Source organism: Sorex fumeus, unplaced genomic scaffold (genome assembly GCF_029834395.1).
Source record: "Sorex fumeus unplaced genomic scaffold, SorFum_2.1 ptg000122l, whole genome shotgun sequence".
NCBI classification, from domain to species: Eukaryota; Metazoa; Chordata; class Mammalia; order Eulipotyphla; family Soricidae; genus Sorex; species Sorex fumeus.
This window is the reverse complement of record NW_026606179.1, coordinates 48,906,205-48,967,470: the sequence shown is the minus strand read 5'-3', so window position 1 is coordinate 48,967,470 and position 61,266 is coordinate 48,906,205. Positions and strand designations below refer to the sequence as shown.

At 50.1% G+C, this 61,266-nt stretch overlaps 2 protein-coding genes across 2 annotated transcripts in view; one reads left to right on the top strand and one right to left on the bottom strand.

Moving 5' to 3' along the window:
- Positions 1 to 10,333: 10,333 nt before the first annotated feature.
- Positions 10,334 to 54,380, top strand: CMTM4 (CKLF like MARVEL transmembrane domain containing 4). The gene is made up of 4 exons (XM_056136654.1): positions 10,334 to 10,632; positions 44,028 to 44,204; positions 53,071 to 53,169; positions 54,027 to 54,380. Exons 1-4 carry the CDS (start codon positions 10,447 to 10,449, stop codon positions 54,189 to 54,191), a joined length of 627 nt encoding a protein of 208 aa, XP_055992629.1. The 5' UTR covers positions 10,334 to 10,446; the 3' UTR covers positions 54,192 to 54,380.
- Positions 54,381 to 60,989: 6,609 nt separating this feature from the next.
- CMTM3 (CKLF like MARVEL transmembrane domain containing 3) overlaps positions 60,990 to 61,266 on the bottom strand; it is a 6,350-nt gene continuing 6,073 nt past the window's right edge. Inside the window, exon 5 of the mRNA XM_056136625.1 lies at positions 60,990 to 61,266. This exon is cut by the window's right edge and continues 946 nt beyond it. The gene's annotated coding sequence lies outside the window, so the exon portion shown is untranslated.

Sequence of the window (61,266 nt, the reverse complement as noted above, 5' to 3'; positions counted from 1 at the left end):
GGACCACATCATTGTAGGGGCTAATAGTGCCGGGCAGGAACAAGCAAATTCACTGTGGTCCCAGCACGCCCCCGCCCCCCAAGTTCTGCGAGACTCGGGGCCTATGGCCCAGAATGGATTTGCTTCCCAGCCACCTTGCGGTTCCTTCTGCACCAAGCCACGCACCAAGAAGGCAGTTCCCGGATCCTCCTTGCAGCCGCATTTCTGCTGGTCGGGGCCTGGGAGGGAGGCTAGGGAGAAGCTACTGCCGTGTGTGCGGATGAATCCTCCCTGACCCCTCCAGGAGTGGGGGGTGGGGGTGGGGAAGGCGGGCAGAGGGGAACCGCAGATCTGGGTTCCAGGGAAAATAGGATTCCACTACAGGCTCCAGGAAGGGGCGCTGAGGGATGGGCTTGGATTGTCCTTGGCCAGAGGAACCCAAGGAATGTTACATTCAGTGAGCACTATTTTTAGAGCGGGCTTGAAGAACATTTTCTCAGCGGAGGCACGATCTTTCAGGAACAGCCTTAACTGTAAGTCCCGGCACCATGCCCACCTGGAAGCCATCCAGACACCCCACCCCTCTGCAGCCATGTGGGAGCCACGAGGTCCCTATAGGCTTCCCACGGAGGGCAGGGGCGGGACCTCTTTGTAAACCCAGAAATGGAATGTGGATTTTTTTACATCTTTGACTCTGACCCCAGAAACATAGGAATTTACTTTGGTACTTTGCTTGGGAATTTATCTTGGCTCTTGTATTTCAGGGCCAGGGTGGAGGTCGTGGAAGAGCTTTTGCCTCCAGTGCTGGAGGACCTGGATTTGGTCCTTGGGGCGGGGAGAATGATCTCAAACCAAGTTGTTAAATTTTATTTAATTTTTAAAAGTATTTTTGGTTTGGGGGCTGTACCCAGTGATGCTCAGGATTTACTCCTGACTCTGGGATCACTCGTGGCAGTGCTCGGGGACCATATGCAATGCTGGGAATCAAGCTTGGGTCAGCCACTTGCAAGTCACACACCCTATCTGCTGTAACTATCTCTTCAGGTCCCCAAGTTATTAGTCTTCATGCATGAAATACAATTTTTGGCATGTTTGGTTCATGTTTAACATTGACCATTATTAGGGATCAACCCATCTTCCCATTATGCACTTTTATTATTATTATTGTTATTATTATTACTATTAAATATTAAGAGCAGATAGGGCACTTACCTTGCATGCTTCACACCCACGTTTGATCACTGGCACCTTCTATGGTCTCCTGAGTACTTCTAGGAATGATCCCTGAATATAAAGCCAAGAATAAGCCCTGAGCACAGGCAGGTGTGGCCCCAAAACCAAAATAAATAAATATAAAGGCACCATGATTTCCATAGTTATTCATAGTTGAGTTTCAGAAGTACAATGTTGAGTTTCAGGAGTACAATGTTCCAACTCTGATCCTACCACCAGTCTCAACTTCTTTCATCATTGTTGCCAGGTTCCCTCCCACATCCCAACTTGCCTTCTTCACAGGCACATTTTGTGTGTGTGTGTGTGTGGGGGGGTGTTATTGTTGTTGTTTTGGTTCTTGGGTCACACCCAGCGATGCTCAGGGCTTGCTTCAGGCTCTGCACTCAGGGATCTGCACTCTGCATCCCTGATGGTGCTCAGGGAAATATACGGGGTGTCGGGAATCAAACCCGGGTTGACCGGATGCAAGACAAATGCCCTGCCTGCTGTATTACTGCTCCAGTCCCACAGGCATTATTATTATTATTATTATTATTATTATTATTATTATTATTATTATTATTTTGCTTTTTGGGGTCACACTTAGCGATGCTCAGGGTTTCTCCTGGCTTTGTACTCAGGAATTACTCCTGGAGGACCATATGGGATGCCGGGGATTAAACCTGGATCGGCTGCATGCAAGGCGAATGCCCTGCCTGCCACAGGCATATTTTTAAGGTTGGTCGTTGCAGTTTGTATCTCATGCTCAAAATATTGTTAGCGTTGTAGTTTATGTATGAATTCCGTACATACACCACATATATTCATGTACATGCTTATTCCACACACCACCAATGTGCTTGAGGCCCCTGACTTATACTCCCCACCAAACATTTTTAAATTTTTCTTTTTGTGGGGGCAGGGAAACATACCCAGCAGTACTCAGGGATACTCCTGGCTCAGTGCTCAGGGGTCACTCCTGATCGGCCTAGGGGGCCCAAATACAGTGCTGGGGATTGAACTGGAGTTGGCTGTGTGCAAAGCAAGCACTTTAACCCCTGCACTGTCTCTCTAGCCCTCTCCTAACAGTTTAAGGACATGCCTTTCCACATCATCTCCTTCCCAGACCACAGGAATTTTGTTTGTTTGGACGGGTCATATCCGGCTGTGCGCAGGAACTTACTCCTGGCTCTGTGCTCAGGAATCATTCCTGGCAGTGCTTGGGGAACCCTCCGCAGTGTTGGGGATCGGACCCAAGTCAGCAGCATGCAAGACCCCTTTACTATCTCCAGGCCTTGGGCTAAAAATTTTCAACTTCAGTGGGATCCCTGAGTGTGGACCCAGGGGTAAACTGTGAGCACTTCCAGGTGTGACCCCAAAACAAACAAAAAAACAAAAACTAACAAACAAAAGTCTCAATGTTATCACCACAGTTTATATTTTCCTGTTTAAGGAAGGTCTCTCTTGGGGCTCCTGCTAATTGCTACAGTTGCTATGCTTATTAGAAGTAGCACTGTCAGTGTAGCACTATCCTCCTGATTTGCTCTGCTAGATTGGGCACCAGTAACGTCTCACAACAAATTGTGAGACTTGTTGTTACTGTTTTTGCTATATCGAATAGAATATGTCTCGGGTAGCTTGCCAGGTTTTGCCGTGCGGGCGAGATACTCTTGGTAGCTTGCCGGGCTCTCCGAGAGGGGCGGAGGAATAGAACCCGGGTCGGCCATATCCGCCGCGTGCGAGGCAAATGCCTTACAATTTATTGCTGAACTGAATTTACAGGAAAAGCTACCCTTGTCCTTTACAGGGATGAAGGTGGGGGGAGGGGGAGTGGCGTCTCTAAGAAACAAAGTGGAAGTCACTCTCACTCAGTTACTGCCTTTAGGGACCGCATTCAGGGTGGGGGTGGGGCAGCATCTAGGAGAAGGCAATGGTTTCCAGCCCTTTGAGGAATTTAGAACCTGAACTCGTGGCAGACCGATGCTTTGGAAGTTAGGACATTCCATGGAATGAATATACTTGTATAGGGGGCTCTAGTGAGGAACCTCACATACTTGGAGGTGGGTGCTCTTGGAAGGAACCATGGCCAGGACTAAGTGAGGGGCCAGGGAGGCCTGGTGCGGACAGACCAGCGTGTCCTGGGAGTAGTCCGGATCCAAGGAGTCAGATGTTCCACAGGTCTTTGAGGATGAGGCCAGGGACTGCAAGAGGGACCAGCTGGCAGTGTCTGCAGGCAGCAATTAATAAAGAAACATCTGCTTTAGGCATCACACTCTTAGGAGTCCAGCTGTCTAGTCAGCCCTGGATATATGGATGGTTTTTTTTTGTTTGTTTGGGGATTTTTTTTGCTGATGCAGGGGGGATCAAACCCAGGTAGGCAGGCACCTTCCTCACCATGGAGCCACATCCCTGCCCCCGCCCCCCATCCCATATGAGGCCGAACACTCAGTCTCCTCTAAGAGCTTCCCACGGAGGAAGGTACCCAAGTTTTATCTAATACCGAGTGGGATTCCCAGAAACCTGCTTTGGATGTCTTCTGTTAAATACCACGAGGAAAAATGGTGAGTCTGTCCCTGGAACTAAAAATAAACGTCGGCTAGTGTCCAGGAACAGGGAAGCGTTAGTAAGCCCTGGAGAGGAGCCTCCCATCTTGCTTCCGCTCAGCCCATCTGCCTCGTGAGCGCTCCAGGGAGCCCGGTGGGGAGGCAGCCCCAGGGCTGCTCTGCCTCCCTTTCTTCTGCTGGAGTCCACCCGCTCTCACAGTCCACAGGGCCCTGCAGGGGCATCCACGGCTTCTCTCTGCCTCAGATCTTATCTGATTTCCTGCTCCTGGATTCCGCTCTTTCCTTTGTTCGGTCTTGTCTCGGAGCTTTTGCTCAGTTTCCAGTTTCTGCCCCAACACTTTTCCTCTTCCTCTTCCCATCTCTTTATCTGGCTAAGATTCCCTGTCTTCACCACAGTCTGTTTAAATTCTGAGCCACAGACTCAATCAGATTCTTGCTTGGTGTAGGATAACATTGCTTTGTCCTTTCTTCCTTGCCACAAGGAGCTTAGGTTTATCAGGTTACACCCATCACAGTGCTCCCGAGTCACTCCCATTCCTTCGTTTATCTGTAAGCACTTCTTTATGCTCTCCTCCCCAACCAGTTAATCAGCTTTTCCCCCTAATCAGACTCTGTTAATTTGTAAGGTCAGATCCTTCTAGGACACTGAACTTGTAAGTTAATATTGCCTTTCTCCTCTCCTTATGTCTTATGAATAGTTTACTTTAAAGGAATGTCCGTTTCGTATAGATACAGGGAGACAGTTAATATTATGCTTTTGTAACTTAGGATTTAATTGGCTTTGAATATTATTCACAGGCTGGAATGATAGCACAGCGGGTAGGGCGTTTGCCTTGCATGTGGTCGACCCGGGTTCGATTCCCAGCATTCCATCCCATATGGTCCCCTGAGCACTGCCAGGGGTGATTCCTGAGTGTAGAGCCAGGAGTAACCCCTGAGTATCGCTGGGTGTGACCCAAAAATTAAAAAAAAGAAAATGAAAATATTTACTCCCAGGCATCTGCTTTCTCGACTTAAGCCTCAGTTGCCCTTAGTTCCTAGCACCCCAAAAGCAGGGTTCCGATGAGAAACTGAATGGACCCAGGGCAAGCTGTGAGCTACCCTTGCATCGAAATGGGCCAGGCCAAAGTGCCATGATTCTTTTTTTTTTTTTCCTTTTTGGGTCACACCCGGCAATGCACAGGGGTTATTCCTGGCTCTGCACTCAGGAATTACTCCTGGCAGTGCTCAGGGGACCAAATGGGATGCTAGGAATCAAACTCAGGTCAGCCGCGTACAAGGCAAACGCCCTACCCGCTGTGCTATCGCTCCAGCCCCAGTGCCACAATTCTTAACTATAAATTAAAAGCTTGATCATGGACAGATGCTGTCATGATCCGAAAGTAATGATGAGACTAGGACCCTGCTAAGAATAGGAAAGACTATCTGGCCTGAGCACTGTAGTCTGAGATCAAGATGGCCCTAGGAGAGCAATTCGATAAGTTTAAGGTATTTCTTACTGTATCCATACAAAATGATTTATATTACGTATGCTTATATGTTTGCTGGAGAAGGAGAGGAGAAACACACCCAGGGGATTCCGTTCTAGGGTGGGTCGTCCTGCTGAGAGAGTATCTGTCCTAGATGCGGCTTTCCCTGAGGGAAAGAACTTTACCCCTATTGATTGTGACTACATCTGTGTGTTATGGTTATCCGAACCCCTCATGGTTTTGGGATTTAACTAGACTGGAAGAGTGGCTGGGGGATCAGAATCCAGACTCCAGAAAGAGGAGAAAGGGAATTCAGATTCCAGAGCCAGAAGGAGAATGAAGGGGAATCGAGAAGGAGAATGAAGTAGCATGGGGGAGGAACAAGCAGGAGGAGAATCAGAGGAGAATGGAGATGGGAATGGAATAAACTGAAACTAACACCAACCAGCCTGGGCCTCGTTTCCTTCCTTCACCTGCCCATGGCCATCGACCTCCCCGGGGTGGGGGAAGCAGAGTGAGACTACAGAACAAGGGTGGCAGGAGAGATAGACTGCTGAGGTCTTTTTGTGTTTACATACTTGGAAGACCAGGGAGATGGCTCAGAGGGACCCAATTCCCAGAACCATATAATCCCCAAGTAGGTGAGCATGTAGAAACACATGTGTATGTGATCTTTCTCTCTCTCTCTCTCTCTCTCTCTCTCTCTCTCTCTCTCTCTCTCTCTCTCTCTCTTCTCAAAGAAAGAAGTCAGGGGCCAAAAATACACAAAAATACAGCAAGCAGCTGACCTGGGTTCAATCCCCTGCACTCCATATGATCCCCAAGCCACACCAGGAATGATCCCTGAGCACAGAGCCAGGAGTAAGCCCTGAGTACCACTGGGCGTGGGCCCCCTCCCCCCAAAAAAGAATGTTCATTGACCTTTTGAGCCATTTTTTTCCTTTCCAGTACCAGCCTTCGCCTCAACCCCCAAAAATCCTTGCTGGAGATTTCTATGCCCTTGGGAATAACTTTCAGATCCTGTACGTGCTCTGTGGTATTTACTGGTTTCAATATTTACTCTCTGTGTTCATGCTGGCAGGAGACTGTGTCTGCCCTGTGTACCACTGACTTTTTAAGAAATTATTTAAGTGCTGGAGACAGCTGGGGGAGGGGGGGCATTACTTCCTTTGCATCCTGACTGTCCTGGTCCAAATCCCTGGCAACATGTATGGTTCTTTGAGCACCACTACGGAGCACTCCTGAGCACAGAGCCAAGATAGCATCTGAGCACTGCTGGGTGTGACTTCTTAAAAACAAACAAAAAAATCATTTAAAATGTAGCTTTTTGGGCCTGAGAGATAGTATAGCGGGCATGATGCTTGCTTTGCAAGTGGCCAACCTGGGTTTAATCCCTAGCACTCCAAAACTCCCCAAAACTGCCAGGAGTGATCTCTGAGCGCAGGAGTGAGCCCTGAGAACCACTAGGGATGGCCTAAAAAGTAATTTTTAATTGAAAAAAATTAATAATTTTTTGGATGGGGCAAAGAGAGAGAGAGAGAGAGAGAGAGAGAGAGAGAGAGAGAGAGAGTGAGTTCTATTGGCTGAGTGAACACGCTGGAGGCCTGGGTTCAATTCCTAGGATGCATAGCTCTCTAAGTACCACTGGGTACGCTCTCCCCTAAAGAAGAACAACAAAATACTATTTTTGTTTTTGGACCACATCCAGCGATGTTTAGGGTACCATGTTTAGGACTCCAGCATGCAAAATGAGCCCTCTAACCCCCTGAATCACCTTCATCTTTGGTAAAGTTTTATGTGCACATAATTAAGAAAAATCAGTGAGTTAAAAAACCAAACAAAAAATCCCAAAACCCATTACATTTTCTTTCTAGAGGCTATATATTTTTAACTCTTTAAACTGATAATTTGACTTACCGTTCTATTTTTAAACAACATACATATCTGTGCTCAAGAATCACTCCTAGTGGTGCTCTGGGGACCATATGTGATGCCAGGGATCAAACAGGGGTTGGCCGTATGCAGGACAAGTGCCTTAACCCCTGTATGATTTCTCCGGCTCCACACATTCTTTTTTTTTTTAACTGAAATATATATTTGACATTATAACATCTTTCAAATTCCAGGTGTACAGGAGTCAGCAAGATAGTATAGTGGGTAGAATGCTTGCCTTGCATGCTGCCGACCCAAGTTTGATCTCTAGCACTTCATATGGTCTTCAGAGCCCAGCAGGAATGATCCCTGAGCACAGAACTAGGAGTAAACACTGAGAGAAGCTGGCTGTGGCCCCAAACCCAAAACAAAGCAAACTTTAGGTATCTAGCATTTTAATATATAAATGACGGTTGTCACTGTAGCAGAAATTAGCAACACTATCAGGTTATGCTATTTTTTTCAGCTGTGGGAATAATTAAGTTCTAGTCTCCACAAATATGATGATTACAAGGTAACATTGTTGCTTATATTCATTATACTGTGCATTACATCTTTGAACTTTAAACCTCTGTACTGGGGCCAGGGAGATGGTGCAATGGGTTGATTGCATGCTTTACACACGGGAATCTGGGTTCCATCCAGATGAGTATTATGTGGTCCCTAGCACTGCTGGGAACGATCCCCAAGCACAGTGTGGGGAGGAGCCTCTAAGCACCACCACCCCTAAAAATATCTGCCCTATTCCCCCACTATTCTTTCTTTTTTTTTCTTCTTCTTTTTTTTAATGTAGGAGTACTGCTATTTATTCAGCCACTGATTAGGCTGATTGAATTGGGCATGAACTCCACGTGAATCTTATTTCTGTCTTTTCTTACCTTAGATACTTATTAAATGTTTATTGCTATTCCATGGGCTGGAGCAATAGCACAGCGGTAGGGTGTTTGCTTTGCGTGCAGCCGGCCGAGCCGGGTTCGATTCCTCTGCCCCTTTCGGAGAGCCTGGCAAACTACCTGCTACATATTCAATATGCCAAATACAGTAACAAGTCTCAAAAAAAAAATGGAGACATTACTGGACCCACTCAAGCAAATTGATGAACAACGGGAGGACAGTGACAGTGATTCCCCCACACCCATCCTTGAGTACCATAATCTTACTCTATTTTCCCTTGTAGTATTCCATGTGTGTGCTCCTGCTCAGAATCTTTCTGAGCTCCTCTGAAATCGTATAGGCATCATGCCCTCAAGGTCCATCAATGTCCTTGCATATAGCAAGAGGATTTCCTTTATCATGGTGAAGTGAAAACATTCAAATCAGACAACTTCGGCCAGCCCAAGGCCAGTATGTTCTCTCCTGTACTTTCTTTAAAGCCTTGCCAGAAGTGATCCTTGAGCACAGCCAGCAGAAGCCCGGAGTACTGCCCCCAAACTAAATAACACTATTAGCTGATTTTGCTTATTGCTCCTGCCCTCACACCCTCTCTTGATTTTCTTGTGTTGGGTGTAGACTTTTGCTCTGGGATAGGACTTCGCTTGCTTTTCAGCCCTTCTCACTGCCAATTTTATGTTCAGCTTTATGGAATCTGCCAAGTCTGTGTTCACTTGCCCACTTGCTTTCTGCTTGCAACATTTTGTTGCCTTGTTCTCCTTTTCCATTCTTTGTGCCTGTGGTTTTATGCCCTTCAAAAATAAATTCCTGAAGCTGTCATTTCTTTGGGATTTCAGGGAGAGAGTGGAGGCCAGAGTCCACACCCAACCATTCAACTTGTCTTTAACTGGAGGTCTGTGCCCAGTTCCCAGCACATTGCTGCTCAGCAAATATTTATGGGTTGAATATGATATCAGAGTCATTGTCTTTCCCATCTTTGGAATTCTAGAGGGGGGGAAAATCCTTTGAAATGAGAACTCCTTGGTTCGGATATTTATTGCTTCTCACCTGGAGTTCATCGGGCATTTGAATGATCAGGCAACATTGTGCAGTGAGAACTGGGAACCTGGGCTTTGCCACCAACTAATTGTGGGGCTTTGGAGGCCCAGCTCCCCTGAGCCTGTAGTCCCGTCCTAGGTTAAAGTGGAGACAACAAAACCTTCTCCAGGTGCCTTCAGCACATGAAAATGTTCTGTACCAAAGTGAAGGATTCAGTACCAAAGTTTCAGCAAGTGGTGTTTTCTTTATGCTTAAAATTAGCCTTCATACTTGAATTGCAAATTGGTCCCTAATTAATGCCCTTCAGTGCGCAATCTGGGGTTAACCAAACTGATGTTTAGACAGCAAAACTTTTTCAGCTGAGAGGAAAGAAACGTTCTTAGTATTCGGGTCAATCTGTGCTGCAGCCTCTCAGTCTAGCTGTGGATTCGGAATTCTCCCTGGGAGTTACTAAAACCGTGGGTCTGGGGTTGGAATCACAGTAAAACGGGTACTTGCAAGCGGCCGACATGGGGTGGATTGCAGACACCCTCCCTCTATGGTCTCCAGAACACGGACAGGAGTGATTCAGGGGTGCAGAGCCAGGAGCATTGCCCGGTGCAGCCCCCCAAATCAAACCAAAACAAATCAAACAACAATTCCCCAAATACTGTGGATCTGTTCTGCAGACCCCAAAGGAATAGACTCCCCTTCCTCTGGCCTCAGGACTAGTTTGCTAGGTGGGGGTCTCCTTAGCCTCCTCTTGCAAGTTAGTCAAGCAGTCTGAGTCAGACACACCTGGGGCCCCCTTGCACTGATCCGGACACTGAGGTCCGACAGCACGTCGTGGTCTTTTCTTGAAGGTCCCACTTCCCCTAGAGGAGAAACTGAGGCAGCGCTCTGGGAAAGCTGGGAAGAGAACTCCTTGCCGCCCAGGTTTCGCCTCGACCCTCTTCTCAGCCCCCATTCCTCCCGATCCACTCGCGGGGGGGACCCCCAAGCCCAGCCTCGGGGGCGATCTCCAGGCGCCCAGGCCGGGTCTGGGTGGTGAGCGCCGCCAGGTGAGGGCGGGGCCCGCAGGATGCCGCCCCGCCCCTAACCCCGCCCCACCCCGCCCCCGAGGCGCCGGAGCCGTGGAGCGCTCGCCCCGCCCCCTCCCGGCCCGCCGCGCCGGCTCCCGCCTCCCTCCCTTTCCGCTGCCGAGGCGGCGGGAGCCGAGCCGGAGCGGACCGAGCCGCGGCTGCTGCCGGCGGCGGGCGCACGGGCGGCGGCGGCGCGGGCTGCGGGCGGCGGCGGCCATGGCGCGGCGGCGGCCCTGCTGAGGCCGCCAGCTCCGCGCGCCAGGAGGCGGCCGCGCGAGGCGGCCCGGGCCGGGCGGCAGCATGCGGAGCGGCGAGGAGCTGGACGGCTTCGAGGGCGAGGCCTCGAGCACCTCCATGATCTCGGGCGCCAGCAGCCCGTACCAGCCCACCACCGAGCCGGTGAGCCAGCGCCGCGGGCTGGCGGGCCTGCGCTGCGACCCCGACTACCTGCGCGGCACGCTCGGCTGCCTCAAGGTCGCCCAAGTGGTAGGTGCCGGGAGGGGCCCCAGGTGCTGGCGGGCGGCCTAGCCGCGCGCCTTCCCTCCGCGCGCCCGTCTCGGGGGGCGCAGGCCCGGCCGGCCGGCCGCCCACCCGCTTCCCGCCCCGCGCGGGGTCCCCGGGGCCGCCCTCCCGGCGCCCCCGGGGACCCCCGCCTCGGGCCTCTCCACTCCACCCAGGTGAGCGCCTCCTCCCCGAACACCTGCCCCCGGGCCTACCTGTCCGCGCCCGCCGCGCCCTCGCGAGCCCGTTGCTCGCCGGAGCTTTGGCGAGGCCGCGCCGCTCGGCCCTGGCGGGGTCGTGCTGTCCCCCCGGCACAGCTGGTCACAGCAACTGGTGGCAGGATTTCGGGCCCCGCACCACCTCCAGCCTCCCGAGCGACCGCGCTTCCCGCCCTGGCGCCGGTGGCTGCGTTCCCCCGCGGCGCCTCGCAGGCTCGCAGTGGACGTCGGTCACGGTCAATATTTGTTGAATGGAGACTCGGAGACCGGGAGGCGCCGAGAGCTTACGCGGCCGAGCCGGGTGGCGTCCTGGCCGCTCACCTAGGAGCGGGCACTGTCATCCCCGGGTCCTCAGTCCCCAGCATGGTGGCTGGCGTTGCCCCACTTGGTACCCAGAGTCGAATCTTACCGTCTCGGCCACCGGTTCTGGAGGGAAAAGAAACTACTGTCTCCATTCTCAAAATTCTTTTTTTTTTTTTGACTTTTTGGGTCACACTCGGTGATGCACAGGGGCTCATGCACTCAGGAATTACTCCTGGCGGTGTTCAGGGGACCATATGGGACGCTGAGGATTGAACCTGGGTCAGCGGCATGCAAGGCAAACGCCCTACCCGCTGTGCTATCGCTCCAGCCCCTCCATTCTCAAAATTCATATTTTTAACCTTCCGGGTGGTTCAGGTCAGGGGTGGCCCGGGCACTCTCTTGTGGCTTTCAAACAGGCCTCTCTAGGCAGTGGCTTAGCTCTGTGGTGGACAGAACCTGCTCTGACCAGAAAAAACTGCACAGTCCCGAATCCCCGGCCCCAGGTCGACCTCCTGCCCAGGTCCCTTGCACCACCCAAGCGAGCAAGCCCATTGAGCAAGCCCAGCGACCCACTGGCTTGTCAGCCAGAGAAGCCATTTGCACCCTTTGTTTCTTCCAAGTGTTGATCTTCTCCCATTTTCTTGAGAACATAGATAAACATTCCTGCGGAATCATTTAGTATGGGGGTCACCCTTTAAATAAAGGTCCCAGTGTTTGAAAATTCGCAGAATCTTAGCCGGTTTCATCTCTCTTGGATCTGAGGCCCTTCTGCTGAGTGCCGGTGGTTGATTTTGAAGGAAGGACCAATGGAGCAGGTTCGCCCTCTCTGGAATTTTAAATTAATCTTATCTAGTAAGCTGGAATGTTCTCAGGTATACTGGTTCTGTCATCAGGCCTCCCTGGTAGCAGAGAGCACAGAGGAGCTCTGGTGGAGGTGTATAGCTTGTCATTAAAAGTCGGAGGTGGCCAGATAAGTAGAAACGAATCAAGAGCAGCGTGGGACCAGGTCCAGGCATCTGCTAAGGTCTGGCTTTACTTGCTTTGGACTTTTGGAAGTAAACAAAATTCACCACCCAGAGGATCTAATATAAGAGTGTAGCTCAGTAGTATAAGTAGTTGAGGTTTTGATTGTCACTTCACTGCTGAACTTAGTCACCTAATGCCAGACAATGAAAATCAGTCGGATTTACCATGGCTTGGTGGGATGGAGCTGTTTTTTGTTTTTTGTTTTTGTGGTAGAGCTTTACTTTCCATCTGGAAGAACTTGGGTTCCCAGCCCTGGGACTCTTCCCTAACGCTAACCATTTGTCTAATCTTGAGCATTGAATTGAAGAGGTGCTGCCGGGTTGAGAATGGCGTCCCATGGGCAGAGTATGGCAGCTTGAAACTGCTTGTCCTTCTTAGCCTTACTTTGAAACTAGGGTACTTAAGGGAGAAGAACCCTACAACTCCCCAGTAAATTGGATTCTAAATGTAATTTAACCTTTTTTGGGGTGTGGGGGTGCGGGTGGGTGCTGGCATTTGAATCCAAAGACCTCCTGGCCCATAAATTTAAAGTGAAAAAGTACGCAAAAAGTCATTATGAAACTGTTTACAAAATAGTTACAAAAGTCAGAATCCCATTAAGGCACTTAATAGAGCGACCTAGATTATGACTGAGAGGCCTAAATAGCTTGCTGCCCAGACTTGCCTGCACCACTGGGGTCCTGGCAGCCACACTGTCTGGGGATCCCTGGTGAGGAGAAAGGAAAAAGTAATAACATAGTCCTTGTAACATAGTGTCATGTTAACTTGGAAGGCTCAGGGAAATGGCTAGGCACGCTGTAAGGTTGAGTTCCCTGGTTCCATCACTACTGGTAAGACATCTGGGCACTGATGTTGGGTGATCCCTAAGAAACAAACAAACAAACAAACAAACACCTCATCAATGGGTAGGAGGGATAGTATAGTCAGTAAAAAAAAGTTACCATTCTTGAGTTTTGAGTAAAATTAGACTTAATTTTTTTTTGTTTCTGCTTCCTTTCCCTTCTCCCTGTCCCCCTTGAGTCTGTGCTGTGCTGAAGCCTTACCCTGGTGCCCTGGGTTTGGGCTCCAGGGACCACAGGCAGAGCCACAGGTGGGGCTGTGGTAGGTATCGAGCTCTCCAAGTCGTGTGTACACAGTAAGGGGTCTGCTCTGAGTCCTGAGCCCCTGCCTTTTTTTTTTTTTTTTGATGGGCATTTTTTAATGTGGTCTGTGCTCTTTGAAACCTGTAATTCCTTTCACTCAGGGTGGAGTCAGTATTGCTATCTCTGAGGCTTCCTCTGAATCCTCATTTGATTTTTGAGTTATGACCCGCGTTTTATCAAGCGTTCCCTGGTGATTCACATACACATTCAAGATCAAGGCTTACTTGTCAGTAACCCCTAAAGGGTTAAAACCTCTCCTAGACAACTGGAGAGATAGTTCAGTGGGCATTGTACTTGTCTTGCACGTAGCTGACCAGGGTTCCATATAGTCCCCCAAGCACCCCCAGGAGTAATTCCTGGGTATAGAGACTGGAGTAACCCCTGAGCACTATGAGGTGTGGTCAAAAACAACATCATCCCTCCCCTGCCGTGCCTGCTTAAGCAGAGCCCCTGGCAGCCGCTTGCTTCCACAATCCAAAAATCACTGCCATACCCTGGCCTGACTCCACTGTCTCAGGATGGACAGACCTCACTTAAGATATTATCTGCTGAAAATTTGGGAAAGTGGGTTTTGTGACTGAAATCTCCAGGCTTTCTTGGAGTTGGGATGGGTTACCTCTCTCCACTTCCCAATACTCTGGAAGCATTGGCAGTCACCCCCATGAACCACCACGTAAGCTCTACTGCCGGCCTTGCTTCAGAGACCCATAAATAAATCTCAAAAGAGATCAAAAGCCACAGTTAATCTCAGACCCGCACAAGGCTGAACAGACGAGGGTAAATCGGAGGGGGGCAGGTCAGCCTGTGCCCACCCAAGCAGAGCCCCTGGCAGCTTCTTGTTCCCACAATCCAAAATCGCCACCATACCCCCGGCCTGACTCCACTATCTCAGGATGGATCTCACCAAGACATATAATCTGCTGAAAATTCTGGTATGTGGGTTTTGTGACTGAAATCTCCAGGCTTTCTCGGGGTCAGGTTGGGCTACCTCTCCCTGCCTCCCTGTATTTCCGGAAGCCTTGGCAGTCACATCCACACCCCAAAGTGGCCACCCAATTGAAAAGCTACGCCAGCCTTACCGCCCCGATAAAAATACTGAATGCCCCGAACAAACACCATGACTTCTTAACACCTGTATTGCAAACCATAATGGACAAAAGGAAAAGGAGAGAGAGCAAGAAGGAAAGTGCCTCTCTTAGAGGGAGGCTGGGAGTGGGGGTAGGGTGTTGGGGGATGGTGGTAGGGAAACCGGGGACCTTGCTGGTGGAAAATGTACACTGGTGGAGGGGTGGGTGCTGGATCATTGTGTGACTGAAACCCAGTTATGAACAGCTTTGTAATGGCCTATCTCACGGATGTTCAGTTAAAAAAAATTTTAAAAAGTAAAGTGGAGTTCAATCAGTTTAATCAATGGCTGAATAAATAGCCATACTCCTGTATTAAAAAAAAAAAGACCCAAAACAAAACACAACAAAAAACTAAAACCAAAAACCCTCACCCAGAGAGACTGGGGAGATAGTACAGTGTCTAAAAGCACTTGTCTTACACATGACTGAACCTGGTTTGTTCCCTGGCAACCCTATATAGTCAGTCCCTCAAGCACTGACAGGAGTGAGGCCTTCTTCAGAGCCAGGAGTAAGCCCCAAGCATCGCCAAGTATGATCCCCAAATAAAAATATAGCACTGTAGCACTAAAGCACTGTCCTGTTCATCGATTTTCTCGAGCGGGCACCAGTAATTTCTCCATTGTGAGACTTGTTGTTACTTTTGGCATATCGAATATGTCACGGGTAGCTTGCCAGGCTTTGCCGTGCAGGCGGAATACTCGGTAGCTTTCCGGGCTCTCCGAGAGGGGCCCAAATAAAAATAAATGGGGGAAAAAGAACTTACATAGAGAGGCCCAGGAGATAGTAGAGAGGCTACGATGTTTAATTTGCCTTTGACAAACTTCACTTTGAATCCTGACACTGTATATGAGCACCACTAGGGCCACAGAGCCAGGAATAGCCCCTGAGCACTGCCGGTGTGGCCTTAAAGCAAAACAAAACAAAACACCGTACCCAGGTCCTAGCAATCAGTTCTTTATCAGACCCATTAATGTCAACTTCAAGGCTGAGGTTTTTCTGTAAAGTGAGAATCCTTTACAAGAATCCTCCAAGGATTAAGCGAATGAGGTAATGCTTAGAAATTAGCACCTGGCTTATTAAGCTCTGAGTGTGTAATAAACGTTAGCTAGCACTCTAATTAATTGTTTCCTGTCTCTAAGGAAACTTGGAGCATATAGCATCCCAAATCATAATAATGTATTTGAATTAAAGATAGTTTTGTTATTTGCTTTTTAGGCCACACTCAGTGGTGCTTATTCCTGGTTTTAACTGTGACTGGGGAACCATATGCGTTCCCAGAGATTGAACCCAGGTTGGCCCTGGTCAGACATGTGCCCAACCCACTATCCTATTGCTCCAGCCCCTAATCGATACTTTATTTATTTATTTCCTAATCGATACTTTAAATGGAAAGTTCTGTGATAGCAAAACCTGAAATATTTTGAAGATTATTCCATGTGCATAGGTTATGAATGAAACGCAGGGCCTGGAGGAGAACAAAAAGGGGTGAAGCACATCATTTCCCATCATTTCCCTGCGGGGTGCTCAGGTGCATGAAGTCCTCACCTGGTCCCCTGAGGCAGGAGGTTGCCCCTTGCCAGGTGTGGCCCAAAACCAGAGGAAGAGTGAAACTCGGCCTGCCTCTTAAATTGGGGAGAGTGTCTCCTGAGGTCATACGGAGCAGTATAACCGCATGCTTTTGTGAAAAAGCAGCTGTTGATTTAAGTACCTCCCTCCTCCTTATGGACCCAGGTTCCGTTTGTTGGGGCTTATTGGGGGCTCAGCTCCCAGGCATCCTGTGAGGAGCAGTCGTGCTGCGGTTGTTGCCGGCCGCCCCGAGCTGCTGTGCTCTGGTGGCGAGACTGTGTCAGGGGCAAGCCACCAGCTTCTGGGGCCTGGCACTTTGCCTTTCTCGTGTGGGGGATGGGGAGGTGGGGCCACACCCTGCCTTGCTCGGGGTCTGCTGGCAGCCCAGTGTTTGGGGGTCACTCCCAGTGCTGTTGGGGGAGTGGAGGGCACTGCTGGGTGCTAGGCCTTAGCCTTGTGTGACCTTCCTTCCCAGAGGTTTTGACTTTTCACATCCCGTGGCTGGTGCCTGTGGGAGCTGGACATTGAACCCAGGCTGTCTGGTTTGGGGGTATACCCCTATTTTTCCACTTAAACGTTGTTGTGGAGGGCGAGTCCTGGGGTTCCAGCTCAGGAGCTAGTGCCTGCAGCGCATGCGCTGTGCCCCTTGAGCCGCCTCCTGCCTCCTGGCCGGTGTGTTTTACTGGTCCACTTGTCGTTTTGAGTTGATCCAGAGAGTGGGGCCCGAGACCTTGAGACGAAGGACATTTCTGTGGAGATTTCTTGGGTAGCCTTGTGACCTTTTGGGTGATCCCTATGCTGAAGCAATAGACTTGCAAAAACTGGTCTCTCAGGAGCTCGGGACTGTTCTGCAGTGCCCTGCTCCTGCGCAGTGGATGCCTGCTCCAGACACACAGACGCTTCCAGAAGAGGAGAGGCTATGCCCTCCCAGAGGTGCCAGGAGCCAAATCAGCCTTTCAGCTCCAGAAGACCTCTTCGTGAGCTCCTTTTCTTCCCTCCGGTGCCTCACTGACAGGCGCCTCGGGGCTTTTGGGCGGCATTTCCGGAGTCGGGGAGGGGGGATGAGCTGTTGGGGCTCATCTGGGGGGCTCCATGAGGTTGCTGTGTCTTAGTGCATCTCATTTTCTCCGTTGAGCCCCCCCAGTGGGCATGACCGAGCATTTTCAGAATTGTGAGAGGAAGGGGAAGGGGTTGATGTTTGGTGAGGTTGCTCAAAAGACAAATGGGAGTGTGTGCTTGTCAAGGATGGTGACACGTGTCGTGTTTGACACATGTCAGTGCCGTCCTGTTCTGTGATTTGGGGGCCTGCAGGCGATGGCAGCAAGCTAGTGACTGTGTTTCATTGCCTTGGCTTCTCACCACTGCTTTGGTGCTCAGAGTCAAGAAAGCCATGTCCTCTTCCCCCAGGGAGACTTGTCTTTAGAAATCATCTTCCCATCAAGGACTCTTAGTAAAATACATTCTAGCCGAGGAGGGGTTGGAACTATGCTTGGGGTTTTATGGCAATTGAAAATAGTAAATATGGGCCTGAGAGATAGTATCGTGGACACGGTGCTTGCCTACAGGTAGCTTACCGGGTTCGAACCTTGATACCACGTATAGTCCCCAGGCCCTACTAAGAGTGATCCCTGAGTACCAGAGCCAGAAGTTAAGCAAGCCTTGAGTGCAGCTATGTATGTGTCCCCGACTACCTCCCTCCCCAAAAAAGAAAAGAAAATGGTAAATGTGTCATCCAAGCCCTCAAGTATATGGTATTCATTTTTTCCCTGTCAAACCAGACAATGACAGTTTAAGAAAAGAATATTATAGACCAGTCATCTTTATGAAAGAAACAGAAACCCTCCACAAAATACTAGGAAAGCAAATCCTGCAATATTATATAGAGAGAATAGTACTTCACAACCAATTATGACATCCCAGAAGACCAAGTTTTCGTCAGTTTTGTTTGTTATTTTTTGTGGGTGCGGGGTCATACCTAGTGGTGCTCAAGGGCTACTCCTGGCTTGGTGCTCTGGCGTTGTTCCTGTAGACGCATGGGGGACCATGTGGTGCTAGGGATAGAATATGGGAGTTCTGCATGCAAAACAGGTCCTTTGAACCATTAAGCTCTCTCCCTGGCCTCTGTTCAGCTTTTGAAAAATCAGTAGTTGTAATTCACTCTATTAATAGCTTATAGAATTAAAAACACGTAAATCTAGAAAAAATATTTGACAGGATTCAACATTCATTCATTATAAATACTGCCAACAAAATAGGGAGAGAAGGGAATTTCCTCAAGCTGACTAAAAATTATACCACAGACTGATGGTTAAGTAGTCGCAGAAGAATTAATGGATATGGGGGTGCTGGTGATTGAGCTTGCAAGGTCAGCCTCATGCAAGGTAAGTGCCTTAACTGCTGTCCTATAGCTCTGACCCTCCCACCGCAATGCATTTTTTTAATTGAAATCATGAAGCAATCTTATTTTGTTCTGTTTTGGACCCACCCCCAGTGATGCTCAGGGGTTACTCTGGGATTGCTTCTGGTGGTGCTTAGGGTACCATACAGGATGCAAGGGGTTGAACCTGGGTGGACCGCGTGCAAGGCCAGCGCCCGACCCACTCTACTATTGCTCCAGCCCCGTATAACCAAGCAGTCTGGACTATAGTGAATGCTTAATAAATATAATGATGCTAATAGCAAAATTTCTTTTATTTGGAAGGGATTACCTTCATCTATTTGTTAAAAACATTGTAAACATTGAGAATTAGAACAAGGAGAAGGGAAAAACAAACTCTCCTTTTGTGACCGTTGATCGTCTGGAATATTTTCCTTCTCCAGCCTGTGTGACCCCTGTGCTGTGAGAAATGAAGCTGTCATTTCTCTTTGGAGATATATATATATATATATATATATGTATGTATATATACATACATATATATATGTATATATATGCAGTCCCATTAACTTTCTGGACTTAATCAGATTATGCACTCTGCATCCATGGGCTACTGACCAGTACCCACCCAGTACTGACCAGTGCAGCCAGCAGGTGCTCTGCCTCCTCTGGCTAAAGAGTTCTTTCTCCACAGTCCTGAGGGCCTTGCTTCCTACTCGTAGTTGGTCAAGCGTTTCCTGGCATCAGAGAGGAAGCCCACAGGGCTCTGTGCCTTTTCCTCGGTCTGCCCCTCTGCTGCAGCCTTCCCTGAGCACTTGGGTTTCCACCACTGTAAGGTTTGAGTTTGTCGCCAGCCACAAGCTTTTCTTTTTAAGTGCCCCAGGTGCTGGAATAACTGGATTACCAGGATTACCAGGATTCTGACCTGCAACTCTTTGCTGTGGGTGCTGCTGCCTTTTTTTTTTTAAAAAAAACTTGTTTTCTATTTTTGGGTGGTGCGCTTTTTTTTTTTTTTTTAATTCAAATTTTGGGCCCTACTGGGAGGTACTCAAAGGTTACTCCTGACTCTGCACTCAGGGATCACTCTTGGCTATATGGGGTGCCAGGGATTGAAACTGGGTCATCTGCATGGGAGCCAGGGATCAAACCCAGGTGATCCACATGCAAGGCAAACCCCCTACCCGCTGTTCAATCTCTCTGCCCCCTAGATTGTAACAATTTCTATTTTACTGTATTATTGTTATGATTATCATGATGCCTAGGGGGAGTGGTGTGGGCCACAGCCAGTGGTGCTCCTGGCTCAGTGCTTAGGGGTTTCTCCCGCCAGTGCCCCAGGCAAGATAAGGCCTTAATCTCTGTACCCAAATCTATTTTGAATGTTAGCTTGGGGGGTGCGGTCAAGGAGAGTGGGGGGAAGTGAAGGCTTCTGGGACCCGACTGGAAGGTGTTGTCCATACAGCAGGGGATCATCCCAGGTGACTTATGTGAAGTGGGAAGGTAGGTAGAGGCAGTTGCCTCAAGAAGAAAATCTGCTTTCTTTCACCCCGGACGTGCCTGGGAGTTTTAGGACTGGTTAAAAAGTCTGTGATATGCCCCAGCACAGTACAAACCTCGTATTTCACTAGCCTAGTGAGGCAGCCGTCAGGCTGCACCTGGCATCCACTTGCTCTGCCTGGCACAGTGTGGGAGATGACCCCTTCCACCAGATTTCTTGGAGAGCCCTGGGCTTAGGGTGCAGCATGAATTGCTCTTTGCGTTAAAGGAAGGTCGGCCCAAGACTGTACCCAGGCCTTTCCATCTTCTAACCCTTTGAAAAGAATTTTGGAGTAGACATATGGTGACGTATATGTGTCAGGTTTATTAGGGAGGTAAAGGGAGAGAAGGGGAGACAGAAGTTAAGATCCGTGCTCAAGAGGGAACATGGGTTCTCCAGAACATTGAGAGTTTAGGGTGCACCTCTCAGGTGGAGATGTGAACCACCCCCCCAGAATGGGGAGGCGCACACTGAGTGAGCTGAGAGTCACATCTGAAGAGGGTCATTTCAGGCTCCGTATGCTGGCAGCAAGGACTAGCAGCACACGTGCACTCTGCTTTCCCCTGGCCTTATAGGCTTTCTCCCAAGCCGCCCCACGTGAGACTTTCTCCCTCGGGTAGTTGCCAAGGAGAAGAGTTTGCAGCTTTGGATTGGTTCCTCTCCGTGTCCTTAATAACAGCCCTTTATTCTGGATGCAGCTTCTCTCAGGGGTCCAGCTGTCTCTGGGCCTGTGCTGGCACCAGTTAAAGTCCTATCCTGTGTCCACAAAGTGGGTCCTGACAGTAATGCTTTTAGGGGTAGTGACAGAGTAACTTCTTCAGATCCCATCTCTTGGTTCTATTACATCCCCAAAATTCACTGCCACTCTCCAACCCTCAACTACCTGTGTGCTTCAAAGGGAACCTGCAAACAAAACTGTGAACAGTGGGAACGAGTGATACGCTTGCCTGGCATGTGGCCAATCCGGTTTGATCCCTTATAGTCCCCCAGCCTTGCCAGGAGTGATTCCCTGAGGGTGAGCCAGGAGTAAGCCCTGAGCATAGCTGGGTGTGGTCCCCAAACTAAACCAAACCAAAAAACCCTAGCATATAGTGAACTGTTCCGAGCATTGAAATGTCAGGATTCCAATAACGCATAGCCACATATTGAAGATGTGTCCTGATAGTTTCATATGGTAGATAAGATTATCTCTGTGTGTAAGAGCAATAAAACGCAGGTAATAAGAGTTGAGATTTGGAGTCATTAGCAAGGTGAGACTCAGAAGGACAGAGGAGAGGGGAGTAAGCGTGAACCCCTGTGGTCTCTGGGCCCAGGACATGGATTTAAGCTTCTTTGTAGTTGCAGAGCCTGGCAAGCTCCCCATGATGTATTCGATATGCCAAACATAGTAACAACAAGTCTCACAATGGAGACGTTACTGGGACCGCTTGAGCAAATCGATGAGCAATGGGAGGACAGTGACAGTAGTGGCAGAAAAGCTTTCCAAGACTCAGTTCATTGTGGCTCCTGGGGCCAGAGAGGTAGCTCAGCAGGCTGAGCACATGCAAAGCAACCTTGATACCAGATAATCCCCTGCCCCGAACCCCCAGTACCACTGGGAGTGATCCCTAAGCATGGAGCCAGGAATAGCCCTCCCCTTCTCACACGACCAGGTGTGGCCTCCAGAACCAGAACCAAAGCAGAAGCAGTGATTTGTAGCTAGGGGCAGGTATTTCAGAATTCACAAGGTGACCTCTTGGCAGATTTTGTATTTTGTTTTGTTTTGGAGCCACACCTGGCCGTGCTTCTGGCTTTGTCCTCCGCTCTGTCCTCTGTGCTCAGTCACTCCTGGTGGTCAAGGGACCATATGCAGTCCTGGGGGTTGAACTAGACTTGGCCCTATGCATGCCAAGCACTTTAATCCCTGCACTGTCTATCCAGCCCCTGATTTTGCTTTTTAGTGTCCAGAGACTTTTGTAAGCAGCCTATCTTCTTCATTTTTTTTGTGGTGCCAGAGGTCCCGTGATTATTCGTGACCTTGTCTGCTTGCTGAGGGGCACATCGAGAAAGGCTCTGCTTGGGATCTGCCAGGCCAGTGTCTTTTGAGAACCTGGAGACACTTAACATGAAGAAAGACGAAATCGCAACTGGGATTGTGGCTGAGGATAGTGGTGGTTTTTCCACAAACTCTGAGGTTGATGGGAAGCCAAACAGCCCACAGAGAGCCCACTGTCTGGGGGCCCTCGGAAATGCTGAAATCCAGAACCCGGTCTCCCTCGGAACACTTCCAGTGAGGGGTTAAACCCCGGGATTAGATCGTTAATATGCACTTAGAAATGTTCCGAGTTTAATCAGATGTGGATAGTTTTGGATGGTTTCTTTCTGGCCACTCTGATTCAGGGATGGCACAGTGGAAGCCTTCATTTTTGTGGTTTCCCATTTTAGTTCAGCACAGCTATGAAAAACAGTTTAAGGCTGTAAGAGTTTTGTGCTCCCCCCCAAAAAAAAAAATAGAAAAAAAGGAAAAGAAAAATTGTTCAGGATGCTTACTCCCTTAGCTTGCCTGCTACTTTCTCTCAACTGTGCTCATCCTGGGTCCTGTACTTGGGTTTGTAATGTGACAGTAAGACCTGACAAAATCTTAGTTTTAGAGCAAGATGCAGGATAATCCGTCATCTAATTGTTGGTAAAAATTCTGTTGTTTTTGTTTTTGGGTCATACCAAAACACATAAAGAACTTGCACAACTCAGAACTCTGTGCTCAGGGGATCACTTCTGTCTGGGCTCAGGGGACTGCATGTGGTGCCTGAGATTGAACCCTGGTCGTCACATGCAAGGTGAATACACTATGCATTGTACTGTCTTTCCAGCCCTTTTTTGTTTTTATTATGTTGATAAAAATTCCAACCTTTTCTCCTTAAAAAAAGAAAGTCTATACTTCATATATGTTTGAGGGCCGCAAGGGATCAAGAATACGCAGAAATTAGACACAAGACTCACCTTTTCTGGGTGGGATTCTCAGGGCCCCTAGGTTTGAGGACTCAGTATGAGGCAAAGTACCCAAGCCCATGATCAGGTCACAGCAGCCAAGTGCTTTTACCAGTTACGGGGATAGTGGGCTTGGAAGCCTAGTGGGAAGTGGATGCTTTCACACCTAGTGTTGATTGGTGGGGGTCAGAGCTGGATGTTGGGTAGAGGATATAGCAGGTGCCTGCAGGCCAGGGTCAGCCTGGGCAAAGGGTGGTGAACCCAGCCAGGATGACTCCTCTTTCTCTGCCTTCCTGCCCACCACTCCTAGATTTTGCCAAGTGGCCCCTTTCACAGGTGGCACAAGGGTAGGGTCTCACTGTGACCTTGGGTTCCCATTTCCCTAAAAACCAGAGCTGTTGCATGTCTTGGCTCATCATCTTGCCACGTGTCTGCTTCTCATCTCTTGTCTTTGAAGCCCTGCCCAGTTACTCGGATCTTCTGGCTTCACCTCCCTCCTTCCGCCTTGTTTTTTCTGGTGTTGGACATTGAGCCCAGAACCTCAAGCACGCAGAGACCAGTTTGCAGTTGCAGCTGCGCTTCTTCCTCAGCCTTTCCCAGTGTTTGTTTTCTCTTCTCTTAGTCCGATTAGTTTTTCCTCTTGCTGAATTGCACAAGTTCTTTATGTATTTTGGTTTATCCGCGCCTTGTCAGGTGTATGATTTGCAGATAGAGTCTCCCATTCAGTAGGTTGCCCTTTTGGTTTCATGCCTGAGCCAAAACGTTTCTGTTTGATGGATTCCTGCCTGTTTATGTTTCCCTCTTGTTTCCCTTGACTCTGGGGAGTTGAGTCCACAAAGACATCATAGGGCTATGTTTCCTCCCTGCCTTCTGTGGTTTCAAGTCTTTAGAATTCACATTTTTTGGTTAGGTGTTTGTTTTGGGGGCCACGTTCCGTGATGCTTAGGGGTTACTCTTAGGTCTTCACTCAGGAATCACTCTGGGTGATGCTCAGGGGACCATGTGGGATGCTGACAATCTAACCTGGGTCAACTGCATTCAAGGCAAGCACCCTACCTGCTGTACCACCCCTCTGGCCTCTCACATTTTTAATGTTTTGAATTCATTCTTGTGTCTGGTGTGAGACAAGAGTGATCTCTTAATGTTTTATCTTTTGGGCCCTACCTAGCAGTGTTTGTGGCTATTCCTGGCCCAGTGCTTGGAGGTCACTCCCAGCAGTGCTGGGAAACCCAGTGCAGGGGCTCAAACCAGGGCTCCTGCATGCAGACTTGCGCTCCGGACCTTTGAGCCATTTCCCAGGCTCTCTAGTTAATTCTTCTGTTGTGACCAGTTTTCCTTGAAACCTCTTTCATTGAAGAAGTGTCCTTACACTACTGTATGCTATGATTTTTTGATTATTATTATATAACAGAATTGTTGTTACATGAAGGGTTTATTTCAGGGACTCTCAAGTCTGTGACAGTAGTCTGTTTTTCATTACAGCACCATACCATTTTGATTATGCTATCATTGTAGTGTAGTTTGAAGCTAGAGAGTGTGATAGTTCTATTTTCTGTTCTTCCCCCAGCCCACCCAGGATTGCTTTGACTCTTAGGGTCTTTTGTGGTTCTTTGTACTTTTTTTTTTTGCTTTTTGGGTCACACCTGGCGATACTCAGGGGTCACTCCTGGCTCATGCACTCAGGAATTACTCCTGGCGGTGCTTGGGGGACCATATGGGATGCTGGGAATTGAACCTGGGTCGGCCATGTTGGTTGCGTGCAAGGCAAACGCCCTACCCTCTGCTATTGCTCCAGCCCCTGTACATTTTTTTTTTTCTGTGAAGAATACTGTTGGGATTTTGATCAGGATTGTGTTAAAGCGGTGTATTGCTTCTTGCAGAATATTCTTTTTTGTTTGTTTGTTTTGCTTTTTGGGTCACACCCGGCACAGGGGTTACTCCTGGCTCATGCACTCAGGAATTAGTCCTGGCAGTGCTCAGGGGACCATATAGGATGCTGGGAATCGAACCTGGGTTGGCCGCGTGCAAGGCAAATACCCTACCCGCTGTGCTATCGCTCTAGCCCCAGAATGACCGTTTTTTAAAAAGTTTTTTTTTTAAAAGTTTTATTTTCATAAGGTTCTTCACAATAATTGGTTACATTCAATATTTCTCATGAGGTTTGTGAATGTGATTATTTGATTTATATTTTTGGTTTTTTGGCCACATTTGGTGGTACTCAGGGGTTACTCCTGGCTCTTTGTTCAGGAATCGCACCTCACAGGCTCAGGAGACCTTGTGAGGTGCTGGGGATTAAACTCAGGTCACTTACATGCCAGGCAAATTTCATATCACTTTACTATCGTTCTAGACCTCATGGTTGTTTTTATTGATACCTCTTTTGGCTAGTTTGTTATTTGCATGGACTGGAGCAATAGCACAGTGGGTAGGGCGTTTTTCTTGCAAGCATCCAACATGGCCGACCCGAGTTTGATTCCTCCACCCCTCTCGGAGAGCCTGGCAAGCTACCCAGAGTATCTCGCCCGCATGGCAAAGCCTGGCAAGCTACCCGTGACGTATTCGATATACCAAACACAGTAACAATTGTCACAATGGAGACGTTACTGGGCCCGCTTGAGCAAATCTATGAACAGTGGGAGGACAGTGACAGTGACAGTTATTTGCATCTAGAAATGCAATTGAGGTCTGCAGTGCGCGTGCACCCTGACAGCCATCATTTGCCCCCAGCCTTTCTTAGACCTCCAAGACCAAGGCACTAGTCATTGTCTTCTTATCCTTTATGGAATTAAGGGAGAAACGGGTGAATGGTGACTATCCTCAGGCCTTTTTTTTTCCCCTTGGAAGACTGTAAATGATAGTAAGTCTTGCCTGTGTTCTCAGTGAAGTGGAGGCATTTAACCAGTCTAGGCAAATTGCCCAAGTGAATGTGCTGGGCTGAGCAGCTGACTGGGGAGCTCTAAGCAGCGGGTCAGGAGGAGAGCATGAGTTTGGGGTGTGTGGAATAGCTTTCCAGCCCTTCGCTTCTGTAGTGAACTCTGATCACACCCATCTGCCTGCATAGTGGCCTGTGTCACTTTAGAGTACAGTTTTGCAGCCAGAACATGGGAAAAAAGTCCTGTGTGTCCAAGGGTGTGCATGCACCACCCCACATGTATGGCGTGTGTGTGTGTGTGTGTGTGTGTGTGTGTGTGTGTGTGTATCCCAGATAGCTTGGAAAACAGAACCTGGGAAGGGAAGGAGAGTTTGTTTCTGGGACTGGTGAGGTAGTACAGTGGGTAGAGTGTTTGCCTTGCATGTGGCTGACTTGAGTTCGATATCCAGTGCCCCACACAACCAGGAGTTTTTCCTGAGCACAGAACCATTAGTAAACCCCTGGGCATTTCCAGATTTAGCCATCACCCCTGCTAAAAAAAGAAAAGAAACACATGTCTAAAGTCAACAAAAGCATCGCCCTTCTGTTTACCTGAAAGTGGACAAGCCCTGCTGGGTAGCCCTGAGACCAGAGCCCTGGCTGAGGAAAGACCATTCCAGTGTGGTGGCTGTGGAGAGAGGAGTAGACTCGGCCACCTGACCCGTTTGCAGTGGGAAACCCAATCTCCAGGTGTAAGGAATGCCGGTCCAGAGGCCCCTGGAGCAAACCTGTCTCACTTCCGAGTGTGCAGATGACCGTGTACCCCAGAGAACTGGCCACCCCTGAAGGGTGATTTGTCAAAGCTGTGTTTTGTTTTTATTATTTTCTTGGTTTTGGGGCCACATCTGGTGGTGCGCAGGGCTTACTTTTGGCTCTTTGTCCAGGGATCAGTCCTGGCGGAGTTAGAGGACCAGGTGAGGTGGTGGAGATTGAACCTGGGTTGGCTGTATGCAAGGCCTCACGGGCCATACTATATTTCTGGCCCCAAAGCTGCTTTTTCAGACAGGGAGGTGTTTGTTTATTCTAGAAATGTAACTCAGTAGATGGTCTGTGTACATGTTCCTCTGTCCGTTTTCCCCGCATAAATTTGTCAACAGTGTGGAATTGCCTGGTGTGTTGAACGGGCCGCTTGCTTGATCCGGATCCTTTCCTGCCAGGCTGCATCAGGGGCCGCCAGCCAGCCAGCCTGGGGATTGGTCATCTGCACTCAGACTTTTTGTGGGGGGAGGAATGTGCACCAGGAGCTATTGGACTGTTTGGGGCCAATCCTAATTTTGAACATGGGCATGGCTCCTGGAGGTGCTTGGGGACTAGGTGATGCTGAGTAAACAGGGTCGGCCACATGCAAGGAGGACTGCTGCCCCACTGGGGAGGTTGGAGAACGACCCCTGGGGGCCTCAGGCCATTCTGCCGAGGGACTTGACTATCTCCATCACAGGCCTTGGCTGCAGCTGGACCACCCTGCATGCCTCTCCTGGTTCCCGCCTCTGCTGCTCCCTGGCCTAGGCCCCTTCTTGGGGACCCTTCGCCATCTTCCAACGGATACCCCACCCCTTTCCCAACTCACAACTTTCATGGTTCTTCCTTCCTCTTTATGCAGAGACAGTAGCAGAACTGCCACTTCCGTCATCTGCTCTCCCTTCTCTGGCCCCGCGGCCTGGGCCCCCAGTCTCCTCTGAGGCTTACAAATGTCACCATAGGAAGATCCAGCGGATGACCCAGCTTTATCTTGAATGCTTTTTTCTAAAGGGGAAATACATTATTTTTCAATGATAAAAATACTTGTCATTAAAGAAGAGAATCAGGGGCCGGAAAGGGGACTCAAGGACTGGAGCACCTGCCTGCCAGGCTGGGTGTCCCCCATTGTCCCCCACTCCTAACACAAGCCCAGGTTAGACTTTTCCAGAGTAGCTGTGATCGTTTTTCATTCATTTGCAGTAAATGAAAGTTCCAGAGTTCCAGTTGCTCTGCATTCCTCTCAGCACTTGGTGTTGTCTTTTTATTTATTGTTTTTAAGCTGATAGTGGTACAGCATTGTGAGGTTTTTATTTTATTTATTTTGTAGCTCTGAAATGTTCATGAAATGTCGTAGAGTTGTCGCTAGCTTCTCTTTTGTCTTGCTTCCTTTCTGTTTAAGAGTGTTCCTTCTCCCCCACCCCCTGGTTCTTATTGCTCTAGCTGCTTTTACAATCTGCTAATTCCAGCAATGGATGTGTCATCTCAGCCTTGTCATCTGCTGTTTTTTTTTTTCTTTAACCCTATGTGAATTGAGATTTTTTTGTTTGTTTGCTGTGTGCCAAGTAATATTGGATTATATCACAGCATTTGATTATTGTGTCCCTTTTTTTTTTGTCTTTTTGGGTAACACCTGGAGATGCACAGGGGTTACTCCTGGATCTGCACTCACGAATCATTCCTGGCGGAGCATGGGGGACCATATAGGATGCTGGGAATCGAACCCAGGCCGGCTGCGTGCAAAGCAAACGCCCTACCCGCTGTACTATTGTGCCAGCCCCTGATTATTTTGTCTTGAGATGGCTCTTAGTTATTTTTGGTTTATGGTTTGTGGGTCACTCCTGGTTCTGGTCTCAGGGATCATTTCTGGTGCTGCTCAGGGAACTGTTTGGTGTGCTGGAGATGGAACTTCATCCAGCATATAAAGCCTTTCTCTCCTCGACCCCAGATTTCTTTATTCTTCAGCAGCATATAAGGCATGACTGTCTCTGACCCCAGGTTTCTATATTCTTTTTTGGGGGTGGGGTGGGGGAGGGAGCTGGAAGGGAGGTTGGCAGAGTTGGACCACACTCCGTGGGTGCTCAGGGATCACTCCTGGTGCTGCTCAGGCAACCATAAGGGGTACCAGGGATTGAAGTGGGTTCAGCCTTTTGCCCAAACCCCTGTGCTACCTTTCTGGGCCTGAGTCTCGTTCTTTTTTTTTTTTTTTTTTTTTTTTTGCTTTTTAGGCAGGGCAAATGCTCTACCCCCTGTACTATGGCTCTGGCCCCAAGGGGGAAATCTTTTTTGGTGCATGCCACCCCTACCGCCTCCTACTGGCCGGTCTGGGACCTGTACAATGATCTGTCTTGTTGGGGCTTTTGGGGTCCGATAGATTTGGAGAGCTTGGGGCGCGCCTCTGAGTTTGCACCGATGTTTCAGATTTGCTTTCCCTTTCTGTTTTCTCCTCGGAATTTTTCTGTCTCCTGGAACATCCTGCCAGGCCTGTGTCAGGAAAGCTGGTGCTCCAGTGACTCCCATCTGTGCCCACCTGCGCACATCGGGAGGACCGGGAGGAAGGGGCTGGGGGGTCCCCCCGATCCTGGGGTTTGAGGTGTCCTGCTGTAGCTGTCCCAGACATTTAAGGCTTGCCTGAGATCTGGAGAATGAGACAGAAAAGGAAAGAAACAGGAAACTGAAAGCCCCTGGCTATCCCCGGCACACAGTGGAGCCAGTGCCCAGGTCGCCTTCCCCCAGGTAGACCAGGACTGGACCGAGCAGTTGTCCTTGTCCAGCTCCCCTTTCTGGGTTGGAGGCTGCCAGGCTGGGAACTCCTGGAGGTAACTCACTGCCACTGCGGTCCTCTCCCATCTTCATCCCTGCATTGTTTCCAGCTTTATTTTTATTTCTCTGTGCCAGGCCTAGAAGGCAGGGCCTCACAGTGGCGGGGCAGACTCTCAGCTGGTGGGCCACCTCCCTGGCCTGTTTCTTGGTTAGTAACAGTTTCAGTGGAGGAGACAGGAAGGCTTGAGTGTCCTTACACCATTAGCTGGAGCCAGAGGCACCAGCAGGTGGTACTTGGATGTTTTCTGCTTTGTTTTTCTTGTCTGCAGCACCGAGATAGACAGGTTGGAGCCCTAGTGTAGAAATAGAAAGGCTGGGGGTTAAATCACTAAGGGCTGTGTGGTTTGGGTTTGCTTTTTAGTTTGTTCTGTTGCATTTTCTGTCACGCCGGCAGTGCTCAGGTCTTGCTTCTGACTCTGTGCGCAGGGGACCATATGTGGTAATTGGGATCAAACCGAGGTCAGTCACATGCAAGGCGAGGGTTTTAACTTCTGTACTCCCTCTCTCTGATCCAGTTTATTTTTAAAGTACGGATTTTTGTTTGCATTTATTTGGGGGCCACACTTGGCTATGCTTAGAGGCTATTCCTGACTCAGTGCTGGGGGACTGTGTGAGCTGAGGATTTACCCCAGGGCTTCCATATGCAAAGGCATCTCCCTGACCTTCCAGTTTCTTGATTTGGGCGATTTGGACCATCTTTGCAGTGCTCAGGGGACCCTCTGCAATGCAGGGGATGGAACAAAGTTAGCAGCGTGCAAAGCAAGCTCCTGATTTCCTGTACTATCTCTCCAACCATCCTTCCCCACCCCCCACCCCCACACACACCCATTATGCTCAGGGCTTACTCCTGGCTCTGCATTGAGGGGTTACACTCGCCCATCTCAGGGGACCACATGTGGTGTTAGGGAGAGAACCTGGGTCTGCTGTATGTAAGGCAAATGCCCTGCCCATTGTACTGTTATTCTGGCCCCTGCTTTCGCTTTTTGAAGTTGGGGATCAAACCAAAGGACTGAACACCTGTGAGGCAAATGTACTGCTACACTATATCCTCAGCAGTCCTAAGTGCCCCACCCACAGAGTGTGGCTCACAATAACACAGCCTTGTACACTTTGGTTGGGGGCCACCCTCAGGTTCATTCCCTCAAGCCATATTCCAGGCTGACATGAAACATTAATGGTCACCCTTTGGATGGTGTCCAATGGCTCTGGATTGGTTTACTGGTCACCTACTATCTGTCCATCTTAGGTTCCAGTCGGTCTGTCAGTCACTGGCCCCTCCTTTAGGGAGTGCCTGTTTGTGCTAGACCCAGGAACGAGGAAACAGGACTCCGGAGAGAAACCTGGGGCACAGTAACCCAGAGGAGATGCCTAGCCAGGCCCAAGGCGCCACCTCCCAGCAGCCAAGGAGAAGAAAGACAGAGCTGCAGGCCGTGGGAAGGGGGTTGTCAGGATTGGAAGTCTTCCCAGAGAGCTTTTATTTATCATTTGTTTTTGAAGTGACTTTTTTTGGGGTGGGGTGGTGGGGAGGGATGCACACCTGGCTAGGGCTTACTCCCTGGCTCTGTACTCTGGAATTACTCCAGGCTGTGTTCAGGGACCATATGGGATATTGGGATTGAACCTAGGTTTTGCAGGGCAAGTGCGCTCTCCTGTGTACTGTGTCTTCAAAAGTCACTTTTGAAGTGACTTTTTAATATACTACACAATACTAATTTACTTTAGAAGAAAAATCAGATAAGACCTGTAAGTTAGGATGAAAGGAACCCTATGCTGTACGATCGCTCCAAACACTTAACTTTTTATTTATTTACTTTTGGTTTTGGGGGCACACCTGGCAGTGCTTATGGCTTCTACTGGCTTTGCGCTCAGGAGTGACCCCAGGTAGTGCTTAGAAACCACAGATGGTACCAGGAGTACTTACCTGCTGTACTGTCTCTCTGGCCTCAACATTATTTTTGTTTTGTTGTTTTTTTTAGCTACAACTGGTGATTCTCAGGGCTGACTCCAGGCCCTTCACTCAGGGATCACTCTGGGTGGGCTTGGGCACTTTATGGGGTGCTGGGGATTGAACCTACATTGGCTGTGTGTGAGGCAAGTCCCCGGCCTGTTGAACTATCTCACTGGCCCGGAACATTTGTTTTTAAACAACTTGTTTGCTAATTATGGGCCTCACATTAGTTACATATTACACATTAGTTCATTAGTCACACTTATACTTTAGTTACAGGTGGGGGATTGTGCCCTTGGGAATGTGCCTGGAGGTGGACTCAGCCTTAGTAGTGGGGTGGGCACTCTACCTACCCCTGAGCCACCTCCCAGAGCCCAGCAGAGAACATTCTAGTCCACCCACCATGTCCTTGATGTTGTGCTTGTTCTGGAGGACACTGCGCCTTAGTGTCCTGAAAAGACCCATCTGGGAAGAAAATATGGGCCCACTGGGCAGACCAGGAGCTGTGGGGGGTTTAGAAGGAGAGAGAGAAGACTGGTGTGGGCTGGAGAAACAGCCAGAGTCGCTTTTGTGGAGACTGACGCAAATGGGAGTAGAATGACAGAAAAATAATTATTTTGGGTTGGATTCAGCAAAACTAGTATTCTCTAGTTTTCATATGGATTGGAAAGTGCTGGGCTAGGTCCATTCAGATTGGTAGCCCTGGCCTATTGGACAGTGGCTGGGGCCGGAGCCATAGCACAGTGGCTACGGAGCTTGCCTAACATGTGGCTGACCTAGATTTGATCCCAGTAGCCTACATGGTCCCCTAAGCACCACCAGGAGTGATCCCTGAGAGCTGAGCTAGGAGTAGGTCTGAGCATCACTGGGTGTGGCCCCAAAACAACAGGAAACCAAGTGGGCAGTGATTCAGTGATGTCCTGGTGGTGCTGGGGAGTCTCCAGAGTCATATTCAGTGATGCTGGGGGTTCTCTTGGGCTCTTTTCAGTGATGCATAGGTCAGGTGTGACAGGAACTGAACTCAGGGTGGGCACATGCCAGGCATGTGACTCTGTTACTCTCCTTCCTTCCTTCCTTCCTTCCTTCCTTCCTTCCTTCCTTCCTTCCTTCCTTCCTTCCTTCCTTCCTTCCTTCCTTGCCACACCTGGCAATCCTCAGGGATTGCTCCTGGCTCTGCATTTGGGCATCACTCCCGGTGGACTTGGGGACCACAGGAAGTGCCTGGAATTGAACCAGGGTTTGCTGCTTGCAAGGCATGTGCCCTGCCCCTGTGCTCTCTCTCTGGCCCAGGTTCTTTGTAGAAAAAGAAAGTCCTGGACCGAGTGTGACTTTCACTGATCACGCTTGTCTTCCTGAGCCTCTCTGTTTCAGAACGCTGACATTTGGGAAGAATATAGGCTGGTTATTTTGGTGGCTCTTCCTCAGTTTGGGTTTGTTTGATGTTTCTTCTTGTTTCCATGGACAATTTTCTGTTAAGAGCACCATAGAAATGCTGAGGTGTTCTCAGTGCAGAGGCAGGGGACGGGGACTTGTTCAAAAGTCTTAACCTGATCAAAGTGATGTCTGCCAGCCTCTGCCACTGTAAAGGCACCGCATGTCCCTGTGGTAAGGAGCAAGACATGTGACTTGGGAGATCCTAGTGTTGAGAGCACGCAAGTGCCCTGTTACTTCTCAGAGTTTCACCCATTTCACCAATTTCTGTTGTTCATTGACTGGTTCTTGCTTGAGCGAGCGAAGTATCATTTTAATAGTTGACACTGGTGATTTTCTCAGTTCATCCCCTCTGCACTCAGGAATTATTCCTGACAATGTTTGGGAGACGAGTGGGATGCCAGGGATTGAACCTCTGTTGGCTGCTTTCAAGGCCAGCAGCCTTGCATGCAGGACAAATGCTTGTACAGCTATGGCCATAGAAGCCATTATTCACAGTGGCCAGGAGGTGGTGGTGACCCAAGTGTCCATCGATGGGGGACTGCATAAATCCAGTGTGACGGGTACAGTTGGGGGCAGCATCATGCAGCCTTCAAAGGGAAGGAAGTTCTGACCCCTGATGGCTCGTACATGGTGTTCCTCCATCAGACACAGCAGTTTGAGTCGTAGGCAGCGACAAAGCCTCCATGTCCCTTGCACTCACAGCGTGTGGAGCCAGGCGTTTTATTGTTGGCTGTCTAAGCCCTGCAGTGGAAGGGTTGTCCTCTCCCATGCTGCAGGTGGACAGAGAGGAGGAGTGACTCAACCCCGAGTCACACAGCACTCGGAAGGGAAGAGCTAGAACTGAGGACTGTTCCGACTCCAGAGGCCTGACTAGGCCTACACTCTTGTGGCTATGCTCAGTGCTGGTGGCACACAGAGCACAAAAGAGATCAGCCCAGGGCTCATGCATTCACCCTGAGCTGCCCTCAGGCCCTGGAAGGGGATTTTTCGTGCTCTTCTTTGTGGGTATCTGGGGACATTTTGGTGGCGATGCCCACTGGGTAGAGGGGGGCTTTGGGTTTGGGTAGCAGTTCCGCTCAGAGAAGTAGTCTTGTGGATAGGTCTGAGAGCAGGGAAATCCATTGGGAGGGAAGCCAGGAGCAGATACAGGATGGGAACGGAGAGTGGATGCATGGGGGATGGGGGGGGTGAGGCGGGGGCGAGGGGTGATCAGCAGCACCCAGTGCTGTGAAGGGCGCAGGGACTGGGTTTGAAGCCCAGTCCTGCTGCTCACGGGCCGCCGAGCTCAGATGGGTTAAGCAACTTTCCTTCCTTTTCCTCATCAGCTGAACAGGGATTAGACACCCTGCTCCCCTTGGGGTGGTGGAATGTTTGGGGATCACGTGATGGTGATAGGCGTGGAACTTTGACTGTTCTAAAGGCAGCGGAACCTCACGCTTTGAATGTGTGCACTGTGTGGTGTGTGAATTATAGCTTGATTAGAAATAAGCGAAGTAACCTCACTCCTCCCAGGATGAAAGAGGAAATAGGAAAGAACATGCTTGGCCGAGCCTGCTGCGTCTGTGGCCCGCACGCAGTAGGAGGATTCGGTGAATATTGAATTTCTCGGGAGGGAGTTAGAAATACATGTTCCCATGGCCAACTGTTCCTGTCATCGTCTCCAGAACTGAGAACTGGAGGCTGGACTGAAAGGCAGTCACACAGTTCGGGTGGTCTGCCTGGAGGAAGTTGACAGAGTTTGGACGTTAGTAGGTCCTGCTGGGCTCAAGGAGTGGCCTCTTGTGGCTGCTCCTCATTTTAGCAAAGTGTCCAATAGCTCATTGTGCCCCCAGCTTCAATGTGGCCACCGATGCCCCAGTTATATCGCACAGAGGGTCTGGTGGTCAGACTGGGTGGTCTCAGAGTTGTGCAGGTCCCATAGATGGACCCCGCCTGACCTCCAAGGACCCACAATCTGGGCTGTGACTCTGCTTTACGGGAAGCCCCTCCCTGCTGCTGCTCTCTCCTGAGAAACACAGGATCCAGCTTCCCGCTGGACCAGCGGTGGGAGCTGGGGATGCCTGAGAATGAGAGGACGGAGAGGAAGGGGATGTGACTTCCCACTGATACTACTCCTGGGGACCCCAGCTGTCTGGGCCAAGCTGGGACACTTGTCTGAGCGCAGGCGGGGATCAGGAGACCAAGTGCCTTGAGCTTAAGTGGCTTCAGATGTGCTTGGGGATGGCCGAGAGCTCACTGCCTGCCTGCTGCCTGTGCCCTAACGGTTTTTGCCCATTACTAATACAGGCGGGCTGACAGAGTGGAGCTCTTCGGGCTGGGCGGCGTGCACAGTGAAATGTGGGCACTCTTGTGGCAAGAAAGATGCTGACCATCTTGTGGCTTTCTGAAGTCATGCGCCATTATATCATCAAACCACATAATAAGGCTTTTTAGACTTTGTGTGTGTGTGTGCATGTGTGTGTGTGTGTGTGTGTGTGTGTGTGTTTGTGTATTTATGTTTAACAAAGCAAGAACAATGTTTTGTGCTTTACTGGGAAATGCTGCTTGCACATTCTAGGCAGGTCGTTGGATGTCCCTAAATCAATCTATTTGAACTTGTCCAGCCAGGAGGTGATGGGTAGCCCTCACGTGTGTGCATGAGCCCACACTTGCTGCAGGTATAATTCTTTCAGTGAAAGGAGAGAGTCTTTTTTACCAAAAAACAAATCACTGTATCACTGTCATCCTGTTGTTCATCGATTTCCTCGAGCAGGCATGAGTAACGTTTCCTTCGTCCTAGCCCTGAGAGTTTAGAAAGTGCCATATTCGAGACTCTTTCAGGGTCAGGAGAATGAGACCCATCTTTGTTACTAGTTTTTGGCACATTGACTACGCCACGGGGAGTTTGCCAAAAGACAAAAAAATAAAAACAAAAACAAACCAGAAAAGCAGTTGAAATGCAGGGGCCAGTAGACTGTGAGATATTCACCCAACCTGGGTTTGATCCCCGGCGCTGCCTAGTGGCCTGAGCATCGCCAGGTACAGCCCTGGAGCACTGCCAGGGTGACCCTAGTGGACTCTCGCATTTCTGGCCCTGAGCAGCACCTCATCCTCAGGCCTGGCACTGACCTGCTGCTCCCTGGGCCAGTACCTGAGCACTGCATGCAGGGGCTCTCCAACCCCGTCCTCCCCTAATATGAAAAGAAGTTGAGATACAATCTGAATTCACTTCTTCGATACGGCTTTAGGATTCCAAAATGGCAAGATCATTTTCCCAGGAGGTTGCAGCTTGAGAAATGATTCCTGAGCACTGGTCGAGTAGACATTTGCTCAGAGGCCAAACTCAGACCTGGCCAAGTACTTCCTGCAGTGGTGGCTGCCTGTCTGTCCCTCGGAACACAGCTTCTGGTGTTGGAAGCAAGAGCAGCACCTTGGTGTAGCTTGGCACTTGGAGGGGCTGCCCTAGGCCCCTCTTTTCTCCTCAGTGCCCTGCCCTGGACATTTCCTCCTTTTGTCTGTGGCCCTAGCTCTCTCCTCCACAATAAGGAACTTCTGCCCCCAGTGCCTGGGTTTACTAATCCTGCTGCATGAGTGTTACCCCTTTGTTCCTCTCTGCCCTTGCTGTGCAGGTAGTATTGCTCTAATTCTTTTCCTCATGTACACACACTGTTTATTTAGCTGGAAGGGAACAATGGCTGATGCTGGAGATCTGTGGCTGAGACTTTGGGCCGGTTAAAGTTAAGTAATTTGCACCTGCAGCGAGGCTCCTTTGTTTCAGAATGCAGAACTATTCTGCGGCTTGCCGGTTGTCTCAGGGGCAAGCAGGTCAATAGCCTACACAGCCCTGTCCCTCAGGATGGCCTCCCCTGGCAGGAGGAGCCGGGCATGGTTCTTGTTCTTAGAAGCACCGAGCCTGGTGCGCACATGAGGATGAGTAACCAGATGCTTGCTGCTGTCAGAGGGCCTGGTGGGGGGTGGCCTGGCTCCCCAGGCTCCCACTGATGCCCAGGAGAGGAGTGATGTATTTTCCGCAGTTCCGGGGGCGGACAGTCACATGCTGGGCTCTAGAGGAGGGTGAGACTTGGGGATGAGCTGGGCCTGCCATGGGGAAAGCGCCTGATTCCTGAGTGCGTGGGAGGCGCAGGCATGCCCGTGGACCATGGCAGCCCAGGACAGTGCATGCCCTTGTGTGCGTGATGCCCCTGAAGTGTGGCCATGGCAGTTCCTGGCTGCCTGGCCCTGCACAGAGCCACGCACAGACCCTGGCGCCTGTAGGATTTTGTTGTTGCTTGGGGGCCACACCAGGCAGTCCTCGGGGCTTACTCCTGGCTCTGTGCTTAGGGATCACTCCCGGCAGTGCTAAGGGGACCATGTGGGATGCTAGGGGTCGAGCCTACACCAGCCATGTGCAAGGCAAGTGCCCTGCCCGCTGTGCTGTCTCTGCGGCCCCAGGAACTTGTTTTTGGGTGCCCTGTCTTTGGCCAGCTGTGTGGATGGAGAACGCGCTGGGGCTTTAGGACTCAGAAAGGTTGAGGCAGGGGACCCTCTTCCCTAGTCTTGGTGCCAGGGTCCTGTCTAGCCTTGCTGAGAGGTGCTGAAAACGAAGTTGGGTTTTGATTTTGATTTGATTTTTCGAGAGATCCACAGCTTGCAGTTCTTGGGGGGACCGTGCTACGTTGGGGCTGGAGCTCGGGCATCCCCCTGCAGAGCCTGCTCCAGCCCTCTGGGAGCTGATTTCCGAGTTGTGGGCACTGTTTTGCTCCTTGGCTGCCCATTCTGGGCTCTATGCCCCATACCTCAGGACCTTGCTAGCTCTAATGCCATGATGGTAGGGGCCAACGGCAAATATAAGCCAGGTCTCATCTTTTGAACGTTTCTTCAATATTTACAGGACTTAAGACACTTAATTTTGAATGTGTCAGGTTTGCTCAGAATCTGGGGTTACCTGGACGTTGTTTTGTGTGTGTGTTTGTGCGTGTACACATGCCTGCATATTGTGTGCACTCACGTGTGCCTCCTTCAGCTAACAGCACCCAGCATGCTCTCCAGGGCTTTATTGTGTCAAGTGTGCTGACCAGACCACACTGAGACTCACCTGACTTCTTGTGTAACCAAACTGGTTTCCCTGCAAACACAGCTGTGTTAACACGATTAGGTGTGCTGAGGGGAAGAATCCTGTGTTCAAGTAACTTGTGTGTCCAATATGAACAAACAGGTTTTACACGGAGATGTCCCAGAACGGCTAATTTGCTGGTGTTCTCTAAGTGTGCCAAGGCTGACTTGAGGACTTTTGGGGCAGGGTGACATTCGCAGTAAGAATTTATGGGCGTTCTTTTGGCAGGGAAGATAATGGCAGTTAGAGGCTGTTGACCCGGGGAGCAGGAGGCATGGCTATCATAGAGTGGGTGCTGGTGTCCTCCTGCCCGGCCCCTGACCTCCCGGAGCGGACATGCTTAGTCAAATTGGTGTGAGCACAAGTGAACATTAAAGCCCTCCCCTTCCCGCCAGGCAGACATCCAGCTGCTCCCGAAACCCACCTGATCCTCACAGCACGACTGCTTACCCCCACTGCCCTACTTTGGGGGAGCTCTGGGTTCTTGGACTAGAGTGAGAGCCTTGCTCTTTGCAGGTAAAGAAAAGGCAATCCTGACCTCCACTCTGGTCAATCTGCTCTCCCATAATAGAACTTCACGAGACGACAAATAGTGATGAGGAAATTTTATTAGGGGCCAGATAGAAGGCTCAGTGGGCAGAGCACAGGCTTTGCATGAGGAGTCCCATCCCCAGCACCACCTGCTCCCATATTACCACTTGGAGACTTTAGCAATGGGCTGGGAATAACCCATAAGCATTTCTGGGTGTGTCCTCAAAACAAAAATAAATTTTGTAATAAACTATTTTTCGTGGGCAGGGTGCTTTGGAACCATATCTGGCTGTGCTCAAGGTTTATTCCTGGCTCTGTGCTCAGGGATCACTCTTGGTGGGGCTCAGAGGAATATATGTGGTGCTGGGAATTGATTCAGGGTAGCATTAACCCCTGTACTCTCAGGATCCCTCCCCTCCCTAATTTATATTATTCCTTACTCTGATTTTTCTTTTAAGTTTGTTGATAGTTTCTTGCCCTTATAGGTTTTTGTTTGCTTTTAGACCATACCCAACATTGCTCAGGGGCTACTCAGTGCTCAGGGATTACTCCTGGCAGTGCTTGGGGGAATCATATGCTGCCAGGGATCTGGCCGCATACAGAGTGTGTGCTCCACTTGCCCTGAGCACATCCTGTGCTCATCTGTGTTTTGTTCCTGGTTTTATTTATTTATTGCTTTTTGGGTCACACCCAGTAATGCACAGGGGTTACTCCTGGCTTTGCACTCAGGAATTACTCCTGGCGGTGCTCAGGGGACCATATGGGATGCTGGGAATCGAACCCAGGTTGGCTGCGTGCAAGGCAAACGCCCTTCCCGCTGTACTATCACTCCAACCCCTGTTCCTGGTTTTAAAGGCTGAGCTCGAGGGATTGGGGTGCATGCATCCTGTATTCTCTCCACAGCATTGTCTGATCCCCCAGGCACCATGCCCCCAGTAACTCCTGAACACCCTCAAGTGGGACCCCAATCCTCCCTGCCAAGGCAAGCATAACAGTTACACATCTAATATCATTGTTACATACTTTTATTTTTAGTTCTCTGTAATTCTAAAATTAGGGAAATCTTGTTATGTTCCTGGTTTCCCAGGATTTTTCTTTCCTTTTTTTTTTGGTGGGGGTGTCCCAAACAGTGCCTCTGGACCCCCTCAGACAATACTCTGCCCTGCTGTGGCAGTTCTATGGCTCAGTGCTTGGGCCCCTTTTATGGGTGCCACTTGAGCCCAGAGGTGCTGGGGCCACTCCAGTGGTACTTGGGAGTCACCAAGTGGCAGTATTTGGGTTCCTAGGATTTTTTAAAAGTCAAAAATAGATGTTTAATTTTATATCTTTCTTTTTTTACTCTATTATGATGGTATCTATGGGTCTTTGACATATTAAGGGAAAGAAGACAGTTAATAATTGAGCGGCTGCTGGACCAAAAAAGATAGTCAAGTGGGTAGGGCGCTTACATTTTTGTTTTGCGTTTGTGTTGCACAGGGCTATTCCTGGCTCTGCACTTAGGAATTCCTCCTGCCCACTCAAGGGGTGTGTGTGTGGGGGGCATACAGGATGCTGGAGCTCAAACCCGGGTCAGCTGTGCACAAGGCAAGGCCCCTGCCTGCTATTCTATGGTTCCGGCTCCAGGATGCTTGCCGTATATGCAGCCAGCCCTGTTTCAGCCCCTGTGTCTGGTCCCCCGAGACGTGCAGGAGTGATCCTTGGGCACTGAAGCAGAACCTGACCACCCTCTCTCCAGTTGCTCCCTCCTCTGTTCCCCCCACTCCCAATTTTTTATTTTTTATTTTTTCCTTTCCTTTCCTTTCCTTCTTTCCCCTCCCTCCCTCCCTCCCTCCCTCCTTCCCTCCCTCCCTCCCTCCCTCCCTCCCTCCCTCCCTCCCTCCCTTTCTTCCTTTCTTTCTTTCCTTCCTTCTCCCTTCCTTCCTTCCTTCCTTCCTTCCTTCCTTCCTTCCTTCCTTCCTTCCTTCCTTCTCTCTCCTTTCTTTCTTTTGCTGCTGGGCCCTTCCTTTCATCATTCCTGGAATACATTCACTCTGATTTGTAATTTGTAAGTCTGTTCACAAGTCCTGTTGGATCTGCTCTGGTCTTCACCATATTTTGTTAAATCAGGGTTACATTAGTTCTCAGGGACAGAATTATAGCTATTTAATGTGCTGCTTTGTTTTAAAGAGTTTAATAGCATTTTTTTTTTTTACCTTGACCAGCTGGTGTGAGTTTGTATGAAACCATTAGGGTCCCTTGTGTCTCAGAGCAAGTCAGGCAGCGGTTTCTTATGGGACACAGGGCACATGCAGATGTACAAAGCACCCTTTTGGCAGGCTTGTACTGGAACGAGCTGTGGTCATAAACAGACTCTGATTTTTAGTGGCTCCCATGAGGAAGATTTACTTTTCGCCCATGTCATACATGCCTGCAGGGCTGTGGGGAGTTGGCTGACCCTAAGTCTTAAAGGTGCCTGGAGTGTGGCTGGCTGCTGTGGTAGGAAAGGGCACCCGGCACAGTTGTTTCTGGGGCCCAGTGGTGGCCAGTTGCCAGAGTCACAGATGCTGTGTCCATTGCCCAGACCCAGACATAGAGCCAGGTTTTGAAAGAATTGAGACGTACAGTTTGGGCATCCACTTTTTTTTTCTTGTTTTGTTTTTTGGGCCACATCCGGTAATGTGCTTACTCCTGGCTCTGCACTCAGGAATCACTCCTGGCGGAGCTTAGGGGACCATATGGATGCCAGGGATCAAATCTGAGTTGACCGTGTGCAAGCCAAACACTCTACCTGCTGTACTATCATTCCAGCCCCTGGAAGTTCAGGTTTTTTTTTTTTCTTTTTGGGTCACACCCAGCGATGCACAGGGGTTAACTCATGGCTCATGCACTCAGGAATTACTCCTGGCGGTGCTTGGGGGACCATATGGGATGCTGGGAATCGAACCTGGGTTGGCCGCGTGCAAGGCAAACACCCTACCTGCTGTGCTATTGCTCCAGCCCCTGGAAGTTCAGTTTTAAGGAAAAGATTCTTCATTAAAAATGCAGAATTCAATAGCATAGTATTGATAAATATACAAAATTATGAACTAAAGTGGTCCCTGGGCGCTGGAATGGTTCTCCCAGCGGGGAAGCTGTAATAACTTAGCTGTGTGGAAGTAAAGGCTATGCCCCAAATAAAATTTTTTGTGGGGTTGTCTCCCAAGCAGTGCTCAGTGGACCTGGGGACCTCTCCTGGTGACTTTCAGTCACCCAGAACAACTGACTCAGTGCCTGTGGGCGAGGCTGTGGAGCCTGTGGTTCTGCGGACCACCAGGGTCACTGTGGCTTGGAAACCTTCAGGGTCACAGCAGCCACGCTGGATGGGAGCAGGGTCATTCAGGGCATGCATCTGAACCCCTATCCCATCAGTTAATGAATGTCTCTTTCATCCTTCAGTTAGCCAGATCCCCCAAATGCCCACTGCAGTTCCGTCACCAGCTGGGCCACTCTGAATCAGGGCGGCAAAAGAGCACAGCCTTCACTGATTGCAGTTGCTCGTGTAGATTTTTCAGAGGGAAACCCCCCCCCCCCCCCCCCCCCCCCCCCGTGAGCATAGAGTTCCTTTCCAGGGTTGCTGGTGCTCGTGAGGGGTTGGGAATGTTCAGATTTTGTAATAAGTACCGTGCCTCAGGGAACTCTCTCAGCCCCGGTCTCCAGCCTTCCTGTGTGCCTGGAGGGAGAGCCAGAGGCCCCTGCGGTCCCCCCTCGGTCCCCATACTGTCCAGGAAGGTCCATGGCCGTCACCGTGCCTCGCCCTCTGTGGCTCTGGGAACAGCCCTTCAGGTTGTATGGGGGCAGGACATGACCGGCCAGTCCTTCCCCCGCACTTGCTGCGTTTTGAGATTCAGTCATAATTAGCCACCCTGGTGGGAACCTGTCAGCCTCTTCATCCCAGTCCTGGTCAGTTGGCAGTGGAAGGGGACTGGGAAGGGCTCTGTCCTCTAGCCCCCTGAGGCCCCGTCACTGACTGCTGGGCATTTCTCCTGGCCATCTCTCTTTAGGACGCAGCCAAGGCCACATCCTGCTGTGGTCCGCCCCCCGCCCCCCAAATTCTGTTCATCAAGGGGGCCTTTTCAGACCCAGAGTACATCAGCCCACTCTGTTCTTCCTCTCTCCATCCCGTCTTAATTTCTCTCCTTTGTTCTTTTCACCGCCCAGCACACTGTATTTGGTAATACACGCTCTATGTTCAGACCATTAGACAGTGAGCGCGAGAGCTGGGCATTTGAATGTTCTCTGTTCACTGCCTGGTTTCACCTTCCTGAAGCCATTTTCTTTGTGATGTGAAGCCTGTAGGTGTTAGTTAACCTTCCCACACCAATCCAGATGAAGTTGGCATACCAGAAACATTTGTAACTCATCAAGCAGCGTGTTATTTTACATTTTGCCCTGAGATTAATAGATCCAATTACAGGCGTTTAAAAAAAAAAGTTTTGGAGTTTCCCTCCTATGAACTATTTCTTTGTGAATTGGTTGCGAGTCAGGCGTGTAATTCAGATGGGGAGTTAGTTTCTACAGGGTGGGAAGGAGTGCATTAGGAGATGCTGATGTGTGAGCCGAGAGGGCTGTGGACCGTGTGCTGCCTTCCAGGAGGAATGTGAAGAGCTGAGCATTGTTTTGGAGGGTGTGGATCAGCCGAGTATCAGCCCCGTGGCAAGCAGAGCCCCTTCCGTTCATGGGACAGACTGACAGGAGGAGGTGGCCCTGGCACGGCCTGACTGGCAGATGTGCCGTCTCTCCATACTCTTGTTTGCGGGAGAGAGGAGAAGGGAGCCCAGGACCACCTGCCCAGGGGGTGGAGAGAGTACAGTCCCAGTAGCACCTGGACCACAGAGTCAGTCCTGATGGCTTTGGGTGGGACACCACTAGGACACGACCTTCCCGCTCTGGAGCAAATGGCTTCAAAGGAGTGTATCAGTGGCGTCCACTCTAGTGGCAGAGGACAGGCTAGACACGGCTGAGACTGGTCCTGCTCCTCTGCCCGGGACTCAGCTCTTCACATTAGGACTCAGATCCTTCTTTCATTAAGACCCCCGAAGCTGCTCTTTGCTAAGAATTGAGTCAGCCTGCCCAGCCTCTCCCCTGCCCGCCTCACACCTGTCAAGCTTGGGGTCTGCTACCAGCTCAGTGCTTGGGGGCTGCTCCTGGCGGTGCTTGGAGGACCATGTAGTATCGACATTGAACCTGGGTCTCCTGTATGTGCTCAGTTCACTGAACTGTTTCTCCAACCCTGGGTCATTTTTGGGGGAAGAGGCTGGTGGTGCTAAGGGTTTACTCTTGGCTCTGTGCTCAGGGGTGACACCTGGCGGTGCCAGAAGAGACCTGATGTGTGCTGCTGGGGATCAAACTGGGGTCTAGCCCCAGATCTTTTATGTATTTCTAGTAAGGGCCACACTCACTGATGCTGGGATGCCCGGGGCCACCCCCTGGCATCCTGGGGAGGGAGGGGGCATGGAGTGTGAAGGGCCTTGCTTGTGCTAGACAAGTGTGCTCAGCTTCTGTAGCCATCTCCCTTCCCAGATCATTTTGGGGACAGCAGTGTCGTGGGGCCAGAGTGTCAATGCAGCAGCACTGGGTGGCAGGTGTGTCTAAGCCGACACGTGCCCACTGTGCTTCCCTCCCTCCCAGGTTCTAGCCCTGACTGCATTCATCTGCATCGAGACCATCCTGGAGTGCTCCCCGTGTGAAGGCCTCTACTTCTTTGAGTTTGTGAGCTGCAGTGCGTTCGTGGTGACGGGCGTCCTGCTGATCCTGTTTAGTCTCAACCTGCACATGAGGATCCCGCAGATCAACTGGAACCTGACTGTGAGTACGGGCCAGCAGCTGCCTCTGCAGAGTGAGAGCATCTTGGCGGCCAGGGAAAGCCGGATCCCTCACCTCATGCATAGTGGCCAGCCATTCATGCACTGTTGCTGTTGCCTGGCTGGGGTGGGAGGGAGCACCCCTGCTGGTGCTCAGGACGCTCCTCTTGGCTGTGTTCAGGAGTCGCTCCAAGGACCAGGCGGTGCTGGGGATCAAGCCTTGCAGCATGCAAAGAAAGGATCCTCGAGCTCTCTTTCAGGACCTCTCTTCACTTTTTACTTGTAATTCAACTGTGGACTTTTCTGTTTTTTTGTTGAGTCACTTGGCTGTGCTCAGGGCTTACTCCTGGGTCTGTGCTTAGCGGTCACTCCTGGTGGGGCTTCCGGGACCACATGGGATACCAACAGTCAAACCCAGGTTGGCTACATGCAAGGCAAGCACCCTACCCATACTTGTGTTATCTCTGGCCCCCAGTTGCAAAACTTGAAATTTTATTTTTTACTGTATTTTAGGTAACATGGTTATAGTAGTGGTTGTTTTTACAGCTTTGTTGTACAAGGTTACTACACGGTCACCACCATCAGAGTGAACTGTGAAAATTTTAATTTATTTACTGGGCCGACTAAAAGTGAATTTTATTTTCCTTCATGGTAGCAGAATTATTTTGACCCTTTCAGTGATGTTATTTTACTCTCATGATCCTCTGAAAACAGAATGGGTCTGTTGGCATATTGTTTTCGTATTGGACTCAAAACTACTGATTCTGAAAGAATCGAAAATATGAGGGCCAGAGAGAGTACAGCGGGTCAGGTGCTTGCCTTACATACATCTGACCCAGGTTCTACCGTCAATACCACATATGGGTCCCCCAGCCCACCAGGAGTGATCCCTGAATACCACTTGGTGTGGCTCAAAAACAAAAAGAAAAGGAATGAATGAGAACAGAGAATTTACACATCCTAGGAATTTTATGAACCTTGTAGCAATCAGGAAACCTCATGGAGATTTTTGTGGGCTATCAGTCCTTGTTGTTGTGTTTTGGGGACCACTCCCCAGTGATGCTTATGGGCTACATCTGGTTCTGCTCAGGGGGCCACTTGTGGTGCTGGAATTCCAGCCCGGATCAGCTGCACGAAAGGCAATGCCTCACCCCCTTGGACTATCTCTGACCCCCACCAGAGCATCTTGAGTGGGATGGGGTCCTCTTCTCTCCACTGTCTGAGTCCAAACTGTGTTTCAGGCTCGCTGCTCACCGGTCTATTGTCCTGGGCTTGTGTTACTGCACTCACTATGCTGAACAAGAAAGGGAACTTAATAGTGATTTTTTTTTTAATTTCTTTGTGAATAAGCACAAGTAGGAGGAGCTCAGAGGAAACCAGCAGGCAGAAAGGCAGGCTGGGCTGCCTGTACCTTCTGCGCCTTCTGTGCCTGTGGGAGGAGAACCCCATGGCATCACAGCTGTTGAGCAGGCGCTGAGCGCCCCCCCACCCCCCTCCCACGAGCTCCAATCTCCTTGGCTGGTGTCACCCGTATGCCCGCTCTCAGGAGCCAGGGACTTGGCCAGAGGCAGTCATCTTGCCTGGCTGGACCATTCCAGTGGAGCTCCTTGGGGTGGGGTCTTTCTGACAAGCTGCAGTGGGCCCCAACTCCCTGGAGGAAAACTAGAAGGGGAGTTGCGAGTGGTTTCGGTGGCCCTCGAAAGCACTTTGTACTGAGAACAGCATGATGGGCATTTAAATCTATGTTCTAACATCTCAGGACACCAGAGGCATTTTGTCCAAGTTCTGGGGATAGAACTTAGGCAGTTTAGTGTTCCAGTGATTTATTTATTTATTGGGTTTTTGTTGGGGACCTCACCCTGCGGCGCTCAGGGGCTACTCTCCGCTCAGTGCTTGGAGGTTGCTCCTGGCGGTTCTCTGGGATCCATGTGACACCAGGCATGCAAAACGTGGGCCTCCTGCATGCAAAGCCTGTGCCCCGGCCGATTGAGTGATGTGTCTCTCTGGCCTTGGTTACTTCTAAGATAAACTGGGTGTTGTCCATGAGGGAATGTTGACAGAATTGTTAATCTAATGTGATGATGCAACTGGAGAGACAGTACAGGGATCATGCATTTGCCCTGCATGTGGCTGATCTCAGTTTGATCTTCAGCTGCTCCACTGAGTGGCCCTTCTTCATGCAGGCACAGAGCGGGGACTAGCCCGCCCCCAGCCCCTTCTGATTGTGGAGCAGTTGTGTGACTATCAGCTGCTGCTGCCCCTCTTCACCCATGTCTCCTCTCTGATCTGCTGGCCCCACTTTGTGCTCGGCTTGGGGATAGAATATAGGGACCAGGCCTTCTCGGAGCCATGCATTCCACAGGATCCAGTTTGGGGTGAGGCCTGGGAAGAGCACAGGCAAGGAAGGCAGCTGTGGGTACCTCGGGGTGGGAGGTCAAGAGTAGGTCAGGGAAGATTTAGGGAAAATGCCAGATGGACCAAGAGAGAGTACAAAGGCTAACACGCTGGGCTCATTCCTGGCTGTCGTCTTGTCACTGGCTCTGTGTTCAAGGATCACTCCCACGGCTGCTTAGGGGACCACATACAGTGCAGGGGATTCAAACCAGGGTCACGTGTGTGCATGGCATGCAGGACCTTTACCCCTTTACTATCTTTCTGGCCCTTTGTTGTTTTTGAGAAGTGAGTTTTTTTTTACGTGCATTCCTGTGTTCAAATGTTAGCTTGTTCAAATTTGTTTTAAACACTATGCAAGACAAACCTAGCTCTGGGCCAAACAAAGCTCGTAAGCCTTGACTTAGCGCCCTCCGAGCCAGATCCTGCTCTGCTAGCATTGCATGCACTTAGACCCGTGGAAACCAGAGAGCATGGATACGTGGGGGGTGATGGCTTAGCTCCTATCCTTGACCTTCCTCTTCATCTCCTGGTATAAGGAGTGGCAGCTTGGGCATTTTAGGGGCCAGACAGGAAGCATAAGTATTTGGGGAAGAGATGCAGTGGTGGGATGGCTGGCAAATTGGAAAGCCAGTGGCCAATAGCATCCATGTCCCAATAAATGAATTACAAAAAAAATTAAGTATCTGTTGACCTGGTCCCCGACTCCCACCCCCCAGATTCTTATCTGAAGACATGCCATGTATGTTCCTAACATGAAGGCTGGATTTACAAGCCTTGATTTTGTTTCCTGGCCAAGGAACTCAAGTAGATGATGCTGACTAAATTTTACAGTATTCCTGTTTTAATCCTTGTTGTTAGAAAAACTAGAAGGACCTGGAGAGCTAGGCCAGGGTAAGGTGCTTGCCTTAAACACTAGTTTGATCTCTGGTAGCACATTAGGTCCCCTGAGCCCCACTGGGAGTGATTCCTGAGGTTAGAGCCAAGAGAATGAGAAGGAGGTAGGGAGGAAGGGACTGAACAAAGAGATCATGTGCCAACCCAGGGGAAACAAATCTCTAGAAAAGCCTGTCGGTGCATAGCTGAGTGCTTCATTATCACCCCTGGTGAAAAACACCTCAGGATGAAGGGATGGAGTAAACGGTGCCTCTGTACAGGGACATATCCGTGGTCGTGAAAAGGACATCTTGGTGCTTTGCTGGGACATGAATAGACATAGCTCATGGCTAAGTGACAGGAGCCAGTCCCAAAGGACACATATTGTCCAGCTCTATTCATAGGGAGACAGGAGGATGGCCAGGACAAACATGCTGTGCCCTGACTGACACGGGGGAGGAATCAGATCCCCTTAGCTCTCCTAGAAAGGGAACTCCCCACGTGTGTGCCTGACGGAGTGTCCTTACGCCGATGAAGCAAACACCCGTGTGCTTATACCAAGACAGGGATTATCGCACCTGTCCTTCAGCAGTGCCAGCCACCTCGACCCTTTCCGTCTTTGTCTTTTTTTTTTTTTTAATTATTTCTTTATTGAATCACTGTGGGAAAAGTTACAGAGCTTTCGGGTTTAGGTCTCAGTCATGTAAGTATCAAACACATTTCCCTTTACCAATACTTATTTTTAACCGTGAACCCCAATAGAACCCCACCTCTCACCCCTCCCAATTCCTGTGAGGCAGATGAGTTCTAGTTAATACTCTATCTACTTTGACTAGATACATTGTTTCGATAGAAGATGCACAATTATTGTTTAGAGTTTACGACTCCCCCCCCCCCATCAGATATGCTGAAACAGTGTTGTGAAATGATTTGCTTTCTACAGCTTGGTTTAAGAATAAAATGATGTCGCATGGCCGCTATTGCGGCCGCGCGGTTTTGGATTTCTGCTGTTTCACTTATTAACCCTGGAAGTATTTCTATTAAAAGTTAGTTAGTTAAGAGATTGGTTTCTGTGCTCTGGAGTCGTGGCCGTGCTGGAGAGCCGCTCGTGGGGGGCAGCTGGTGACCTCGGTCGGGCGTGAAGGACGGCCCAGAACGCCCCCCTTCCCATGAGGTCCCTGCTGCCCCCCGCCCCCGGCTCAAACCTGCTGTCCACAAGGCTCCCGTGCGGCCGCCATCTTTCTTTCCAGAGAGGAGCCGACCCTTTCCGTCTTTGATCAGGTTTTTCTTGCAAGCACACTCAGGGCCTGGAAGCCTTATACGTTTTTGCCAATGGAGTTAATGTGCTTCAGATGCCAGACGCAGTATGTCAGGCTGCAGGCCAGTTGGAACCTAAGACCAACTGGAGCCAAGAAAAGTTGAGGTGGAGGGACCAAGTGACCGATGGACGACCTCCGGCCTTATTCTACACTTGTAGTTCCTTTGCATGTGAGAACCTCACCCACTTGTTCCAAGGTGGTTTACAGTGGCCAGGGTAATCCAGGAGGACCACTAAATGTGGTCAGAATCTGGGTGGTACGTAGACCTAATAAATCACCACCCCAAAAACTTTCCCTTTCTTTGGAATTCCATGTATGTTCTGCCTCTTATTACGTTATGCCATTTCTAGACCTGGTCAACTTACAGATTAGCAGTGTCCCCTTGTGGGTATATTGCCCCCTGGAATGCTGGAATCATCCAGGGGGCCAGTAGAGACCTTGTGTGCCCTTCAGGGATGAGCTTTCAGCTTCATGACATAAAGAAGATGGACTTAATGGGGCCGAAGTGATAATACTGTGGCAAGGGCATTGCCTTGCACGTGGCCGACCTGGATTCGATCCTGCCAGGAGTGATTTCTGAGTGTATCTCATGGTGGTTTATTTATTTATTTTTTGACTTTTGGGATGGATCACACCCGGTGATGCTCAGGGATTATTCCTGGCTTTGCACTAAGGAAATAGTCCTGGCGGTGCTTGGGGGACCATATGGGATGCTGGGAATCGAACCTGGGTCAGCCGCATACAAACACCCTACCTGCTGTATTATCGCTCTAGCCCCTCTCATGGTGGTCTATTTAAAAAAAAAAAAAGTGATTCCTGAGTGCAGAGCCAGGAGTAAACCCTGAACATTGCCAGGTGTGGCCCCCCCTAAGGCAACCCCCACAAAAAAGAAAATAGCCTACTTCAGAGGTGGGGGGGCAGTGCTGAATCCTATTTTTCTGTCCTGACAGGGAGTACTTGGAAGCCCTCAACACTTCCAGGTGTGGCCCCAAAACTACACTTACAAAAATCTAGGACCTATCAGCACCAGGAGGACCCCTGGTGGGGCACCTGTCTTACACAGGTGACCCAAGATCAATTCCTGCACTCTGTGTGTGCGTGCTCACCTCAGAGCTGCCCTGTTGGAAACAGCGCTTCTTGCCGGCTTCATGCATGGCATGCCCTCCCCACTGTACTATATAGCTCTGATCCCAAGATTTTCTTTTGTGGAGGACTGAAAAATGTTCTAAGCTTAAATTATGGTGATTGACTTGTACCTTTTGTTGGGTATGTTACATGATATAGGAGGGTGGTGGAGAGATAGTACAGATGCTTGTCTTGCATGCAGCTAACCCCAGGTCAATCCCCTGCACCGCATATGGTCCCCTAGCACTGCCAGGAGTAATCTCTGGGCATAGAGCCAGGAGTAAGACCTGAGCACCACCAAGTGTGGCCCAACCCAAATGTCTGTGATATAAGGGCTTTATAGTAGTGAAGCTGCTTGTTAAAAGTTATGTGTGATGCAAACTGTCCAGCAATAACCACTAGTAGTACATGGATCGAATCTTCTAGATGGCTTTCACTAGATTAAATTTCACATAATGCATGAAAACACTGCAATTATTAAAGTCATGATTTTTTTCATTTAAACTTATAAATACCATGTATATGAAATGTACAGCTATATAAAACTAATTGAAAATGTTTTGTCTGTTTTTTCAGCCAGACCAGCTCTGTGCTGGGGACTGGGAACAGGGAATGCTACTGTTGGCTCTTGGAGGATTAAATGGTGCAGGGAATCAGACTCAGGCCTCACACCTGCAAAGCATGCTCTCAGCTGACTGAGCCATCTTTCTGACTCTGTCATCATTTTTAATGACTGCCTAGTGTTTCATTCTGTAAATGTCATTTTATTTAGCAGCCCTTGGCATTAAACATGTTATTTGCTTCCTTTACCTTGCTATTTAAAATAATGCCATTTTAACTAATACTTGGACTAACTGTACTAATGTGACAATGAAGATGAGTTTCCAAATGTGAAATTCACAGGCAAAATAACATGGGCCTCTTCAAAACCTTTGCTCCTGGACCCTTGATCACAGTTCTGTTTTTAAACAGCTGCCATTAATGTACACATTACTGTGTTTGATGTTTAAACATAGTTTTGTGCCCCAAGATATTTTCCCCATTTCGGAGTGTCTTTGGTTTGCAAAGTATGTTTTATGTTTTTTTTCACCCCTACAACACCTTTGCTGGAGCCAAGGGCAGCCGGACCTTTTTGGCGTGAATCTGTGGCCCATTGGCCCTGATGCTCACAAGCACAGCTGGAAACTGTCATGTTGGCAGACACTTCAAAAAATAGGTTTCTTGAAATCACTGCTTTGCTGCTTTCCTGGAGCCAGTGTGAGAGCACTGACAGGGCTGTGTATTGGGGGGTCCCTGGCACATGCTTGGTACTAAGTCACTGCATCTTTATAAAGAAGAGCTGCTGGCCTGCGTGTCACCTGGCGAGAGAGCATTTGCTTTGCATGTATGAAGCCCTGGCTTCAACCCCTGCCACCGCATCCAATGAATAAGTCAAATTGAAAACAAAAGCAATTTTATTTTAGTTTTTTGGTTTTGGGGCCAAACCTGGCTGTACTCAGGGCTTACTCTAGGCTCTGCACTCAGGAATCATCCCTTGTTGCAATGGGGGACCATATGGGGTGCAGGAATCAAACCTGGGTCGGCTGCGTGTAAGACAGGTGCCCCACTGGGAATCCTTTTGGTGGTGATAGGTCCTAGATTTTTGTATATGTGGTTTTGGGGCCACACCTGAAAGTGTTGAGGGCTCACTCCTGGCTCTGCACTCATGGATCACTCCTGGTGATGTTTGAAGGATCATATGTGGTAGCAGGGGTTGAAGCTGGGTCAGCTGTGTGCAGGCAGGCCCTACCCACTATGCTATCTATCCAGCGAGTCCTAGATTTTCTTCTCAGAGAGGCTGGAGAGGCACTTGGGTATGACCACGAGTGTCTGGGGTGCTGATGCAAAAGCACTATGGAGAGTGAGCCCTTACTGGCACTGGGCGTGATGCTTGTGTTGTTTCACTTACTCCTTTAAACCACCCCGGCAGGAGGGGATGCTGTGTTCATGTCAGATACAGCAAAGCCATGGGAGGTTAGTGGCCTGCACTGGCCATGGCTCTCAGTCACTGCTCTCTACTCAGTTGACAGGTGAGACAGGAGTTAAAACTCTGAAGATTGGATCTGTAACCTAATTTGCTTTGCAAGCAGCTTAGGAGGAAATCCTCTAGGCTTTAGGACCGAGGCTTGAAAGACTGTCAGAAAGAATTTGAGGTCTGGCTCCTCGTGCTCTCAGGGCTGAAGGCTAGTGCTGGGAATGTCAGAAATGAAAGAGGGGGTGTTGGAGAAGATTTGACCGGTACATCCAGACCTTGGAGGGGATTTCAGGCTAAGCCAGAATGATTTGGATGTGTTTTCTTAAAAAACAAAACGAAACAAAAACCAAAGAAACTCCAGTGACAAAAATAATTGTGGTGGATGTGATATTGGAATGGTATATACACAAAACTCTCATTAAGAGCATTTTAAATCAGGTATCTCAGTAAAAATGGGAGTGGGCTCGCTATAGGCAGTAGTTAGTATGCATGTCCTTAGTGGGTTTGCAGTTGTGGTTTCTAATAATAAGTCATTAAGAATAATGTGCGCTAGAGAAGGAGCTCAAAAGGATGAGCACGAGCTTTGCATGTGAGAGGCCTGGGTTTGAGCCTGAGTGCGAGGGTCTCTGAGCTCCGGCAGGAGTGACCCCCCAAGCACCACCAGCTGTAACTTAAACCCCTCCACCCCTCACCAAAATTTTTAGAAAACCATCATGTGAGTGAGGTCAGGGAATAGCAGCTCAGGAGCCAGCGGTGCACATTTCGTGCAAGGACCGGCTCCTGGTGGCCTCAGCTGCACTGGGCGGGCCTGAGCATGTAGTCTCAGGCCACTGCCCCAAGCCTTCCAGCTGGTTTGACTGAGCATTGCTAGGAGTGGCCCCTGCGTGGCCCCCTGTGCACTGCTAGGGAGCTCTCCTTCCCCACAAAAAAAAAAAAAAAAAAACCCACGGCAGTGTGGCTGGTGAAAATGTGAGTTTTTCTGTGGTGGCTTCTCGGGTAAAGGGACCTTCGCTGCCTTTGGAGTGACCCAGAGCTTCCAAGGTGTTGCAGGTCAAATCGGCAGCCTTTGGAGGCGGGGCATCGAGCTGCTGATGTCTGAAGTTCTTTCATTGCTTTTCCAGTGACTTGCTTTTCTTTTTTTTTAGGATTTGGTCAACACTGGACTGAGCACTTTCTTTTTCTTTATTGCTTCAATAGTCCTGGCTGCTTTAAACCACAAAACTGGAGCAGAAATTGCTGCCGTGGTAAGCAAGCTCGGCTGATTGCCGGCAGGCTGATGCGCGGGTGTCCTGCCCACTCTGCCCCCTAGCATGAGTCCCCAAGTTCCTTTTTCTCTTTAGGGCAGAGGAGGAGGTGGGTGGGAGAGGGCGAGGTTCCCTATATGTGGTGAGGTTTTCAAAGTGTGATCCCTGAAACAGCAGCCTCAGTGTCAACCAGGAAGTTGTTCAACAGGCCTTTCTCAAGTGTCCTCAAAACACCACATCAGAAATCTGTTCTGGGGCTGGGGATATTGCTCAGCAGCAGAGCATTGAACCTTTCGTATGTGAGGCTCTGGGTTCGATGCCCAGCTCTGCTGGGGGGAAAAAAATCTGCTTTCAGGGCAGAGAGATAGTGCCTTGCATGCAGCCGACTCTGGTTCAGTCCCAGACGCTGCATCTGGTTCGCAAGCTCTGCCAGGAGTGATTCCTGAGCTCAGAGCCGGGAGTATGGGGCTGGATGAAGAACGCAGCCTCGACTTTTAACATTTTTTTTTACTCTTCAGGATAGTGCCCTATCTGGAAGTTGGGGCTGGCAGAGTGTGGGAAAGCCAAATAAAGACTCCTCTGGGCCCTGAATTTTCGTAGCATTCCAGTTTTCCAAAGAACACATATCACTTTGGTCTTAGGACGGAGGATGCAAAATTGTAGGGAAAAATTTTCCCAACCACCTCTCATCCCTGCCCCAAAATCCTCCCGAAGAAAGCTCTAGCAGGCTTCAGGTAGTGCAGGACCGTGACCCTGGTTGGAGCATGAGGCCAACAGAAGAGGCCACGCACCACAGTCCTAGCGATCTCATGGCAGGGCAGTTGCCACCAAGATCTAACCAGGCCCGTTTCTCCTAGATTTTTGGCTTCTTGGCCACGGCAGTATATGCAGTGAACACCTTCCTGGCGGTGCAGAAATGGAGAGTCAGCCTCCGGCAGCAGAGCGCCAGCGACTACATCCGAGCCCGCACTGAGTCCAGGGACATGGACGGTCGGCCTGAGATCCAGCGCCTGGACACGTGAGGCGCTGCCGGGGCCGCCTCCCACGCTCGCCCCGGCCCTCCTCGCACTCGTGTCTCCCCGCCCTCGTCCTGCCGGAGTTGCGTGTGACTCAGTTACATTTTGTCCTCTTGGGAGCAGTCTTTCTGGAGAACGGGTCTTCGGAGTGGCCCTGGGGCTGGCTCTGGGAGGCCGCGAAGCCCCGTGAAGCCCCCTGCCCCGCTGTCGAGACAGGACTGGGTACGGGAGGCCCCTGGTTCTCCAGTACTAGGTAACTGGGGGCGTGGGGGTGAGGGGACGACAGGGTAGCGGGCCTCCCAGTTGCTGTGTCCTCTGAGATCCATGTGTGGCCTCTCAAGACTGTGGGTTCTCGGGGGGACTGCAGGGAGAGACAGAGCGGCGGGGTGGAGCACTCGCTCTGCAGCCTGGGCCGCCTCCTCTCTGTGGGCCTGCCCGCCTTCTTGTCTTCTCGTCTGGGGCGTCAGGACAGCCAGCCCACAAGTCTGGCCATGAGTGCGCGGGTGGAGCACTTTGCTTGGTCTAGACTTTGCAGGGGGCCTGGGGAAAACTGGGGTCCTCTTGGGACAGCTCCACTAGTCTGCTGACGTGTGGGAGGGACCCCCTGCCCTTTCCTCCGCTGCTGAGAAGTCACTTGATTCTTCCTCACATGAGTCAGCACCCCAGCCATGACCACATTCTCCCCAGGAATCCAGGAATGATGCTGTTTTCCAGTTCCCTTCCCTCTCTCGATCCTCTGAGGCTGAACTGCAGGCTTTCTGCAATTTTACCTTCTCAGGTAAAAGCCATGGGAAAAAGAAAATACAGCTCACGCTCCCAGCCCTGGTTGCACGGACGCCCGCCTCTGGGAGGGCTGTGCATGCTCATTGTCAAAGGCCTGAGCAGCGTTCGAGAGTGATTCCGCGTCAGTTTGTCTAGGATGGAAAATACTTGAATTTGCTCCATCACAGCCTTTCGCCCGTGTTTCAGAAGGCAGGAGTGCCGCTTCGGGGCCACAGCGATGGACGTCAAGCTGGGGAGTTGTTGGGGGAAGTGTCAGTGATGCTTGGAGAAGTGAAGATGCCTGGGGAGAATGAATCCGGCGAACCCCTTTGATGCTGTTGTTTTGGGGGTTTCTCTGTCTTTGGTTTGAGAGGAATTGTATCTCTGACAGGGAGAATTATTTGAACTTATCCAATCTTCACTCTTGGAACTTGTTAATGTTTACAGATCACTTTAGCTTCCGCTGCGTCGAGCCCTCACCAAGGGAGAAGCAGTGCCAGTGGGCAGGGCCTGCAGGAGCCCAGAGAACCCCTGGAGCTTGTTCTTCAGCCTGTAACAGCTTCTGGGCATGCTGTCAGGGAGAGAACATGAAAGGGTGAACATTAGAGGGTGGGAGCCAGGAGGTGTCCATCTCTGCCTGTGAACGCTCCCTTCTTCCTAAAAGAGCTGTCTCTGATTTGGGGATAGGGGTTGTGGGTCAGGTGACACAGAAATTGCATAGGAAATTACATAGGAAATGATATCTTTGTGACCTCTGAAGGTTGGGGCTTGGAGGTTAGCCCCCCGCTCCCAGCATCTGATACAACCCAGGGTTTTGCTGCAGTTTCCTTGCAGGACAGCACCTTGGGCCATGCATTCAAATTCCCGATCTTCTGAGAATAGCTGTGGGCTAGGGTGCAAGCTAGCGGGGGCCGATGGGTCCCTTATCTCCCAGTGCCTGGGCCTGTCGCCCAGCGGGTATGACAGCCCTCCGAGAGGGCTGTGGTAAGGCAGGACCAATCATGCCCCTGAAGTGTAGGCTTTAGTGGGGATATGGAGCGATTTTTGAGGAACAGGTGGACTCTGGATTTTATGTTTATTTGGTGTATTTATTTATTTTGCATTTGTTGCATGTGTATAAGTAGTCAAAATTTGGGGTTCCCTCCCTCTAAGAGCTTTCTTCAAACATAGGGTCACAAAGACTCAGACTTGCATAAAATGGGGCCCACTTGGAAGGACCACCCGAACTTGATCAGAAGTCTCCTGCTGGGAATCATGTTACTTGGCCTCCATTAAAAGTCTCCTTTGAAGTGAGATTGAATAAAAACAGAAAGCACCAAAAACCACTTAGGGCCAGATTGTTGCCGAGTCTTCCTAGTCTCTTCAGTAAAACCAGTTTATCATCTGGTTCGAAAGAACCTGCAGGCCCCACCTCAGTCTGCACCCTACTCCCACCCCCACCCAGACATGCTGCGGGCTGCCTGAAGTAGTTCCGGAGCCTATGGAAATGAAATCACTAAGGGAGGCCAAGAAGTGCTGCCATCTTAGGCCACAGAGTGAGGAGTCAGCTGCATCTTAGACTTAGAATCTTTGAAGTTATTTATGCCTTGTAACTATTTAATATCCTTTGTGCTGTGAGACCCTTCCATGGTTTTTGTAAATATATTTCTATTTAATTAGCTCCCTCCATAACCGGAAGTGGCCCATCTGGGCTTTCCCTGTTGTGGCATGCGGCCACCATGTTGTCTCCAGTTGTAGATGGTGGCATGCCTGGGAGAGGCAATAAAGGGAGTAGCGTCTGGGTGATTGGAAAGCTTCTCTTGCCTCTATACAAACAAGACAGTTGAGGCTTGGGGGAATGGGGGTGCTTAAATGGATTTAATTTTTTTTTTTTTTGCCAATTGAAGGAAGCCAAATTATTTTTGCGATTTGTCATTCCAGTTCAGAAGTTTGGGCCGGTGAAAGGCTGTGGCACCCTTGTGTGTCTCCATTCTTCTGGTGGCCCGATCTTGGCTCCCACAGCTTGGCTCCCCTCTCTGTGCCAGAGAGAGAGAAATGCCTTGGCTGCATGCATGGGAATTTGTTTCTGGAGATGGTCTGGGCAAAACCCTCAAGCATTTGTGGTTTTAGGCGGATGCAGATACTGACATCTCTGCAGCGAGTTGATTTTGGCACTGACTTGTTTGATGTGGTGTTTGCCTCCCTAGTTCTTCTTTTTCTTCTCTTCATGCGGGTAAAGGTATAGAGGGAGTTGCCTTTTCCCTATCATCCAGCGCACAGTCATGCAAGCCTGCTGACCTATAGCAGGAGGAGAGGGACAGAGGCAGATTCAGATAAGACAGTCCTTGAAGTCTGTTTGGCTCGAGGTAAAGGAAATGGGTTGTTATTCCGAGGAGCAAGCACCATCCGAGAGGAACGACCTTCCCTTCAGAAATGAATGCAGAATTCTGTCTGATCTGGACACCTGTGTCAGTGGACTGAACACACACACACACACACACATACCCTCCTCCCTCCCTCTAGCCCTCAGGGCTGACTGACTGTCCCCTACACATACACATGCACACACAGCCCTGGGGATGGCTGTCCCCTTGGAAGGTTTGGGCCAGTGGGTATTCATGGAGTGTCTTGAGTTCCCTGTTTCTGGAGAGGACACTGCAACACTTGATAGCATTCCCCACCCTAGAATTGTTTGCATCTCTGCCTTCCGTCAAAGCTGTCAGTGACTCAGACTTTGGCTGAGCCATCTGCGCTGAGAGGCTGACTCCGCCTGCACACCTGTGTGGGCTCCTGCATGCAGTGAGCAAGCCTCAAACAGCCCGTCCACCTGTCCTGTCCTCTGAGTGGCCCCAGAGCCACTTTTTAAGAGGTGGGGGTAATATTCAGGGTTCGCTCTTGGCAGTGCTAATGGGCCGGGGTGAGAGGCGGGGGGGCAGGTTCAGCGCTCGGGTTCATGCAGTGCTCGGGCTCGAACCCAGGCCTCCTACATGCTAAGCATGCGCTCAGCCCAGTGAGTGTTCCCAGTCCCCCAGCTCCTCTTCTTGAAGACCCTCATGTGCTGGTTGGGTCTCTTTTGGAGAGGGACCACACTTTGACATCTGGCTCAATCTCTGAACCTTTTTAACTGGGTGTGAGGAGCTAAACTGTGGCCGGCGGAGTGACTCTGGGCAGCCGAGACCTGCCATGCCATCCGCACTGAATCCCGGCGCCGAGGCCTGGCTGCCCTTCTCTCTTAGCTCGCTTCCCAGGAAATCAGATTCATCAGGCAGCAAAAGGCAAAGGCCAGAGACTGCCTGTTACCTCAGGCTTCACCGAAAGCTGCTAAACGCTCCAGGCGCTGTCCCCCACTCAGTCTGGGACATCTTCTGAGACACTTTCAGATTCCAGAGCTTTCTCTAATCCTCAGGTCTTTGTAGCAGCCAGGTGAGGGGCTTGGTGGGTGGGGGCGACCAGCCAGCACGTGGGACTCTGCTCTGGGGGCTGCCACTGAAGCTCTAGCTCAGTCTTGAAAGCACATCCTTGGTTAAGGGAGCTTTTTGTCATCATTGTGGTCGTCTTTGGGAAAGTGAGGTCTTGGGTTCCAGAATCAGCTCTAGATAAGTGGCCTGGGGGACTGGATGGGTGACTCACTTAGGATGGACAAACCACCCACCACCCGCCTCGTGCTTTCCCTTTCCTGCCTCTAAAACGTGCTTCTTGGGCTAGAGTGATACAGTGCAGCGGGGGAAGGCACTTGTCTTGCACACACTGAGCCAGGTTCAATCCCTGGCACCACATCGGGTCCCCCCGAACCCTGCCAGGAGTGATCTCTGCGCGCAGAGCCAGGAATAAAACCCTGAGTTCTGGATGTGGCCCCCAAACAAAACAAATCATGTTTTTCTCCACGGCTCCTAAGAATGATGTGGTTGAGATGGCAATTTAAAATATTTGACATTTCCAAACTATCTCTGAAAAAAAAAAAAACCCTTCAGTAACCATCTAGAAGTATGTTTTTTTTTTGTCCAGTGTAGGTGGTGTCTCACAGAGACAAATCATGCTACCAAGCCCCAGTCCTGGAGTTACCTCCTGAAAGTGAAAGTTTTGTTCATCCTGGTGAATAGCATTTGCATTCTCTTAGGCTTGAAGCAGAGAGGTGGTTCCTGACATCTCTCTTTGGTTTGGATTATATTTTTATTGTGTTTAGACACGGTTTCTCAACCTTGGGGATTTCACCTCTCTTTTCTAGCTTTCTTAAAACAGCAGTAATGAAGCCAGTTACCCACAAACCCACCGAGTTTGCATTGGTGGCAACTGTCCTAGAGAGCGGGTCCTTTCCCCTGGGGTGTGTGGAGATAAGCTGTGGGGGAAAGACCAGCTCCAGGGTGCTGGATAGACCCCCAGGTTGGCCTCAGCTCACAGAAAGTGGCCACCAGCCTACTCTCAAAGCCCTTGAGAGCCCTTCAAAATAAGTCTTCCTCATGATAAAATGAACTGATGTGGATAAAACCAGTGCTTTGCATTCCATAACTTGATTTTGTTTGATTCTCTAAGAGAATGTGAGGGATCAAAACTATTTGTATATGTTGAAATTTCCTGGGGTTCAGAAACCCATGGCAAAACATTATTTATTATAGGTGACTGTATTCTTCCCTCCCCCAACTTAGATAATTCTTTATATCTATCTCTTAAGACAGATAATAATTACTTCACCTTGGTGCCTTCGGTGTGTCACATAAGCACTTGTTAATCATGGAACTGAAAAATTAAAAAAAAAAAGATGTACATTTAGTTGAAGCAGATAACACTATTTTTGTAGCATGATTTTAGCTTGTGTTCTCTTACTATTGCTTTCAGCAATGCTCGTTTTGAGGTCTGGCTATTTTTCCTTTAAACCTAATTTTGGAGAGAGAGAGAAAAAGGAAAAAAAAGTCAACTGACAACGGCTATTCCTGTTCTCTCTGCTGTTTGCTCCCCAGCATCTCGTTTCTGCTTATTTAAATAGTCTGAGAGATAAGAGTATATTTCTGTGAAATAATGATCTGTAGCTTCATGCCTGGCATTTGGGAGCCACTTGCTCTGTCTGGGGTGCCATGGCTCCCCTAAAGGAGATGGCTGCACGTTTGAGGAGGAACAGATGAGCCCTGTGCCTGTCTTGCTCTTGGTTCCCCATGCATCGGGCCCCGCTGTTTCGTGAGGGGCACCCTGGGATGCTGTGTGCCGCGCAGACTTCCAGATCCCCCCAGGTTGCTCCCAGTCTCCCCGAAAGGGAGCCCCTTGGGCTCGGGGGCTCATCTTTTATACAGCTCTCCGTGACTCCTGGCCACCCTGCAGAGGCCCTTTCTGGTCTTCAGCCTGAACAAAACAGCCCCCTACTGTGAGGACACCCTGGGACCTAGACCCAGAGACCACGCCAGCTGCTCCTTCTGTGTCCCCTCCCCTGGAGGACCCGGCCAAGGAGATGCTGGAGTGACTAGCTGAGCCATTGTAGAATGAAGGAGGGGACCTACTGAACCCCAACATTGTAGCTTTTGTCCTCGTGATGGGTGAAGAAGTCAGTTTGGGTGGTCAGTAATGCCTCCCATGTGATCACTTTTTGGTACTCACCGGGTGGCGGGGCGGGGGCGAGGTTGATGACCTACCTGGTTCAGGGTCGAGTCAGCACCACCTGGCTCAGGCTGGCTCTTACGTGTGACTTTGACCCTTTGGCATAGTTTTGGGGGGTCCTGGAGCCTTGGCTCCTACTGGTTTTTCCTGATAGCAGACGCCTCAAATTGCCCTCCATCTGTTTCTTTGAAGGACCAATTTTTCATGGTACTTGTCCTGATTGTTTTCAGTGTCCAAATCTGTATTTTTGTATGTAGAGGGAAATAATTTTCTCAACACTCATCGCTAATATTGTATTAAATTGTTATGAAGGAATTCTTGTTTAATAAACGGACACGTGTACTCTTCTTGTCACTTTCTTGGCTAAGTCACCTTCCTTCAGAGGTCCACAGGAAGCCACCGGGCGGCCGAGGGGCAGGAACTCCCTCTGTGCAGCCCTCTTGTGTTCTTACGTGTCCAGGAGAGTTGGCCGGCGTACCCAGCTGCTTCTCCCGAGCCTGCTCCTCACTGCTTCCAGGAGCCTGCCAAGCTCTGGCTGCTTCAAGGCCACCGCTGACACTGCCTGCCTCAGCAGGGAAGGGGCCCAGGTCCAGAGGAGACGGCTGGAGCATATGCTTTGCAAAGGGTCAGAGGTTTAGTCTGCAGCAGGCTAGGTGTCAACACTGAAACCTGGTGTGGTCAGGGCTCAGGAGGGCTCCTGCTGAGGGGGACCCTGTTGCCAGTGGCCGGAGCTTTGCTTAAACACACGCGTTCTGGC

Coding starts and splice junctions, on each gene's coding strand:
- CMTM4 (XM_056136654.1), top strand. CDS start 10,447: ATGCGGAGCGGCGAGGAGCTGGACGGCTTCGAGGGCGAGGCCTCGAGC. Junction 10,633..44,027: donor GCCTCAAGGTCGCCCAAGTG/GTAGGTGCCGGG, acceptor CCTCCCTCCCAG/GTTCTAGCCCTGACTGCATT. Junction 44,205..53,070: donor AGATCAACTGGAACCTGACT/GTGAGTACGGGC, acceptor CTTTTTTTTTAG/GATTTGGTCAACACTGGACT.